Here is a 61,529-nt window from a genome sequence, read left to right as displayed (position 1 = left end):
CTTAAGCACTTCAACTAATATATATAAAATTAGGGAAGCAACATTAAACTTATTACTCATCATGTGGAGGATAAAAACATTTCTTTAGTCTCGAATCTTGATTATTTTGCGCTCCTCTAACGTGCTCCTTTAAATATATACCTGCAAAATAAGAAGTTCGACTCCATATGTTGGAACCAATCAGTACATGTAAAAATTGAAAATGAAAATTTCAAAAAAAACCATTCAAACAAAAATATTTAACCATAATATCCTAAATCATTGAAATGATAGCAATTTTTGTCATATGTAATAACAAACTACTTACAAAAAATTAAAAAAAAAATCTTAAGCACTTCAACTAATATATATAAAATTAGGGAAACAACATTAAACTTGTTACTCATCATGTGGAGGATAAAAGCATTTCTTTTTTTAGTCTCGAATCTTGATTATTTTGCGCTCCTCTAACATGCTCCTTTGAACATATACCTGCAAAATAAGAATTTCGACTCCATATTTTGGAACCAATTAGTACATATAAAAACTGAAAATGAAAATTTGAAAAACAAACATTCAAAAAAAATATTTAAACATAATATCCTAAATCATTGAGATGATAGCAATTTTTGTCATATGTAACATGTATTTTGGATACTTATATAGTGATAGATGAAGTCATGAGAATTAAATACAAAGGAAGATAAAAAATCATTTTATTTTGTAGAATAGCCCTTTAGGGGGAGTTATTAGAGGATTAATGATAGTCTTTTGAGTTTCATAAACTTATTTTTTTTAATGAGAAATAAAGAAGAGTTAATGAGGGAGGTATAATTAAAAAATATAGTTTTAAAGTGATTTTTAACCTAGCATAAAATAAAGAATAAATTTTTAAAAATTTTAAAAAAAGATAAATACGAATGGTGGCCATTGAGATTGAGATTTGCCACATCACCTAATCTTTTGTTTAGCTTTATTATATATTTAATTTTTTTTATTTTTATAAAATAATAAAAATAGAAGGTATAAATTATAATAACAATAAAAACTAAAAAAATTATAATAATATAAACTTAAAAATAATATGTAGAAAACGGTCATTAGGAAAAAAATATTATAAAAATAATTTTTTACGTTTGAGGCAATATAATAGCCTTTTGAAATTCCTTGATTTAAAGAAGGTGTAATTATCATTAAATAACTAATTAATAGTAATATATATATACACATAAAATTATTGTGTAAGAAATAATTTAAAAAGCCATATTTTTTTTACAAAAATAGAAAATATTTTTCTAATCATTGAGACATGCCACATAGGCGGAATGAAGATCCTCATTTATATATATATATTGATTTGAATTTGAATTAAAATGCTATTTTAATATTTTGACTAATTGTACTTTAATAATGGAGTACTATTATTATTATTTTTTATTTAAATTGAAAATTTGGCCATACATATCCATTTATTTTAGATTATTATGACACAAAATTTACATTATTTAATTAAAAGTTCTCAATAATTATTATATTATAAAAAATCATATAGATTAGTTCAACTATTTGAAATAAAAAGTATTTGGATATATTTTAAAATAGTAAATTAATAATCTTTATTTTCTTATGAGGGAAGCTTTTTATTTTTTTGATAAAATTTATTTGAGATACTGATTGAAGCAACAATGATTGTGATGGGGTGTATAAAAAATTGAAATTCTTTTGACTTTAAAATTTTTATATTCAAAATAAAGAACTTTTTATGTGAAGCTAAATATTATTTATAATTATTATAAAATAATGAGATGGTGAAAAATATTACTTTCGTTTTACTCACACAATACACGCTCCTTCCTCCGAGGGTGGTTCTTTTTTCATTGAAGCGTAAAACATAAATTAGCCCCTACTTCTCTCTCTCTTCTCTGTGTTTTTTTTTTTTGAAACGAGAAAGATAAAAGGTATTATCGCACTGATTGCAACCCATATTTCCCCAAACTCGCCGGCACTCGGCTGAGACCAAAACGACAAACGAAGAAGCAGAAATTAAGCCCAAAACGACCGCTTCCTCTTTATCCGGGCGCTTCTCCGATCGGTGTATATCAATCTGAATAAACACCGAGAAATTCATATACATTTTCGAAACTTCTGTGCGTTTATAGGTAACAATGTCGGAAGATGAGAAGTTGTTGAAAGAGGCAAAGAAATTGCCATGGGATGAGAGGTTAGCGCACAAGAACTGGAAGGTACGAAATGACGCTAACATTGACCTTGCCGCCGTCTGCGACTCCATTACTGATCCCAAGGACCCGCGCCTACGTGAATTTGGTGAGTATTTACTTCAGTTAGGGTTTTGATTTCGTTAGATCTGGATTACTTTGCCTACGATCTCATTTATGGCGATCTGTATGTTTTGTGTATGTAATGTGATTGTATTTGTTTATAGATTTTCATTTTTGAATGTTTTTCTTTTTGGAATTTTCAGGTCCTTTTTTTAGGAAGGCTGTAGCAGATTCAAATGCGCCAGTTCAGGATAAAGCTCTTGATGCTTTGATTTGTTACTTGAAAGCTGCTGATTCTGATGCTGGGAGGTAAAACTTTATTTAGTTACTTTTTATTTAATTCTGTTTAATTGTTGTTGTGTTGGTTAATTTTTTTGCTGTGTTTTTGGATGATGAGTAGATATGCCAAAGAAGTATGTGATGCAATAGTGGCTAAATGCTTAACGGGAAGGCCGAAGACAGTGGAGAAGGCACAGATGGTGTTTCTGCTTTGGATAGAGTTGGAGGCTGTTGAGGCATTCTTGGTATGTTTTAAATCAAAATGCTATGCATTTCCCAAATGCTTATCGTGTACTTGGTAGTTACTCTTGTTCACTTCTAGTCGTTAATCAAAATGCTAAGCATTTCCCAAATGTCTTCCATGGTTTTGCTCACCTCTAGGCGTTATTGAGTTGAAGTAAAATAGCAAACAATCTGGAAGTAATTGTTTTGGCCATTGAAAATTCTTTCAGAAAGCTATTCTTTTTATTGTTTACTTCATGCAACATTAATGCTATTGTCTTGTATACTACTGAAACTTATTTGAATCACATTTCGTGCCAGAGAAGTCACCTTTTCGCTACTTTGCTGGAAAAGTTATTGACGATATATTTACCACTTTGTATGAGAGTTCAGTGGCGTGTTATTTGTACTCTGTGCTATTAATTGTTAGAAAAATCTAAAATGTGTAATCATTGTGAAGTGTAGAAAGTGGATTGATATGCTAAAGGGCTATTAGCATTGACTCAAGCTTTGTATGACTGTAGCATATCTGGTGGTTAAAGAATACAGTTAGAAGGACTCCACAGAAATATTTTAATTTTGATGTCTTCCTAAATGGCGTATACAATATTATTAGTAAATTAAGGATGTCACATTGAAATACCCAAGTGATGGAAATAACAGATAGGAACATCAGTTGTTGTTAAGCACTTGTACTTGGGAGTTGTTTGGTGTGAGGGATAAAATAAATAGTCTTGGGACAAAAAAGGATAAAATTTTGGTGTCTTGTTTGGTTGCCATGTTTGGAATAACTTATCCCACCATTTATGCCATAGTGATGAGATAAGTTATCCCATATACATGGTGGGATGGGATGACTGGGATAACTTGTTCCCAACCAAACGACACCTTAGTCTCTTAAGTAGTCAGTGCTTGTGATTACTTTAGGGTTTAGGCTAAATTGAATATAATTGATTATTAGAGGATATATTCCGAGGGAGTGAATCTAGCTTTGAAGACGTTGTTTAGTGCCTTTTCTCCTTCAAGACTGGTGATAGGGTCGATAACAACTGTTCTATGGTCTTTTCATCACCAGGTGATATCTGAAACCGTCACTGTATAAGTGGAAGACTTTCTTGTTGACTTCTTTTCTAAGAAGACAAACTCTTTTTGCTTATGCCAGTTGACGGTTATCATTTTGTATAAAATCCATTTATATTCTTTCTTTTAAAATCATACACTTTTAGAGTTGCACTTGGAGGGTAAGAAGATGGACACTTGGAATTGGAGGCCAAAGTTTAACTAGTTTGGAGTGTCCATGCTTCAAATTCATTACATAGGATAGTGACTAAAATTTTAACTCTGTGATTCTGTTGGCAAAAAGTCATGATTGAACAATTCTTTAGAATAAAAGTCATGACTTGGGATAAATAAACAAGTAGACATTCTAATTTGAAATAAGGAATTACATAATTGCTACTCTACTTTATATGTACTAAGATTGTACTGTGTCAGTCTTAGTGATAAGGTGTACCATAAATACATAAGTTTATCGACTTAAAGATTGCCTTTTAGTGTCTTATCTAAGCTTTGATATAGAGGATCTTGTTGTTGTGTCATCGGAAGTAGAGATTTTACCACTGATCCTATTGTAACAAAGTGAGCATTCATTTCCCATTTTTGTTCGTAATGAATGTAAGCCTATTTTTGGGCTACTTTTGTTATAAGAACAATGTGCCATGCTACGCTAGCTCTCTTCTCATCAGGGTCGGATGTAGTGTTGATGTTATTGCTCATCCGAGCCGTGTTAAAGAAGTCACTAGGTGCACTGCAGAATTTTGAAATCATGCCTAAAGTTGGGAAAGCAAACCAGACAGGCATGGTTCTGTAGTCATAGAAACTTCGTCACTTCTTGCCCAATAATTTTGTTTCTGACTCTGTTTATACGTTCAATAAATATCCATCAGTTAAAATAATAGATTTCTAAATTCAAACCTATTAAATCAAATGTGCTATGGTAGATTCTCGAATTCGTACCCATGAAGTTCAAATCATTGGCCCACTTTTCTGGAGCCAGTCTTCATTTGCGCTCCTCTTTTGTGTGAAAAGAAGTCTCAAAAGTGAAATGTTGAAACATGTATTAGTCATTGCTTGAAAAGAAGTCTCAGAAATGAATTGCTGAAACATGTATTAGTCATTGTTTTAAGAGCAAATAAACGAATTAAAAATGCCACAAGGTCCCTGGGGCTTGAAGCGGAAAATGAAAATTGAAGCGCATATTTTTTGAAGTGAGTACAGATAATTAAAAGATAGCAAACCTGTATGAATTTAGTGCTATAGTATTCACATTACATTACAATTAAAATTAAAAATTTCATCTGATTTGTAATAATGCTCATATCTATCCTTGATTTAAAAAAGTTCATGTCTAACTCCTTAATATTGAGATTCAAAGAACTGATTGCTTCTAGGTTGGATCATTTTGCGTTTGAAACACACTTCTCTGAAGTGCATGGCTTCAGCCTTCACCCTTGAGAAAATAGTGATATCCCCTCCTTCGCATTGAACACGAAGTTGATGATCTTATTTTTGAAAGACGTTGGTATTAGTTACACTACACATTGCACTTCCTTAGACCCTTCAAAATGTATTTTTTCTCCGACTTATAAACAATAGTTAGTTTTAGCAGTCTTGTTCTTCTTTTCTCATATTAAACTACACTATTTACCAGTGTTGTAAAAGGCTAGCAGACACAAACATGTTGAGTGCTTCACTTCACTTTATGGCGCCCTTCAATATCGTCATCAAAACTCTAAATCATACTTCTTATTGTCAATGAGTGCCATCATGAACATGCGACACTACACAATTGATACTTCACTTTTCATAATTTTTTCAATTTTCTTGTCCGTATGAGTTATTCATTTTATTATGATTAATATCTTGGACTATGCATACATATTTATATTGTTTCTCCCTTTTCGCTGTTTTTTATTAGAGCCCTCACTTCATTTGTGTTTTGCGCATTACGCCTCAAAGACTTGGAGCTTTTTTGCATTTTTGATAACATTGCATTTTACCGATTCTCATCAGTAAACATGCGAGTCGAAACTTGCCATTTTATTTGGGATTCTGGAATCTTCGTCCAAACGAAATTGGAAGTAATATACGTCAGGTGAAAGTGCTGAAGGAGGTCATAATAATTACTTCAGATGGAAAGATAAGTTGATAACTTCTCATATGACATGTGAAAGAGTTACTTTGGAGAACCAATTGCAATGGTTACCTTGTAATGATTCCAATATGATGCTTGGGAAACTAATCACTGCTTTAACAGATATTTCCACGAGTACAGTCTACCTGTAGGTGATCTTATTAGTTCACTACAAGGTCTATCGTGAACAACCTCTCTACCCCGCAAAGGTAGGGGTAAGGTTTGCATATACTTACCCTCCTTGACTCCACTTGTGGGGTTACACTGGGTGTGTTGTTATTTTTTTGAAACTAAGTTAGTCCATTAAGCATCAAACAAATTGTTTTAAGTTGTAGTTGTGTTTATTATGTTTTTCCAAATCAAAAATTTGGAAGGTTCTCAGAAGTTGTGAGTTGCTTTCAAGTGCTAATCTGCTATTAGCTAATGACAATATATTGTGTTGGAACAGTTTTCTTCAGATGATTGAACAGTCTTTGAGCTATATGCTTTATAATAATTTTATCTTCTCTCCACTTGAATAATAACTACATTTTGCGTTCTTTTTGTGTATTTCTTGATTTTTCTTCCAGCCCCCTGGCTATACATTTTAACAGTTGCCTTTCTCACCAATATGGTTTGTGGTTTAGGATGCTATGGAGAAAGCAATTAAAAATAAAGTAGCCAAAGCTGTGGTTCCTGCAATAGATGTCATGTTTCAGGCTTTGAGGTTTGTGAATATCTGTGTTCACATGTTAGATTATTCTTGTTAGTTACTAGTTGGATTATGACACTTTACCAATATGAATAGTGAATTTGGGACAAAGATTGTTCCACCAAAAAGAATCTTGAAGATGCTGCCTGAACTATTTGACCATCAAGATCAGAATGTTCGTGCTTCATCTAAGGGGCTGACACTGGAGCTCTGCCGCTGGATTGGAAAAGATCCTGTGAAATCTATATTGTTTGAGAAAATGCGTGATACTATGGTAAACTGCTATCTTGGAAACTTCTGATGTTTTTATGGTGTGTTTTGGATGAATCTTCACCTTACTTTCTCTTTCTTTCTTCTTCTTAAGAAAAAAGAATTGGAAGCTGAGCTTGTCAATGTTTCAGGGACTGCCAAGCCAACACGCAAAATAAGGTATTTTCTCCAATCTGACAAATTTTATTGTTTTTTTTTTCATTCCATAGCAATAATCCAAGAGGTGCATTATTTGTGCTGAAGTCATGGTTCTTCTGATTTATTTCTTTATGTGTGGGCGTAGAGTCTTTGCTTGGTCATCTTGTTGAGGACAAAGGTCATTCATTTAGGTTACAGGGGCTTGATATAGAGACAGATTGCGCCTCACCTCTATGATTTTGAAAATATAAAGAGCTTGAAGGATCTGTTTGCTCAAGTCTTCGTGTGGTTCTTCTACCATAGCCGGTGGAAGAAAGACGGACTAGGAATTCCACTTTGAATTATCTAGAATGATCCCATATAGTAGGCCTGCATGACATAGCTACATGGAAAAACTGTGTAAGCTCATTAAGAGCACTCAAATAGATGGTTGTTTATTACAGTCTGATATTTATTGTCTTTAGTCAGAGCTTGATGTCTCTGGTGGATTCTCTTTGCTGTGTTTGGTATCTGATTGCTAACTGCATTGGAAGTTGACTTTGCTAAAATTGAAGTTGATATATTTTTCTTTGAATGAGGCCTGGATAGTAGCTAATTCATGGAATGTATTATTTGAGAAAATGTTATGGTCATGGGGAAGGTTGGGAGGGCATTGCAGGTGGAGATGATAGAAGTGACGTTATTAGAAATGGAGAAATGCCTGTGGACTTTGATGAAACAGGATGTGAAGCTCTAGGTTGAGGAAATGGAGTCTCTGCTATCTTTGAGGATTAGTTGGATAGCTGCGGATTCCAAATTCCTTATTAGGGTTTTAAGAAGAGATGATCGGGGTTTTGTTTTCCACTTAAATGTTATGAGCACCCTACTTTTGGAATTATATAAATGTGTAATTGTGTATACCTTATCTATTTCTGTATCCAACTTGTCTTACTTGCTGCTTGCTTGTACAACATTTTCTGTACTTGTGTATTTTGTGGATTGTGAAAGGGACACATGCAGTATTGACTAGTGGAATGTACTTACAGTAACTATGTATTTCTGTATCCAACTTGTCTTTCTTGCTTGCTTGTAAAACATTTTCTGTACTTGTGTATTTTGTGGATTGTGAAAGGATGCATGCAGTATTGACTAGTAGAATGTACAATCTTTGTTGATGGAAGAATGTAAACATTTGTGTCAGAATGTAACCAGACTTGACAGTCTCCTGCAAGTTTATTTTTTATCTAGCTAAACATGTACCTGTTAATAAACATTCTCGTTAAACATGCCGGCTTTACTATGTTAGGTTTGATGTTGATTGACCTGATAAAAAAGGTTTGATGTTAATTGAATATTTTTCATTCTAATGATCTGGGCTGCTATGTGAGATCACCTAATGATTTTCAGTCAAGACCATTCTTCTTGTGCATATCTATTTCTGCATAACTGATCATCACCATGATAAGCAACATTTTTTGGTGAAGGTGATTAGCAACATTGTGTGAAACTTTTATTTTTTTATTTATTATCAGATCTGAGCAGGACAAAGAGCCGGAACAGGAAGCAGTTTCTGAGGCTGTTGCCTCTGGCCCTTCTGACGAATCTGCTGCAGACAGTATGTAACTTAACTGAAGAGTCCTTATCCATTTGAATCAATATTTCTACATAAGTCAAGAATCTTCTAGCATACCATGCTAGTAAACAATATGTATAATTAGGGTATGTGGTTCAACCACAATCACATTTGAGCCAGTGCAGCTCTCTACACAAAGGGGAATTCTTGATTTACACTTGAAAAAGAGATCTTGTTAATAATCACACTCAGTATTATGGAATGTTCTCATATTTCTTTCATGCCCAAATAAGACAAATAGATTGGTATGCTTCTCCAAGATGCCTTACTTTTGTTGCGGATCTTCTGCAGTCTCCTACTTGACTTTTGCGGCACCTACTGTGTTAGCAATTTTTTTGGTTGAGAAAAAGACCCATGCCTTGTTAACATTAAAGAATGAATGGTCATATCTGTGACATGCCGACTAGTTGCATGGTAGTTATGGGGGACAGTTCTTTTTGTAATTTTTGTTCTGTGGAAGGGAAGACATTAGAGAACTTTTGATCGGGTGAATTAAATTTTGAGAGTCGAAAGTTCTTATTTCTTTCCAACTTGCGTAGAAAGTTAGTTGACTAGATTTTTGGAGGCGCCTAATGTATTTCCAAGCTTCATCCTTGTAAATAACTAAATATCATACCATAATATCTTGAAAACTAGGGAGAAAAGCCAACATAAGTGCTGTGTAACTTTGCCCATAATTCTTAGGCAACTAGGGAGAACTCACCTGAAAATACATATTAAAGAAAAACATTAAGTCACAATGTCACAGTTGATGATTTGTCTTCTCCCCAATAATCCGGCTCCTCTTCTTTAAAGCGATCCATATCACCATTTTGTTTGGCTTAGTTGCTGTTCTGCTCGTTCTATTGTCATATGGAAACAAAGTGCATATAATTTAATAAAATCCGGGAATTGCAGCTAATTGCACTAATTTAATGTTTGGAATTTTTCTTAATCTGAAAATTTTTATTGCTGTTTGAATTATCCCCTTGACACACCCTCTTCTTTCAGTTCCACAGGAGATAGATGAGTATGACCTTGTGGATCCTGTTGACATTTTGACCCCTCTGGAGAAGACAGGTTTTTGGGAAGGAGTGGTCAGTATTTCCTCTTATTCTTTTAGGCGTCCTGTTTATTTTATTGCATTAAACTGTTAGGGTTTTCTTATGTTTAAAGTTCTGTGCATCCTGTTACTGATGTGACAAATTTCTTTACGAGCGACAAGACATATTCATTCATTGATTTGTTTTTCAATTGATATTTGTAGAAAGCAACGAAGTGGTCAGAGCGTAAAGAGGCTGTTGCAGAGCTAACAAAACTTGCATCTACAAAGAAAATCGCACCTGGTGATTTTGCAGAAATATGCAGGACACTTAAGAAGGTTTGTAATTTTATCCTCTTTGGTTAAAGAAATTGATCGCTTAGATGATGCAGAGTTTGTGATGGCTAGCTGTCAATGATTCTTAAATTTGATTATTGACCAGTAATTATTTCTTGTTGATTGGGAAGTACAGAAAGATAAGTATGATAGGTTTAAAGAATAAAAAAACATTGCTGAGTGCCTGTCTTATATTGTGGGGCTCTTTGTACACTATGGCATCACTGGTGGTGAAACCAGTGGTGCTTGTTAAGTATCCCACATCAGTGGAAGTACAGAAAGACAAGTATGATAGGGGTTTAAAGAATAAAAACATTGCTGAGTGCCTGTCTTATACTTATGGGGCTCTTTGTACACTATGGCATCACTGGTGGTGAAACCAGTGGTGCATGTTAAGTATCCCACATCAGTGGAAGTAATTGATTGTTGTCTCCTTATATTGCCTTGGGCATTCCTCGTCTCATTTAGCTTTTAGGTTGAGTTAGTCCCAAGGTCCATTCTTTAACAGTGCTAACCATGAGCTAGTCTACAAGCTTGGATGGAACCCTTTTAATTTATTTCTGATGTTCATCTCTCATCTCCTCAGAAATTAAATGGTTCTAGCATAATTTGTATGAGCACGGGCTCTTTATATTTCGCCTAATATGATCATGGATGTCTATTTTCGCATCAATGAAGTGAATTGAAGCTTATGCTTGTGCATGGTGAGCAGTATTTTGTTGGCTAAGTGTTGCTTCACCTACAGTTACGTGATGTTGGTTGTGGTGTTACCAACTGTTTCCATGGGCTTCTGTGAACCCATGAAGAGTTCTCTTTCTCTTTTACTTTATATTCTTACTTTTTAGTTTTTGTGGAACTGTTATTCTGATACTCTCTTTCTGTATTTTTCTGTTTGCGGTGTCTTGACCACATTGTTGTAATCTATCTCAAGTATCTTTATCTTGATTTCAGTAATTTCTTTTTGTAAGAATTGTTTGTTTGTGGTATTATATTGATGACTAATTAGTTCTTGTTTATTTATTTTTAGCTTTCACATTGGTCATGCACTGTCTTTTTACCTTGCACATTTGTTCATGCACCGTCTTTCAGTACAAATTGACTGTTGTCTTGTGACTTTGCAGCTCATCACAGATGTAAATATTGCCGTGGCAGTTGAAGCCATCCAGGCTATCGGAAATCTTGCGAGGGGACTGAGAACACATTTTTCAGGAAGCTCCCGCTTCTTGTTGCCAATATTATTGGTAAGCATTTGGCTTTAAGACGAGCATCTTTCTTTGTTATATACTTGGAGCATGTGTATCTCTATTTTTGTCAGGGGAGTGGGGACTGGTTAGCCTTCATTCACTTTCTTCACACCATGTGGAATCTTATGACTACCACTCATTTTGACATAGAATAATCTCTTTTGAGTTGAACTATTTCATACTTAAATTAGAATAATCTCTTTATTAATTCTCTTTTACATGTTCTTTTTCTTTATAGGAAAAACTGAAAGAGAAAAAACCAACCCTTACAGATGCACTTACTCAAACACTCCAGGCGATGCACAAATCCGGGTGCTTAAATCTTGGTGATATTGTTGAAGGCAGGTTCCCATTTTCAATTCGGATTAGCCATCTACATCTGTTGCAAATATTTTTCAGATACTGCAATTGTTAATGTAAATTTAAGCAGTCATGTGTTGCTACTCTATGTCCATAGTGATAATTTAATACCCTTCTATATCCGATTCCTAGACTTTTAGCTTGAAAGAACTTTACTGAATTTATACTAGAAGACTTTCATGTCTTACATTGTGAAGCTGACAAACATCTAAGCATGCATCTTGTTTGTCTTTACTGGCTTTGTGCAAGATTTACAAAATAGTAACCTTTGACATATGCCATTCAAGTTATTGATAGCTTACTTTTGTCCACAATTTGACTGAACAATATTCAAATATGTCTTAGTGTGAATAAGATTTTGATCCCTGGGGTGCTGCATGAGTCCAAGACACAGCATCGATGATGCAACAGTATGGAGGCCTCTGCTGTTTAACGTTACCTAGATAGGTGGCATCTCAGGAACCCCTTGGGTTGCTGCTTATTTCTTAGTTTGTTAAATTGCCTTTGGGATTTTTCAGAAGGGCTTGTAGTAATATGGAGTTACTAAATTGCCTGTGTTTTTGTGTCTTATGTGTTGTCCTTAGCCTTGTATGTTGTTTTCACTAAAGTAAAACATTGTATTTGAAAAAATACCTAACTTGTTTTTATATTTTTGCAGATGTCAAGACCGCCACGAAAAATAAAGTACCTCTAGTTCGATCTCTGACTTTAAATTGGGTGACATTTTGCATTGAGACAAGCAACAAAGCTGTTATTCTAAAAGCACATAAGGAATATGTTCCCATTTGCATGGAGGTTAGTTTGATCGTTGCCATGTACTTTTTTCTTATAGTGATCCTTTTTCTTTTGATATTTAATGTTTGTATCGTGCATACCCAAAAATCATCCACTCTCCATCCCAAGTTGGGGATACCCTTTCCGTTCTAGTCTATCCCAAAAAGAAGATTACCTTTCTATATTTAGAAATAATGTAACCTAAAACTTCCCCTTTTACACTTAGTAAGATGAGTTATAGCCTTTACTAATATCTATGACTTGTTTTAGACCACAAGTTTCAAAAAGTTTTTCCTCTTTTTAATTTTTTGTGCCCAGTCAAGTAACATGGCATAAATTGGAAATGAGGGAGTATTAAACTTTGTTTTGGGAGTACACTTGTATTTGCTGGTATTCTGCTGGTGTTATATAAGTTGCTGTATTTTAAATCACGCTAAAAAAGATTGTGGTTCGTCACAAATTTTTGTGAAGGCTAAACCGTTTAGAGACTTTAATGAGATTCGTCTATATACCGTTATACTTGGTACAAAATTCTCTGGTTCTATCGTTTTTTAGAAATGGCCTAGGATGTTTAGCATGCAATGAAAATTCAGTGCTTGTTTAGCTAGGTACACTACCCAATGTGGTCTAGCTCTTCCTAGGACCCCGTGAGAGTGGGAACTTAGTGTACCAGGCTTTCCGCTTTAATATGTTTAGACTGTTGTTGAAATGTTTGAAAATAAAGTTAGTGGTATAAAAGAGCATCTTCAAATCCCAAATAACATGAATTTGCCAATTTTTGTTAATTGGAAAATTGAATGTTGAGGTGAACCTGCACATCTTGCGCTGAGATAGCTCTTTTTGAACCTCTTGATAGTATCTTCCTCTCTCAGATTATTTACTACGTGCCTATATTTGCTTCTTTTGCATGGATGCTATATTAATGATGCTTTTTTTTAATCATTATTATTATGATATTGTTTTACAGAGCCTGAATGATGGAACTCCAGATGTTAGAGATGCTGCTTTTTCAGCCTTGGCAGCTGTGGCCAAGGTACTTATGCCTGTGAATGTTTCTCTCTATTTGTAGAGCTTCTCACTCAACTTCTCTATTGACAACTGTTGCTATGTTTTTCTTTCTGCATCAGTCGGTTGGCATGAGACCTTTGGAGAAGTCGTTGGAGAAATTAGATGATGTTAGAAAGAAGAAGTTATCTGAAATGATTGGGGGTTCTGATGGTGGTCCACCTGCTGCATTCATCTCTGGTTTGAAATTCTTCTAATTTTTCAAGTTTTCCATTGTATATGCTGTATTATCTATTTATTGCTAACATGTTCTGTCTTATCATGCTCGATTGTATATACTACCAGGTGCAGTCCCATCATCTGGAGGAATTGTGTCTTCCACTCAGGTGACTTGTATTTCTTTTAGCATACTGATCAATTCTATCTAAATAAAGTATGTACATAGGCCTATTTGAGTTATTCTGGGAGAATGTGGGCGAACGTTTTTGTTTTACTTTACCACACTTGTGAATATATTCTCCCAAATTACTTTGACTTATTTCTTCTTACTACAGCTTGGTGTAATTGCATTTAGACAATGATTGGTACTAAATTTTTTTGTTCTTAGCTACTTGGAGCAGTTTAGAAACTGTTATTATTGTCATTAGAGTTGTATTCTAGCTGATCCAACACTTTGTATTGCCAACATTATTAGTTCGTTTTGTTTTCCTTTAAAAGATTTTAGGGTAATCCAATATTTGAAGTGATCTGTCCTTGTCAATCTTAGGTTGATTTTTTGTTGATATCTGTTTCCAGTTAATTTTAGGTAACTTTTGGTCTATGTTCTTCAGTTTTAAGCATATTAAATTTGCTTATCTTTAATTAGTCTGTAATAGGACCCTTCGGGGTGGCCCAGTGGTTTGGGCTTGGGACTTCCATGTTGGAGGTCTCAAGTTCGAAACCCCTTGCCAGCGAAAGCAAGGGGTTTGTCTTCTGGGTCGAGCTTGTTGCACCGGGCTTGCCTAGTGCGGAATACCTCTCCTATGTGGTTTGCAAGCTATTGCATAGGATCGGGGGTTTTACCCTGTGCGCACCCGAAGGGTAGCGGCTGCGGGTTTCCCTTGTCATAAAAAAAGATTAGTCCGTAATAGGTGTTAGCAACCAGAGTAAAAACCATAGCACTCCATTTTGTAATGATGTAGTATTACAAAATATTTCCTTTTGAGCCAAAAAGATATCTTGTTCTTTTTTTCTTGTAGGCTTCAAGTGGATCACTTATTAAGAGGTCTGCAGCGAGCATGCTGAGTGGAAAGAAGCCTGTCCAAGCCGCTGTGAGTTTTGCTTTCTTTTTCTACCACAATTATCTTTCTTTTTGTCTTTCTTTTTCCTCATTTTTGTGATATGATTCTCAGCCTCTTAGTAAGAAAGGGACATCTGCAAAATCTGGTACAAGTAAGAAGGGTGATGGAACTTCTCAGTTAAAAGCATCTAAGTCTGTTGAAGTTGAAGATGTTGAGGTGATGGCTATTATTTTGTTTGAATTTTAACTTTTGGCTTTGAATCCTTTCACCATTCCTGATACTGTGAAGAACACACATGATTAATGAGTTAATTTTTGATATATGAACAGCCCACAGAGATGAGTCTTGAAGAAATTGAAAGTAAGTTAGGGTCCCTAATACAGACGGAGACAATTACTCAGTTGAAGAGTGCTGTGTGGAAAGAGAGGCTTGAAGGTTCTTTCCTTTTTTTTTTTTGGTCTTTTTGTGCTTATTTAAGATGATTTCATGGGCCCCCTCCCTCCAAAAAAGGGAAGACAGAAGAAGATAGAACCCTGGATATACAATGGCCTAAATTCTACTTTCTCTTTATCCTAGAATGGGATAATATATGTGGAATTGATGCAGACAACTTACAGAGTATTCAGCTGAGCGTATCTACTATATTTTGTAGCTTCGATCCAGTAGTTTCAGCATCTGTTGTTACAGTAGGCTCATCGATAATGTTGTGGTCACTACTTGTTTTATGTCCTCTTGCTTGTGTCAATTCATTGAAACTAGGGGAATGCCGTGTCACCTGTCTTTATTAACCCTTATAAAGTGAGTGATATTTGATCCTCTTCCTATCCTATAACCTTCTACCAGAATTTGTACTATAAAACATGTATGTATTCCCATAGATAGCATGCGATCCCCATGTCAGTTAGCATGCATCCACGTAAAATGTGGATCCTCTTCTGGGAACTTTCAGTTCCTCGAATGTTGCCACATTTTACTTGTTTTTGTAGCATTTCTTTTTGTTTGTTTAATTTGCTAGTTTTCTCTATTTGTCCCTGCCTTAGCTGCGCGGACTCTTCACTTTTGTTGCCGCACCCATGTCGGATTCATAAAAAATACACTACTTTTGGCGAATCCAACTCGCACCGCTTGACATTTTTGAAGAGTCCGAGCAACATTGGTTCCATCAGTTTCCTGCTTTTAGACCTGATGTGGAAACATCTTAAGGGCCTGTTTGGATGGACTTATAAGAAGTAACTTATAAGTTAAACGTTATAAGTAGAGATACCCCACTTTTGGCTTTTGACTTTTTTTTAAGAATAGTTTTTTTGGGCCTAAAAGTGAGAGCTTAAAAGCACTTCTTAACCTTTCCAAATACCTCCAAAATTTAAAAAAGTGCTTAAGAATCAAAAGTAACTAGAAATAAGCTTAATCCAAACGGGCTCTACGAATGTAATATACTTCTCAATGTATTTCTTTTCACCTCTGTTCATTTTGTTTTGGTTGAAAGTTGATAATATTTCTCTGCTATCTTATGCAGCTATTAATTCATTCAAAGAACAGGTTGAAGCGCTACAAGTGCTTGACCCTTCAGTGGAGATTTTGGTCCGTCTTCTCTGTGCTGTTCCTGGTTGGAGTGAAAAGAATGTCCAGGTTTTTCTCTTTTGCCTGAAGTGAACATAGTTAAGATGATTGATCTGGAAAGTCACTCGTTTTCTTTGCTCTTGTCAATATATATCGAAGTGCAGGTCCAACAGCAGGTTATTGATGTAATTTCCCACATTGCTTCAACTGCTTCAAAATACCCAAAGAAATGTGTTGTGCTTTGCATTCAAGGTCTCTTCTTTTTTTCCTTTTTTCTTCCACTTAGTTGCATCATCCTACCATGTAATTCTTTATTGTTATTATTTGTTTGGCTGATTTTAAGTTCAAATCCGTTTTTGTCAGGTGTGAGTGAAAGGGTCGCTGACATTAAGACTCGTGCTCAGTCCATGAAATGTCTAACTACGTTTTGTGAAGCTGTGGGCCCAGGGTTTATTTTTGAGAGAGTAAGTAAAGTTTGTATATGCATTATTTTTTATTTTAACTTCATGTTATGAAATACTAATATTTGGATGTTTTTATTGAAGTACGACTTCTCTATACTTTCATGATACTAATATTTGTATCTGTTTTGTTTTAGCTTTATAAAATTATGAAAGAGCACAAGAACCCTAAGGTTCTTAGTGAAGGCATATTGTGGATGATAACTGCAGTCGATGACTTTGGTGTTTCACTTCTTAAACTAAAGGTATTCTGAGCTTATAAAAATCTGAATTCGCTCAAGATTAGCGCACAATTTTAGGTCGGCTTAATCTTTGAAAATGGGTGTTATTCCTGTAGGATTTAATTGATTTCTGCAAAGATACTGGCTTGCAATCCAGTGCCCCTGCCACAAGGAATGCAACCATTAAACTTATTGGCACTTTACACAAGTTTGTCGGTCCAGGTGAGCTGTCTTCTTGAAAATTCTTACATGCCTTTTAGGTTATTGCTGGGGCTGAAATTTACTTATTGTTTTTACAGATATCAAAGGGTTCTTGTCAGATGTAAAACCTGCTCTTGTTAGTGCACTTGATGCAGAATATGAAAAAAATCCATTTGAGGTATATTTTGATGCCTTCGACATTTCGTCCTTGTGACTAGTGGCTTTAACTTCATCTCCAATGTATGTAGGGGACATCTGCAGTCCCAAAGAAGACTGTGAAGGTATCAGATACCCCTTCCTTGTCTAGTGGTGGGCTTGATAGTCTTCCACGCGAAGATATTAGTGGAAAGATAACTCCTGCTTTGCTCAAGGGATTGGAAAGTTCTGACTGGAAGGTACCTACCTCAATTGTTATCGATGTTTCAGCAATTGGTGTCTTAATAGTACTGCTATAATTCTTGTATTGAATTTCAGGCTCGCTTAGAATCTATTGAAACTGTAAATAAGATATTGGAAGAAGCCAATAAGCGCATCCAGCCTACTGGAACTGGTACGGTGTTCTTACTGTGCTGTAAGTGATTATCTTGCAATAGTTCCTGCGCTCATTTGAAGGTTACTTCATTTTTTCCCTTTTTCTGTGCAGGAGAGTTGTTTGGTGCTCTTAGGGGTCGTCTATATGACAGCAACAAGAATTTAATCATGGCCACTTTGTCAACTTTTGGTGGTGTTGCTTCTGCTATGGGACCAGCAGTTGAGAAGTCAAGCAAGGTTCAAGTTGTTCAGAACCTAAAGTTTTTTTCTCTGTATTTTTTCTTGTTATTGAGTATCCAATAATGTTTTTCATTGCAGGGGATTCTGTTGGACATATTGAAATGTCTTGGTGACAATAAAAAGCACATGAGAGAGTGCACTTTGAATACGTTAGATTCATGGCTTGCTGCTGTTCATCTTGACAAAATGGTTTCCACCTCACCAGTTCTGTGCTATGTTTTAGTTTTGGTTAGCATTGTTCACCCCATTCACAATCATGTTATGTAGGTACCATACATTACTACTGCGCTAACTGATGCCAAACTTGGTGCGGAAGGCCGCAAAGATCTCTTTGATTGGTTGTCCAAACAACTAACTGGAATGAAAGAATTTCCTGATGCTGTACATCTTCTAAAGCCCGTAGCCTCTGCTATGACGGTAAATTGATGGCTCTTGCACTAATCGTTTAGTGTCTGGCATATAATCTTTGCCTTCTCTTATTAGACCTAATTGTCTATGTCGTGCACTAAAGTGATTGCGTTCTTTATGTTAGGACAAATCAGCTGATGTTCGGAAAGCAGCAGAAGCATGCTTTGGAGAACTTGTTAGAGTGTGCGGGCAGGAGACGGTATATGAGCTTTAAATAGTTTTGAGTTATTTCTGCTTGTCCACCAATTATTTGCTTGACATCTCTTTCTTTTTTGTTGCGTTACTCTCTGATGTAGGTGAGCAAGAACTTGAAAGATATTCAAGGACCTGCTTTAGCTATTGTTGTTGAACGATTGAGACCATATGGGGTACTTCAAGGTATACTTTACTCTGTGTTCTATCTTAATGTTTTCGTTGTCATCCACTTGTGATGGTATCTCTGCACAATCTATCATTTCATCTTTGGTTTATGTGATTGCAATAATTATTGTTGCTTATCAGAAACCTCTGATCTGGGAAGAACAACTTCCACTGGGACAACATCGAAGGTGGGGTCGAAGATAGGAAAATCCACTGGTCCTGCTGATCGTGCTTCTAGGCATGGAAACAGAGCTGGTGCTTCGGTATGTTTCTATGTGATTAAATGACTGCAGGCAGGGGGCAACTGAAGTAATGATTTTTCTTCCTTTAATTTGTTTCTCTAGAGAGTTATTCCTGCAAGGAGCTCAAGGCAAGAGACCCTAATGTCTGTTCAGGACATTAGTATCCAGTCACAAGCTTTGATAAATGTCAAGGACTCAAACAAGGTATGTCTATATTTCAGGAAATACTATATTTGTGTTATCTATTCCTTTTTGTTCAGTGATGGTATGACCAAATACACTTGCAGGGTGACAGAGAGAGAATAGTTGTGCGCAGATTTAAGTTTGAAGAGCCACGATTGGAACAGATTCAAGATCTTGAGGTTTCTGGAAGATTCATTTAATGAACCTTAATACTTGTAGTATTCATTTGATTGGTGAATCTCATTAACCTTTAATTGCAGACTGACCTGATGAAGTACTTTAGAGAGGATTTGCATCGGAGGCTTCTCAGTACAGACTTCAAGAAACAAGTTGATGGAATAGAGATGCTGCAAAAGGTGCTTTTATTATTAGATCAACCTTCTTTTGGGAATCAATTGACTATCATCAACCATATTACGTTTGCTCATTTCAGGTGCTTCCATCAATTGGGAAGGAATTAATTGAAGTTCTTGATATAGTACTGAGATGGTTTGTCCTGAGGTTCTGCGAATCAAACACTTCCTGCATATTAAAGGTTTGTTCCTATTCCTTTTACTTGTCCTTTTCCTTAATGCTATCATGTTATTTTAGCTCTGTTGCTTTCTTCCCAGTAGTCATTCTAGTACTTCACTGTGATATTTTTCTCAGGTTCTGGAATTCCTGCCTGAGCTTTTTGAGATGTTAAGGAACGAGGGATACATGATGACTGAAGCTGAAGCTGCCATTTTCCTTCCTTGTTTGGTTGAGAAGGTACTTGTCCATTGATCTCTTTTACTACAAATTGTTGTGAACTTGTGATGTTCTTTATGCTTGATCTTTGAAGCTCATAGGTCTATATGGGCGCTCCTTTGCTATCTCCATAATTTTGTATATTCATTTGTGATTTCTCGTAGCATTTCCATTTGGGCTGTTCCTATTGAATTTAATCTTAGATATGTATATATAAATATATATGCCTGTAAATTTGGCATGCTGCCTTTTGTGGTATTGACTTGCCTTCAGATGACATGCTGTGTTAGATGTTTGGTTTTTATTCTAGTCTGACATTGTTTCCTTGTTTTCTTTAGTTGCGTGTTTTGCGTGTCGTAGTAGTTTAGTTATATTATACTCAGTTCTTGGTATGGGTTGATCAGATGGGTCGTAATAGTTTTATTTAGTATTAGTAACCTGTCTCATACTCCTTTCAATCTTCTCAGTCTGGCCATAACATTGAAAAAGTGCGAGAAAAAATGCGAGAGCTAACTAAGCAAATCATCCAAGCATATTCTGCTGCAAAGACTTTTCCTTACATTTTGGAAGGCTTACGATCAAGGAGCAATCGAACTCGTATAGAATGTGCTGACCTTGTTGGCTACTTACTGGATAATCATGAAGCTGAGGTAAATATCTGAGTTATTGATCTTCTCATCTCTAGGGGTTGCTAAATCCTCTTCTGTCCTTCCTGGTGATAGATTGGTGGACAATTGAAATCCTTGCAAGTTGTTGCAAGTTTAACAGCAGAACGAGATGGTGAAACTAGGAAGGCTGCTTTGAATACTTTGGCTATTGGCTATAAGATTCTTGGTGAGTGTTTATGTGCTGTGAGGTTCTTAGTTATGAATACTGGTGTAAGGTTGACTGGCTTCCGGTTTTAGATTCCATGAGCCCTTGGCATGTGTGTTTTGCCTTCTGGAATATGTTTTTCCAGTGAACTGGATAAATGACAGTAGTTTGGATGAAAAAGTATCTTAATTAAATGTCTTTCAGGTGATGACATTTGGAAATATCTTGGAAAGCTGACAGAGGCTCAAAGAAGTATGTTAGATGATAGATTCAAGTGGAAGGTTGCTAAACGTTTCTGCTCATTGTTTTTGCTTTATTTTCTTGCATATCTTGGAGAGGGTATTTTGGAAACAGCCTCTACCTCCATGAGGTAGGGGTAAGATCCACGTACAATTTACTCTCCCCAGACCCCACGTTGTGGGATTTCACTGGGTATGTTGTTGTTGTCTTGCATCTTTTGTTCTCTTACCTTTCTCACAACCTTGGGTACTAACTTTTTTCCAGGCAAGAGAGATGGACAAAAGAAGAGAGGGCAAACCTGGTGAAGCTAGGGCTGCTTTAAGGCGTTCAGTGAGGGATAACGGGTATGTATTTATTTGCTTATACTTGGATCGTCCTGTTCTTAGGATGTAGAAATTTTCAACTAGGCAAGAAACATCTTTTGTAGCGTATTGAGTTACCACTTCCCCTGGGATTGTAAATCCAACCTATAGGTTAGTCAGCTGTCCAGGACCTGGATTATAATTATACTATACTTTGACTGTCTAACTTACAAGTTGATGGTCTTCGTTTGAGTTCTAATTTGTCTTTACATTTGGTTTCAATGAAAAAAATATATTCAAAGGTAGAATACCACATATATTTGTGCTGTCGTTCTGTGTTTTGAACCCAGGTTGAGCTCAAATTCTATGTTACTTTCGTCGTTGACACTGAATACTTTTGGTTGATCTTTAGGACTGATCTGGCAGAGCCGAGCGGTGAAGTTTCACGGTCGACAGCTGGCCCAATCTTAAATAGGTGATCAAGAGATCCTTGCATTTTTTTCTCCTACCAAACTGAATATGAGTTGCTAATTTATTTCTTTGTATGTTTCTCTCTTCTTTCCAGGGATATTTATAACAATACAGAGCTTCCCATGGAAAGAAATGTGAATCTACGGCCAGTTGCCGGTACAATTGGTCCCTCAGACTGGAATGAAGCTCTTGATATTATATCATACGATTCTCCCGAGCAGGTTGTTTCCCATTTTCCTTTTCATGGATTAGGATTTACTCTCATCTTAATCCCTTGTCATACCCCGTGTTTATAGCAATGAAGGATTATATAAGCTTAAGTACTCCATACACCCACCAACAACTGAATAAAATGTAGCATTCTACTCTAAGGGTGTGTTTAGCCTGACGATGTTTCTCGTTTTTTTACCTGTTTGGTTAATCAAAGAGTTTGGAAAACACTTCCTCTAGTTAAACACGTTCCTTGAAAATGAGGAAAATGACTTTCATGGGGAAGTAGGGAATACAAGTTCCATAAGTGGTATTCCACTCTTCCCCATCCTCTCCGGCACACCCATAGCTCCCGTCTCCACCCCCACCTCCACCCACCCCCATAGTGTTTCCGGATTATCTGTTAATAACTTTGAAACAATATTTTCTGCTTACTTACTGAACACCAGAAAAAAAGTAAGAAATCCATTTAGTTCAAGAAAACATTTTCCACTGCGATGTTTTTCACACCCTGAACTATATTGGATGATCCAAATGATTGCCAAAAAGTTAACACGTTCCACAATGTTTGTGTTTTTGCTTAAGAATATAAATGGTTTTTGTCCCCATTGAAATATAGAATTTGGATCCCTAATTAGACTACTGGAGTTTTTTCTTTCTTCTTTGATTTTGGGGAAAAATTCTCATTGCTAAATTTGTTACGAGTTTATCAAAAAAATGCATAAGTTGTCTAAATTTAGAACAACGTATGTTACACAATTTTTCATAGCTGGTTATGGGTTCATCTTTCTGTTTGTATGTGTGTCTATGTCTTGGTATTTCTGCTTCTATGGATTCATCATTACAGAGGTTAAAGAGGATGGAGGGTAACTGTCAATGATTCACTGATGCTATCATTTCTTTCGCTTGTTGCAGTCTGTTGAAGGAATGAAAGTTGTGTGCCATTTGCTGGCCCTAGCAACCAATGATCCTGAAGGCAGTGCCATGGATGAAATTGTCAAAGATGCAGATAGGCTTGTTTCCTGCTTAGCAAATAAGGTGCGATATGATTCATCTTTTGTTTAACTAACTCGTGTATATGCTTCAAAATGCTGATCTTCTAGATTTACTACAGGTAGCAAAAACTTTTGACTTCAGTCTGATGGGTGCATCTTCAAGATCTTGCAAATATGTTCTTAACACACTCATGCAGGCATGTGTTTATCCAATTTCTATTAATTCTGCAACAACATTATTGTTTCCTTGTATATGTGATCATCAAGTATTTGAAAAATTGTTGGTCTCTCACGTATTTGGAAATATCTCAATTTCTGGCTGTTTCCTTGTTTGCAGACATTTCAGAATAAAACACTTTCTCATGCTGTAAAGGAGAGTACCCTAGATATCCTCATTACTGAACTTTTGCTTTGGCTTCTTGATGAGAGAGTACCCCGCATGGATGATGGCAGTCAGCTCTTGAAAGCGTTGAATGTTCTGATGCTAAAAATCTTGGTACTTCTGCTTCTGACATTGCATTAAAAGAATGCAGTTTATGTTTATTTTAGCTAGCTTGTCCTGATTATGTTCTATCTATTTTTGGTCACTAATATAGGACAATGCTGATAGAACATCCTCCTTTGTTGTGCTGATTAATCTATTACGGCCTTTGGACCCATCAAGGTGGCCATCTCCAGCAACAAATGAATCACTTGTCATAAGAAATCAGAAGTTCTCTGATTTGGTCGTCAAATGTCTTATAAAACTTACAAAGGTAGTTTTTCTCACTTTTTGTTACTACAGTATTGGATCTTTGAAGATTGTGATGACTAGCAATTCTTAAGCTGTATTTACGTTTTTATGCAAATATGTTTGTCTGCCTCGTTTTCTCTCTTTGTTCAATGTGATGTGATAAGTTTCTATACAAATACTGTGACTGTTAAACTCTTGCTTTCATAATTTATAGGTTCTTCAAAGCACCATATATGATGTTGACCTTGATCGCATCCTTCAGAGTATTCACATTTACCTACAAGAACTAGGAATGGAAGAGATCAGGAGGAGGTAGCTTTCAATTAGATTTCAGATTTTTCTTCTTTGGGTATGCACTTTAACATGGATTAATCAGCTATTTTCTTTCCTAATTCTTGTCTTATAAATACTGAAAGAGCGGGAGCCGATGATAAACCTTTAAGAATGGTGAAAACTGTGCTGCATGAACTTGTCAAGCTTCGTGGTACTGCCATAAAAGGTCATCTGTCCATGGTGCCAATCGACATGCAACCACCTCCAATTATTCTTGCCTACATTGATCTTAACCTTCAGGTGATGCAACTTTTAACTGCCATGTTGCTTTTTCTGCGCTATTAATTCATGTGGAGTTCCAAATTGATGTTAATAATCTTTCAGACCTTGGCCGCTGCAAGGATGTTGACTCCGTCTGTACCTGGTCAAACTCACTGGGGTGATTCTGCAGCAAATAATCCAGCACCAGCAACACATAATGCAGATGCTCAGTTGAAGGTATAATGTGTGGCCTTTCTTTTCTAGCTTGTTTTTTCTTTCGAAAGTGAACTTTCCGTTGCAATATAATTTTGTTGCATCGTACTTGTGAATAACAATGTAGTGTTATGTTGTGTGTTTTACAGCAGGAACTTGCTGCCATATTTAAGAAGATTGGTGACAAGCAAACCTGCACAATTGGTCTTTATGAGTTATACCGGATCACACAATTGTATCCCAAGGTACAATGCTTTATCCTTTTTAGTGTCAACTTATTTCCTTGCCTTCAAAACTGAACTTCTTGTAACACATTTTGTCCAATCTGTATTAGGTTGATATATTTGCTCAGCTGCAAAATGCTAGTGAGGCATTCCGAACATATATTAGAGATGGTCTAGCCCAGGTGTGCATTGGATCTCTGTGTACTACACATTTATAGATTTGTAGTTACTAGTCATGGAATAACTGTTCGCATGAAATTGCAGATGGAAAAGAATGCTGCGGCTGGAAGGACTCCTTCTAGTGTACCCATGCCAACTCCTCCTCCGTCTTCACTAAACCTGTCTTCTCCCAAATTTGGTCCTTTATCTCCTGTAAATACCAACCCATTGAATGATGCAAAATCTGTTAACAATAAAATTGAACCATCACACTTTAGTTTGCCACCGTCGTATGGCGAAGATGATAGAGGTGGTAATGCTCTCCCCTCAAGAGGACTATCATCTGAACATTTGGAGTTGCAGAGAAATGATAGATTGCCTTCTGGAGGTACACATGTGCCAGGCTATTTCTATTTTAGCCTTTGTATTTTTCTTTCTTTTTTCATCTTTGATATATTAACTGTTCACTTCAAACGTCAGTTACAAAATAGTTTTTTTGATGCAGTTACTAGTGGAACACTAGAAGCGATCCGCGAAAGAATGAAAAGTATTTCATTAGCTACTACCGTGGGGAATGCGGACCCAAGTAATAGACCACTGATGTCCATGAATGGTAACATCAGTCACGTGGTGTCAAATCACGGTCCTGGCACTGAACATTCTAGTGTTGAAAATACCATTCAGAGTGGGGTTCTTCCCATGGATGAGAAGGCACTTTCAGGGCTCCAGGCACGAATGGAGAGGCTGAAGAGTGGATCTATGGAATTCTAGGTATTTTTTGGTCAAGAGTGATTCCTCAGGCATTTCCCAGTGAACTTGCATTATAAAGATGCTTTATGTTTGCCGAGAAACACCTTGAACATTTATATTGCAGTCGTCAGCTCATGTCTGATTACAAGTGGAAAGAAAGGAAAGTTCGTCAAGCGTTGCCTGCCTTCTCAATTTTATGGGACAGAATCTCTGTGTTCTTGAGATCTCGTAGATAATGTACCATAATGGTTTTTTTCCGGCAGGGTTAGCTGTATATTTTTGTAGAGATATCTACTGATTTGATTTGGTCTAATTTAATTGAGAGGCTCTCGTGTGTTTCGAAATCGTATGTCATGCCTCAATTGATAGCTAGATTCCGGCTAGATAGTTGAAACTGTTGTAAGCTGTATGATAGCTCTTCAATGTTGAAATCTTCCTATTTTCACGTTTGATTCCGACTCCTTAGTGGAACACAATATAAAGTATAGCTATATTACTGGAGCAGTATTGTTTAGTTATCTATGTTTTGGATGAAAAAATCTAAAGATTCTAAACTGTATCACACGAGATATCAATAACTTGTTTTACCTTGAATCTCTGGATGTGAGTAAATTCATTTGTGCAAAAATTTTGATTTTTTGATGTTTTTCGTAACGTGATTTGCTCCTTGTGGGACACACGTGACCACTTTAATTTTCCTTTACTGGACACATGACCACTTTCATTTTAAAGTGGTAAACAGTAGCTTTCTACCATTATAATTTTTTAATAATTTGATAAAGTTAGTAACTAAGTTAATATCACAAGTTAAAAGGGATAATGTGTTTTGGTAAGGGTCGTTAGGTTCAAGTACATGTTATTCAAAAATTAAATTGCATATATTATTTATGCAGTGATACTGGCTTAAAACTCTCAGAATGCTAGTATAATTTATACAATATTATATTTTTTTTATACACAACCAATTAAATGTTGCATTATCTTGTACAAGTTTTATACTGAGATTGGTTGCACTAATGACACAACTAGGCCACCTCTTAAAATAGGTAAGTTGGGTTAAAACATAAACCTATTTTTATATTTTTCATACATAGCGAGGAATATTGCATCAACAATGCTAACTTTTTTGTATAAATAAGTAGAAAAAACTGATGTAACGTAATTTAGACATCTTCTCAGAAGGTACCCCTTCCTTCCATAGCCTTGCACCTTTTGCTTCCTCACCAAGTAGCCCTTTAAATTCAATTTTTTTTTTTTTTGGATATGTTAAGTCTAAATTTGATTTCTAGCTTACGTATACGCATGAGTTTTTAGTTTTTTGTGCACAAATATATGTTGTTTGGGTTTGATTTTGGTTGCAGATAGCAAAAATATAAAGTTTGTATAGCAAGATGGCTTCAACACTGTTACTGGTTTTGGTTTTTGTGCTTGATTTGATTGCTTTTGGACTTGCTGTTGCTGCTGAGCAGAGGAGGGCTACTGTGAGTTCTTTTGCGATAATTATTCTTCTGTTTTGCTCTTTCCTGTATGTTTTATTGTTATATTCTTCGTTCATCTTTCAGTATCATACTATATACTACTGTATTGGGGTTTTTTTGGTGTGGGTTTGTATGTTGAGGAATCGAAGAAATTATGTAGTAGCTATTTTAGAGGGTAAATTAATTCTCAACCCATAAAATTCTTCGTGTATTATGAACAGTAATTATGGTTTAGAACTAGCCAGGTTGAAGATAGTTGGATTATGCTATAGTATATAGTTTATAGCTTGTTGAGGTGATATCCATGGAAGGACCCAGAAGTTGATCTAATAAATTTGAAAAAGAAAAAGGTGGGGTGGGTGGGGGTCTTTTGAATTTTGAACAAGTAGGGTCATGCCCCTCTACTGGCCTACTACATGTGTCTGCTTCTTGTTGTCGTCTATCAGATTACAGTCAAATTTCTTTCTAGGGTTTGGCAATATGGGACCTCTATGTATTCTGTTATACTGAGTGGCTTCTCATTTCTCGTATGGCGACTCAACTAGTAATAGTTATTATCTCAGGAAAATGATTTTTTAACTTGAAATCTAATCCTCATTTTATGTAAGTAATGCCTTTTAAGTATAGCTAGAGGTTCTTTGCAAATAAAGGTTTTGTAAATTTTACACTTAACCTGTTCGAACTTAATGTAAGCGTCACGACATCAACAACTTAAGTTTAATCTGACCAGTTTTGGTAAATTGGATCCGTGCTTCCATTATGTATTATGTTTGCTAAGGCCTAAGTTCACATTGATACCTACAAATTCCTCCACCTGCTACCTCGTTCGCTTTTATTACCATCTATTGCCGTAGTGTCACATTTATAGATTAGTTTGCATATGCTGAGGCTTCTCGTGATATCAGGTCAAAATTGTTTCCTGAATGAAAGAATTGGTGAGTTAGATGCTTTTGGTTATGTCAGTCAAATATTTAAGTTAGAAGCATTATTTGCCCATTCTTATTTTTGTAAAAGCACGTGAATGGATATGCAAGTCTGGCCAGAGATAATTCCCTATCCAACTTCTCGGGTGTGGATGAACTTGGAAGGAGTGCTAGACTGCTAGTTATATCCTTAATCAGTTGATTTAAAAAGGTTGTTTCGATGATTCTTTGAGATTCAACAAGTAACTTGATGCTCTTTTAAGATTTGGATAAGCAAATTAGAAAACTAAGTTGTTCAGTCACGTCGCAGTATAAACAAGTGATTGGATTAGAAAGTGCGGGCAGAGATCTTAAGTACATGTGTGCCTTTTAAGATACTATGCATCAACTTCATCGAAATCTGTTCAACTAGTACCTTCATAGTATTATTACATCTTGCTTGGTGTTCTCTCTTCTTCCCTTGAATCTCTCTGTGTGTGGTTGGAAGGTGAGGTGATTATAATCTTTTGTTAAGTCTGTACTAAATCAACCCAGTATGTAAGTCTACTCTCTAAGAGAGTTAATCAATGTTGATGTCCTTGTTCAAATGCAAGTGGAGTGGAAGTTGTCCGAACATTTGAGTCTTCACGTGATCTGATGTGATCAGAGTTCTCATTGACTTTTTGAGGTTAGAACAGACAACCTATCATGACAGACTAGTTCAGCAAGAACGACTAAGTTACCCACGTAACACGTACATATTCAAAATGGACATGGTTCATAGCTTTCATGCAGGGATGGTTATAGTCGTTGTACGAGCCAACTTAGATGGTGGCCTAAGAGGAAATATGAGATTTCAGAGCAGTTAGAAGATGATAGAAATCAAGATCTGCACTAATTGCTTAGAGGTTTAGTTTAATATTATAAAAGCATTTCTGACTTAGCTATTTTGGCTATAAGGTTGATGTTTCTATACTTGACAATACTTAGTACTAATAATATACACTTTCAGTAAGTTTAATTTTTGGGTTCTTTATTTCAGGCAACGATCAACAGAGATGCAGAGTATAATTACTGTGTGTATGAGTCAGATGTTGCAACTGGCTTGGGTGTGGGTTCATTCTTCTTTCTTTTAGCTAGTCAGCTCCTCATAATGTTTGCTAGTCGATGTTTATGCTGTGGGAGGGCACTGCGACCAGGAAAGCCCCGATCATGGGCTATTGTCTTATTCATCACCTGCTGGTATGTTTATCCGTGAACATGGTTCATGAACTGCATTTTAGTGTTTGCTAGCCAGAGTAGAGACATAATGATTTCACTTATGTACGTAAGAATCTAGTCAAATATGTGAGAAACAATTATGTCTTGAATTTTTCAGGGTCACCTTCTTTATTGCTGAAGTGTGCTTACTGGCGGCTTCCGTTAGGAATGCCTACCACACAAAGTATAGGACTTACTTGGCACAACATCCTCCATCCTGCGAGGTTTTGAGGAAGGGAGTCTTTGGTGCTGGCGCTGCTTTTATTGTTTTCACTGGCATCGTCTCTGAACTTTTCTACGTCAGCTATTCCAAGGCCGATGAAGGATCCATTCCTCCAAGAATGGATGGTGGCATAAGGATGAATGCGTTCATGTGAATCCATTGAGCAGAAGGAGGTTTTGGTTGTATACTCGCTAAGCTTTTGCACTTACTTAGAATGTGATATTGGTAACGTGGTATACTCAACCCTGTTGGGTTGCTGATTTGACTTCAACAGAATTAGAGATTCTGATCATTTGTCGCGACTTATGTGCATCTTTCTGAGTAGGGATATAGACATAGATAGATATAACTGCTACATGTGATTTCTGTTATACAATGTTTTGAAGAAAGTTTTCTGGGGCCTGATGAGGCAAAAAATAGGTTGTCCACCTTATGATACTTGAGATAATTCTAATGTTCCTGTTGCCATTTCACATTCTATTCTAGTAGCATATTCATTTTTCTTGACAACTGAGGCATCTCCAAGAGCTGTTGGCTCGCGGTTTGAAACTCGGCGAATAAAGGGTCTGCCAGCCCTACTATCCTTTTCCACTTAGTTACCAGGGTTGTCTTTGAAAGTGTTTGAATTCATGACATAGCCTAACTCAAACGAATATAACACAATTGAAGGGCAAGGTATTTCTTTGGACATATCTACCTATCAAGTACCCAAGTCCTTGTCTATATTCTTGACTTTTTTATTTTCCATTTTAAACATAATTGCATATTTCTAAATTGATAATTCAGATGGGGTTGAATACCTGTTATGTGATTGTGATTGTAATAGTGATAACTGATAAGTGTCATATAAATATGTTAGCATTTCATTTATAATTAATTAAGATATACTTTCACCTCATTTAATGATTTTGAAGTGAATAGTTAGTGATAAATCGGATGTAAATAACATTTCTTTTGGATGGAGAAATCTTCACAACTTTTCCTATGGCCAAGCATACATGAAAGACCTAATCATAATGCACGAAACTGTGCCAGATCGTTTGGTAGGGGATTAGAATTACGTAGATTTCAATATCGTAGATACTAATTTTGTGTTCTAAATTTCGAATGAATTATCATACGTACATGAATAATTTATTTCATAATTAACTATCAAAAAATTTATATCAAAATAAATATATACATAACTTACTATCTTTACTAGTTTTCAAACGATCTCGTAGTATTCAACTACAAAAAAAATAAGTATAAGAAGAGGTTCAAAACTTAATAGAAGTAAAGAAAATACTAGATAATTTTTCTTCATCTATCTTAACTTTGATAGATAAAATTCTTAGATACTTATCGCTTACTGGCGGAAGATAGCATGTATTCTATAGAATTTATTAAATTGTACAAAAACTAATTCATACACCGCGATTAAAAAAAAAAAAAACAGTACAAGAAGTGGGGAGCAAGAGGGAGTGATTCCCCAAGACAGATGTAGAGAAAAAAATAAATCTTGTGAAGAATTATTGATGTAAAGAGATTAGACATATATATCCACTAGAAAGAATCTTCCAATTCCATTCAATCACATCTAAATCATCCCACCACTACCTAGCTGGAATTAGACCCCATCAATCTCTTCTACATCCAAATATTCACACCCTTCTCTATCACCAATCTATAACCAATATTTATTATCGTAAAAATATTTAAAAGTTAATATCATTATATTCAGAATCACTGGATTTTTCAGTGATATTTATATAATGTCCTCATTATACATATCGATATTTATTATTGTTGCTAGATTATTTACAGATGTATTGCCACACAACTTTTGTGTACTTGTTTTCTCATTCACAATCAACATTATTATAGCATGAAAGCTGATTATAAAAAAGGGATTTATATTTTTTGAGGAAAAGAAAGGTTAATGGTAACATTAATGCTACTAATTAACAAGACTTAGCTTGAACATTAGCCCTGCATGAAATTAAAATTTACATCAAAACAAATCCTTTCACTAATTATCAATAATATACAAACATTTCTCTTGATCATCCTCTTATGGTTTGATCTCTAAATCATCCCATGATATATTGAGATCAGCTGCATTACTCAACGTCTCGAATTCGTTCCAATTCCAATAATTATTTGACATGTTTTCATCTATAATAAGATCATTATTGCTTGTTTCTGGAACTTTCCATGGCTCATGAGAATGAAGATCATTGTTGCTTGTAATTGGCATAATTGTAGTGATTGTTGACTCCTCCAATATTGTACTATCAAACTTCCCCATATGTTCATAACTATAATAAACATTTGAAGATAATTGAGTATTAGTACTAGAATTGGGAATTAATGAAAAATGTGTATTCCCATGATCTTGAGAAATATTTGAAAATATGTCATAAGGTAATGAGGATGAAGGAAGATTTTTGATATCTTCATCTATAGCACTAGTAATAGTACTATTTCCCCTTATTAATGTGACACTTGGCAATATGGAACTTGTAATACTATTGGTCATACTCGTCGTTGTGATTAGTGGACACCTCTGATCGTTTACTTCTAATTTGACATGTTTCCTTCCAGTTATATAATCAACGGGATCAGTAGGTCTTACACGCTTATTTTTTCGCCCACCGCCTACCGGAACGTTACGTAGCGTGCCACCTTCGGTCCAATGCCTTTTACAACCTTTACAATAATGTCTAGGCTGTGACTTGTTGTAATTGTTGTAATAACAAAATTTTGTGTTGATTGAATCACACCTTGGACATTTCAACGACTCCGATTTCGATGGCGGCTGCCGCCTTATCGACGGTGGTTCCGGTGGAGTATTGTGGGTGGTGGTGGTCCAATTATCTAGACCATCATCATCAATTGAAACCAACTTAGTACTCAACCCCATAAATCGATAAACAAATGAACCTTCGCTAGCTGAGCAATGAAATATATAATTTTAGTATATACAATCGACGTATTAATTTCTAATGAGTAATTTTTGCGTTTGGATCTTGATACAAGAAAGAGAAATGAAGATGAAGAGAATTGGAGTATTATTATATGGTGAATTTTCTTTGAAAGAATATTATTTATGAGGAAGGTGATGAGAAATGAGAATGTATATCACTAGCTATTTTTTTTATAAAAAAAAATGTGAAAGTGTGTATATACTTGTGAAAGGGGTGGTGGTCTATGGGGGCTATCAATCTATCTGTAAAATTAAAATAAAATATAATTTTATATAATAAGATCTAGATATAAGATATATATTTAATTTTCTAGGTATATATGTTTATATCACTTGAGAGCAATAGTTGTATGGTTTTGATTGAAACTTGTGGCTTGTGGGGTGCAGTCTATATTAAATTATGACTCTTAGGTTTCGTTTTAGCAGACAATCTATAACATCTCCTCCTATTATTATTGTATTCTTTCATCTTATAATTATTTATTTCAAATCGAAAAATATTGCTTTCATTTTTTTTACCAATAAAAAGTGTTAATTACTGTCAAAAATATATATATTTAATAGTAATTAATTTTTTATCATCAATTAATTATCATTAATATTTATCTTTGATATAACACAATCAATAATATAAAATATACATGTACACTAGTAAATTACAAAAAGAGGTTAGTAATTAAGCGTTGTTCATCGATACATACCCTGAAATAAGTGGTAATTATAAAATGTAACATGCTATTTCCTCTGTCGCTTTTTGCTTTTCCACTTTTGAATTGGCACACCTATTAAAAAATAATTAATGACGTAGTAAGTTTATCATTTTACCCTATTAATTATGAAGTGGATGAAAAGTTCTACATTTTTCAAAGTAATTAGTCATTTAATTGTGGATATAATAGGTAAAAAAATTGTCTTTCTTGATTTGTCAAAATGGACAAGTAATTAGAGACGGAGGTAGTATTTTCTAAATCACAATGACTATTACAGCTAATCCTTGTTGTAACATTAACTTTTTAGTTAAAAGATGAAAGAAAACGGTAATTTAAAGTAATTTTAAATACACTTTTCATCACATCCATATGTGTTTTGGCGTGCACACCTTCTATTCAAATTTTTATACACACTAGTCCCAAAAAAACAAAAAACATTTTAACTTATATATAGTGTACTTTTTCGATAAGAAGTATTCAATCTATCATTTTTACTTTTATGGTACGTTTTTAAGAGGCAAAGGCAAACTAATGTCTAAAAAGCATATACAACAGATTTAATGATTGTAATTTAAATTCTATATTTATAAATGTACTAAAATTTTAAATTCTGCCTTTGTCTCTGCCTCGACTCGGACTAAAAAAAAATACGTACCGACGATAGTGGAAATTTGGTAAGAGAGATGTTCCATTCAAAGTACTAAATTTGTATAGAAAAAGGGACCATGTGTCATGTGTGACATATGGATTATTGAGTTAGTGATGTGGTCAATTACTCAATTAATTAAAAGAAAAAAAAAGTAAAAGGGAAACCAACAAATAATTTATACAGATCCAAGAAGATGCTTACAAAAGGGTAACACCGTCCTTTTATTTTTTTTTTCTCATATTCCCTTAAATTACACATACAAAATTATTTTTTTAAGTCAAGTTCATATAATTATTTTTAGTGAATAAAAGGGAATGGTCGGTTTGATATTGATTCCACTTGTGAAATTTGTTATGCTATAAAGGGGTTGATGAGATTTACATGTAGAGTTTGGGCATATAGTGTGGAAGTAATTTATTTAAATGGTTGGTAGATATTGTTTTAATGAATAGATTATTTAGTATTGTTATTCGTTGTAAAATAATGTTAACATATTAATAAGGATAAATTTATTAAAAAAAGTGAGTTGGGATAGAGATATTATATTAAAAAAATATTCTTAAATGATATATAAAAATAAAATGAAAAAGAAACTTTTCAATTTTCCTTGTCAGCTAATGATAAATTTAACGATAAATAAAATTTAAGTAACAATCAAAATAATCATTGTATTTAAATTAATAACACAATACAATACAATGACTAACATCCATCCAAACAAGGAGGCTTTTAGGATGACATAAACTTATAGAAAATACATAAGTGTATAAAAGAACTTTCGTTATTTTATTTTAACTGTCTTAGCTTGATTAGTTTTAACTGATTAATTTTATAATCTTAAACTAAGTTATATATGATGTATTATATTTTCTAAAATAAGAACTTAGAGCTTTAATTTGACGCAATCAGTAAAATTATCATTACGAATCAGAACTTCATGAATTCAAACTTGTGATATATATATATATATGGTCCGACTCTTCCTTGGACCCCGCCAATAAATAAACATCAAACCATAACATCATGGTCATTATTTTCAATGGTATGATGATGAATATATTGGCTGCAACAATATCCAGTCGTGAAAGTCAGCGGTAGTGTCAAATATGTTTGGTTTTTGTTCATTTCTCTATATGTACTATGATATGTTCTACTAATATAAATGACGGAATTATAATTTTTATCAGGAAAAATTCAAAACATAATAAAGTAAAAATATAGAAAGAAGTCAAGGAAATTCAACATTTACTATATATACATCACAAACATAAAAATATAGAAAGAAGTCAAGGAAATTCAACATTTACTATATATACATCACAAACATAAAAATATAGATGCGACTAGTCTAGACTAACATAAATGATCTATATTAACCATTAAAATTTTCAAATCATATAGACAGATCAAATTACATTAATTTAATGTGTGCATCCGTGAAGTGCGATAACCATTCACAACATTTGTTTTTTTTTTTTTTTGGAAAAAAAAAAGAGTAGACGAATATTTAAATGAAATTAATTAAATAATTATAAATATGAAAAACCACTGGAAAATAAGCCTAGTCAAGCATATTATTAAAATTCTCTGAATGTTAAATTAGTAAGATATATTTATTATTATTTGTACAAATCAAACGTGGTCGGTTTGTTAGGTACTGTCACTATGAGAATGTTTTTCCCCTTAAATATTATTAAAAGAAAATGACAAAAAAGAATATTTTTTGGTCGGACAACTAGGACTTCTTCATAGCTTAGTTATAAAGCTTAGATTCAAATTAATTAAAATAATGAATTCAAGTTGAAATTATGAAGACGAAAAAAACATTCTAATTTGACAGCCTAACGTGTGGATTAATTAATTAACAATTGCACGTGTTTACATAATCAATTCCTAGTGGTCTATGTATTAAGCAAGGTCCTACTTATTCTTTAACGGTGAATTTAGTGAAATTCAACTATATAGTATAATTTTTTAGCTAAATGAATTTTAGTTGACACATGTTTTTGAACAAAGATGTTTCCATCACTGCTTGTTCTATGTTCGATTCTTTTATTATTATTTTTTCGTTTTGTTTATTGTATGAATGTTAATTAATTAATTAATGGGTGAAATCATTATACATGATGGGGTTTACCAAACAAATGGACCACTTGAGAAAAAAAAGATTTATGTGATAAGGTTCCAGCTTGGTTAAATCATGAATATGAAAATCTCATCCATGTACTAAGTCAGACAAAAGGTGCAAAATATATTCATCATGATATACTTCCATTAAGCTCAGCCACCCATTTGCATGATTATAGTCACTATGCAACTCTGAACCAGAAAAAATTATACAGAGATTATAATGTAACAATTACTAATAAATGATGATATAAGTTTTAATTATTTGGTGCATATACTTTTTGGACGAATATTTAATTCATTACAAAAGTAAGATAAGACACCATATCGTTATTTAATTCACCATTGTTTATGAATCCAAATAATGCAAAAAGAGAGAAGACTTGCTAGTTTTGTTCTATTTCAATTAAGAATCCTTGTAGCCTTTGATATTTTTGTGAAAAAAATATGGTGGGCATACAGGAAATGGCAAAGGGTAATCACCAAAAGTTTGTACATTCACGTGAAATCTAATACTAAAATTATAACCAAGTCGAGCATACATCTAAATTAGGGCAAGAGATTTTCTATTTTCACATACAGCTCAACGTATGTCAGAAATGAAACCAGAGGTACAAACTAAGCACATTGCATAGGTAGATTATCATACACCAACTCTCCCCGCTTCAACGCATGGGAGAACACTTCATCACAACATACAGATTTATCGCAGTGCATATTGAGACCTACTAATGCTATTACCCTAAGCTGGATGTACTGCAGCCCTAAACTAGATGGAACAATATATCAAAACCTCAAAACTTGAAATCCTTCTTCTTCGACTTGCCATCCTTCTCCTGCATTTTACGCTTCCTCTTCTTCTCATTCTGCAGTAATTTTATCTCATCAGAACTGATAATCACTCTTTCTAAACCAACAATCCAATGAAATGTAAGGTGATAATGGAGAGAGAATGAAGAAGAGATGATATAACCACAAACCTCTGCTACCATGTCACTGAAATCCTCACGCTGGCTACGGAGCTTCTCTTCCTCTCTAGCTTCCTCATATCTATAAAAAGCACAAAAAGGTTTTAGGAACATTTAAACTAAAATGTAGGAGCTTCTAATCATAAAATGTTAAAAGAATCAACTACTTACTTGGCTGGTAAAACATTGTCCATAAGTTCCAACTCTTCAGGTGCCAATGTGACATCAACTCTATCCGACTTCTGACCTTTGAGCAGATCAACCTAAAGTGGACATTCCAAGCAATTAATTAGTCTCAAATTCTAATCTAGTGCCTCTTCTAGAAGAAAAACCAACTGCAAGCATTAATATAAGAAAGTGACGCAAATGAAAGTGAAGTATCAAATAATTTAGTCAAAATATAACAAGATATTATGTCAGAAAGTGACAAATGAAATCGAAGTACTTTGCCTCTTTATCTTGAACTATGTCTTTTCCATCAGTGACCAACTAACAAGAATAAGCTGAAAAATTCAACATATGTGACTTGTCCACAGCAGCTATAGCCCCACTAATAGGGGCTGACGCTACTGAGACCATGTCACTCTATGAAGATTTCTGCTTGAGAAAGTAAACCTGCATTTGAACACATGACAAAGAAAAAGATAGCCTTACCCTTTTGGCACCAGCCTTGTCTTGAGCGCCAGTGTTGATGACATACCTGCAGGATGAGAGCATAAATCAATTGCACAGTAGAGGAAAGGATAAATGCTAGTGTCCAAAACTACATATATGTGAGTATAGATAAATAGATAGATTACTTACGTATGGCTTGTTCCAAGAAGAGTACCAGGAGCTACCTTTTCTTCTTTTTCTTCAAGCACCTGTACAGAAAAAGAGATGTAATTTACAAGGACGGAAAAGAAAGCAGAGAGAATATAGAAACTGGGAGACAAAAAGTTGGCCTAATTACCTGGTAGAGGGGCTTCTCGGGCTCCTTCCTCTGCTGCTTGCGAAGGTCAATAACATCAGGAGTCTCAACTCCAGTAGGAGTACTACACCATAGAGAGAAACATTGAGAACAAAGCTAAAATGGATCTCAGCAAGAACGAATAAATTAGTGAAGGGAACCAAAAATGAGGAAGACTTCAAGCTACTACAAGATTTCTGATAGATATTTGATCATTAAAGGTATTGATCAAGTCAGTACCTTGAAAGACTGTCCACTGACTGAATACCGTCCTCCATCTCCTCTTCCTCCATCTCTTCTTCTTCCTCCTCCTCCTCCTCTTCTTCCTCTTCCTCCAAGTCACCCCAATGTTTAGTCTTATCAACAGGTTCATCCTACACATATAGATGAGCAGCATGATATTAATTTACGTAATACACCGAGCAAAAAGGCGAGGCCCAAGCTTTTGTGCACCAACTACAAGACCACATTTATGAATGTATTAATAATATTTTTTTAAGATAGAGAATTTACTAACAATATTGAAACATCATCAGTAGGTCTATACCATTGCACGTTTACCAAAATCAAGTAGTTAATTTAAGTATTCTCTATTTACCATATTGAATATGGTGCAGTTCCCATTATTTTACCTTATCATTAGATAATATGACAACTACCTAACATAAAATCCTAACCCATTAAACTTACACTCCAAGAACATACCAAGCCAAAAAAGAGCACAATGTACCTCATAATTAGGCTGATCTTGTTGCAATACACCAAAGACATCTCCGTATAAAGGGCGCCCATACTATGTCAAAGAAAGAAGGGCAAAGGTTAAAATTAAAATAAGAAACTCTTAAAGCTGAACAATCTGAAAGGAAGAATATAAAACAAATATACTGAAAGGTTGTAAAACCTACTTCATCAACAGGTGGTTTACCCCAACCTCCCGGCTGATAACCGAACTTGGCTCCATGTGGAATAGGAGCATTCAGTCCAGGAATCTTCAGCTGAGGATAAGAGGGTGGAGGACCATATCTCTGCACAGAAAATTGGAGGTATGGAAAATCACATTAGCAACGAACTCAACATAGTAATCAAACAAGAACCTGGGGTAACAAACGATACATCCAGTAAAAGAACAAGTAGTTTTAAGTTATCATACCTGCATATTGATGAGCCATGGAGGAGGAGCACCTTCAGGCATACCAAGCGCCTCTTTCAGTTCATGAGACAAAGTTCCAGGTTTCATTTCCCTCAACTTGACCTGCACATTAAAATAAAATGATGGTTAACAGACAAAAATGCAGAGGATAGGATATCGAAAGTATTCACAGTTGTAAAGCCTAACAACAACCAAGAATTAACACAACAGGAACACATCTCCAAGTTGGATAGTCCTATCCAAACCTACCCAGTTTGGTCTAATAAGATCACAACAGCAAAAAGACTTCCATTATTTTTCCCCAGGCTCGGTGAAATATCAGCAAGATTGAGAACAATTTTTTTTCCAAAAAAAAAAATAGCATGAAAGCTAGAGAAGAAAGAGCATGTGTTTGGCACCCAAGGTTATAGCCTAGTGGTCATTGAAATTGGAGCACAACATGGGCTCTCAGGCTCAAATCCCAGCGGAAGCAAACATATACTAGGTGTTTTCTTCCACTCTATCTAAGTCTTGGGGCAGATGTTCTGCGAAGTAGCAGATACCTGGTGTAGTACTCTAAGGGCGCACAATGCTCACACGGACACCACCATCATTAAAAAGATTTAAAGAACATGAGTTTGATGAACAATATTTATGGCTATTTTTTACCTCAAACTCCTTTCCTTCATAATACAGATCACCAAGGGATGTCAACTTTGGTTTAGTTTGATACTTAAAAAAGGCGTCATGTAGAACCTGTGAAGAATAAATCAGAGCAGTAAGCCTTAGAAAAGTACATAAGCAGTTAACTATAGTCTATATGTATTTGAAAGGTCAGCATCATTGAGAAAAAAGCTCGTATTAAACCTGATAATCGATATCCATCTTCCCCATTTTTGGCTGCATCCTTTCCCGCTGCTTTTGTTTAAGCTTCTTACTGTCCTCCTTTTCAATATAAGCCTGCACCAGAAGAACAAATAAGATGTCCAAACATCAGCAAGAAACTAGACATACTACATAAGCTCACAGAAAGGTATCACATTTCAACAAGTTTTAACACAACAGATTTGTAAACTCAACATCTTATACCAGGTAAATAGTTTTAGGATCTGTCTGTTCTACAATTAGAAGAATACCAAAGGGTCAACAGACAGAAAGAGCGCATTTCCTATGTAAAGTCCACGTGAAATCGTGATTTGATAGCCTCTTTGGTGTTAGAATATTATAACTAAATATTGATATTGCCTCACTGATGGATCTTTTATAGTATTTCAAGATGTAGGTGGACTAAGACCTTCAGTTGTAATCTTCTTGTACCTTCTTGGTACACATTAATTTATCTTTTCATAAAATAAAATAAAATGTCGTAGGGTGTTTCTATTAAAAGAATAGGGTCACCAGGCTCATCTCAAGACAACGTAGAATGTGAAAGCATCAAGTAGTTCACCTTGAAATCTAAGCTTGATTTTAATAATGATCATTACGTTGATACAACTTTGATAAGAGTACCACCAACTGACATATTCTCATCTTTCCATAGTCAGAATGAAAAGCCTTCATTTATTAGTAGTGTATCTACAATAAGTCATGCAACACATTCCTACTTAACAAAGCCGTCAACCAAAGAAGGATAAAATTGGACAGAAAATCATACTTGTCGAATTTTCTCAATTCCTGTTGCAGCTATAAAGTCAGGAAGTTGAAATGGCTGTTTCTCAATACCACGCTTCCCCTGAAAAACAAAATCAGTCAGTTAGATAAAAGCAAATTAAGAAAAAGATACTACGAAAACTCTATACAAATACTCCGTGTGGCTTATACGACTGAATGGCAGATCCCTTCGCATCAGAAAATCCAACTTTGAACAGAATATTGCAAAAATAACTAAAATTATAGAACTGGATAAGAGCAAAATATTAGTCACTCAACCTTTAAGGTGCTCAACAGCAGCCAACTATTTTTACAACAAAGAGAAAAGTGAAACCCCAGCAACATGCACACAAAAATGACAAATGCATGAATCCCAACCCACTAAATAACAAAAAGACATAATTACACAGAAACATAGACATCATACAAGGATTCTCCTTGTCAAACACCTACATGTTTTAGGCTCCACCAGTGTCACAGCCGCTCGCCTGCAAGAAGCACATATATATACATATAAGACAAACCTCATTTTTCTTCTATGAGCCCCTTCATAAACCAAACCTTTTTCTCCTATCAAACAATTCTACTATTACTAATTGTTACATGCAGTGCAAGAGGTACACATTATTCTTCACTTTGTTAACCTACAATACATATATCAATAATGATGACTAACCTGCAAAAATTTCCGTTTCTGACACCAGTGTCTTGGAACAGGAACAGTATTCCGGTAAGATTTCAGAAATACCAGGAGCTTAGGGTCTGCTGCAGTGGCATCCCATACCTAGACATATATGCATAATCAGTACCAAGGAGAAGTGGGCTACACTTTAAGTGATAAAATCCAGAGTCTAAACATCAATTTAGGAGTTATCCCATATAAATCAGTAACCAGACAGACATTTTACCACGCCAACATTGTAATACTATCAAAAGAGTTGAGTAAAACCCGCATGACTATCATGCAAAATTTACTTCCAGTACAGCGGAAAAAAAAAAGATGATTCAGAAGATGACAAGCAGTGAAGAAAGCAACAACGGTTTGTCATATAAAATTTTATCAAACACCATGTCATACTGATCTTCACTTGGCAAAATATTCTGCAAAACCTGGCACTTCAAATTTCTGCACGAGTGGGCTGGAAAGAAGACAGCACACAAGAAACAGAAAACATATCTCCCATACTAGCCAAAATTAAAGATGCAAATACCTTCCAATTGAAGGGTGATAATACCATATCTTCAAAGAAAAATAATATCAGAACCCTCATAAAGTCATACTTAATAAATGATTCACATCATAGCAATTGGCACAACCATAAAGCAGATTTAGAAAGGCAAGCAAACTAAATTTACAGAGCTAGGGATGGGCATAATCAAAAAAGAAAGAACACAAATGACAGATGGAAAATCAGAATGTTAATACATTTCTAAAAGGATAATAGTTGATAACTCATTTGGCTCATGACAAGATAAATACACAGGGTAACCGTTAACAGTACACAAAACTGCATAGAGTATGTATGTCAGGAAAATAACAATGAAACAAATGCCTGCCATACCTCAACAACATCAGGCTTCATAGAGATTTGTTTCAGTTCTGCAATTTTCATCCTACGCTGAAGCTGAAATGAAGAAACAGTTCAGACTGAGACCTAACTGAAGTAAAAAAAGAAGTATCAACAGAAAGGATGCTAAAAAATCTAACTTTTTTCTTTTTGTTAGAGACTCCCTTCTCCTTTTGCTGTGCATCCTCTTCTTCCTCCTCAGAATCAGAATCCGCCTTTTTCTTTGAGGCTCCATCAGCAGCAGTTTCATCCTTTTTATCATTCTCCTGAAGAATTTCAATTGAAAGATATTGTCAAATTCGCTTCAGCAGAAATTATAACCACAGAAAATCCATGCAAGTGAACAAAGCTCTATGTACCTCAGAACCAGTAGCATCCGTGAAATTGAATTTCTCAAAAACCTTCCTGAATTCCTCATCGAACTCACCATCTAATTCGGCCTTCTCTGGTACATATTCTACTTCAACTTGAACCAAAGACTGTAAAATGGAGAGTTATCAAGATCAAATATATTTTAATGTAAATATGCCTTGAAGGTAAAAAGAAAACATAATACAACAAAACCAACAACAAAAGGTTATTCTTTTTGAGGCGATTGAGACCAACTTTTTGCTGCTTCCAGAGTAGTTTTACATCCAGCGTTGCTTCAAAGGACAAAAACATATGATTTTGAATAAAATAGCACATTTTTTTCTGTATTTAGTAACAAAAAATTCTAGAAGGTTCAATAGATCGCATCAAAAAGGAGGCAATGAAACAAGCAATTCACCAAGCGCCAACTGTTTTGCGCACAGAGTTCAACAGAACTTCATAGTTACCCACTGAAGTCAGAAATTCACCAAACGCCAACTATTTTGTACACATTAAAACATGCAAATGAGAAAGTCCAATAATCTTCAGTATATTATAGTATATGAAAGCATACTGCTAAAAACAAATGGTTATAACAAGTACCACTTCACTTGTGAGTTGCAACTTCTAAAGAACAAAGGGTTTTGCTCATATCATTTGCAAAACGTAAATCAGTCCCATCACATCACTCTAACAGCTAAACAGAAAAGACGTAATTATGTCAAGAGACTCCAATAGTCCACAAAGGTGTATATTCTTAATCCAGCAGTCCCGAAAAATAACAAAAGGGAGCAGGGAAAAGACACACACTAATGTAAATTTTTTTATAGGGTCTTCCACATCACTTTTTTTTGTGGGTGAATAATAATGGTGTTTAGCCAGCATTCGGCCCACAAAGGTTAATGCAATGGCATATAAATTCTTCCATCCTTTCACATTCCTAACTTCTTTTAAGAAAAGAGGTTGTCCAATTTTGTATTGTAGAAATAACTTCATCAAACATATAGTGATACATAAACAGTAAAAGGTATCCACCTATGTTACTTATTATTTAAAAAGAAAAGGGGACCACCTATATTACTTACCAAGGAAAGATAAAAGGTTAAGGTTGCCAACTATTATCATTACCATAAAATGTTGTCAAATGCTCGATCAAGGTACGCTTAAATAAAAAATTTAGGAGCAAAACTTGACCACACTTACACTTTGCTGTGCAGGCACGACATACACCTTATCGCTCATAGGCACTATCTTGAAAACAACGGTACTATAAAATAATAAAGGAATAATATAATGAACTTCTTACTGATTTTATATCAAGTAATGAACTTCTTATTGATTAAAAATATAAAATTAGAAATTTAGCATAAGAATTTAATTCCAAGTCCGAATTAGAAACTTAAGCTGGATCTCCGCACAAGCACGTAGTCGACATCTGAAATCATTTGCACTTGCTTTACATGTTTCAGAATCCAATATTTCATTTAATTGAAGTTATTCAGCTTCCTTTGTTCCAACAATTATTGTCTGTACTTAATTCTATGTTGCTCAGACTCAGGTGTGGGGTTTTGTATTTGGGTACTGACCTAGAGATCGGATTCGGCATAATCAAAATTTTAAGATTCGTGAGTGCGGATTCGGCAAAAGATAATTCAAAATTCTAAAAGTGTAGCTACAAAATTATGCGTGGATTATGTGAGAGGTTTTGTGGAAGTACTTAATTCTTAGTCCTAATCAAATATACTGACATTTCATTAATTCCTTAATATTACTATTAAAGACTCATTAATTAGGAAGAGGATAAAAAAGGAAAAGTTCAAAGAAAAAAAGAATGTTATCATCATTTTTAGTTAGTTCATTTTTCCCTTGCACGGTTATTAATATTAGGACTTCTATATCACTAAAATATGGCTGGAAAAAGATCTATCACTAAATTTGTAGCAAACATAGTGAAAATAGTCTAGTTCCTACTTCTAGAGGGCAAATATTTATTCTAGATGAAGATTGTGAAATGGGCCGTCTGTCATGGCCCATGCTCTATGTAGCTGAAAGTGGATTGTGACGAAGGCCCAGAAACAAAAGAGTTCCTCCTTGTTGGTATCGCACCATATTGAGATGCATTCTATGTCCCATAATTTTCCTCTTTCTTCTTCTCTATAGATTCTTTTTTCTTCATCGAAGATGTATCACCGTGAAATCCAATATCGTCTACAGATAACTCAGTAGTTTCAAACCCCAAAAGAGAATGAAACTCAATCGTTTCAGACCTTAAATAAAAAAAAAGAACTCAGTTGTTTTCCCCAATGAGTTGTCTCAGTCATCGGTTTCTTCAAACTCTCTCCTTCCTAGCGGTTTAACTCTCTGTTTGCTTCAATTTTGGCCTGCTATATGAAGAAAACAATATTGAAGAAATCGGAAACAGAGATAATATTGAAGGTATGCCATTCCACGTCTTCAAATCTCTACTCTGTCATCTTGAGAAATCAAAATCTCAAAAATACTCTAATTTGTCCGTGGATTCTGGTCAAAAAATCCAATCACTATTGACTGGATCTGACAGGAATTCCACACAATAACCCGTGTCAGAGTGGGTAGACCCCGGTACAGAGGCAAAAGTGCTGGGTCCGAGCATCATAAACTTAATCATATACTTGCAGTGAAAGCAAATATATAAAAAATAAAAAGGAGTCCATTCTTAGTTGCCAATATGGACGCTGCTCTCCACAACAATGTTCATGTTCCTGACAAATGTATTTCTCCTTGCACTATGTCGGAGTGTGTACAGATTTTTCAATGTGTTCTTTTAGGTTCATTTGCACACATGATCAGTGAAACACACGCTTTACATGAAGCCCCATCAGACTTGACACATGTCATCATGATACACACGCTACGTCCTGAACATCTTAGATTGGGACCAAAATGGTAAAAGAGATCTCCATGAACTTATTCTAGTATATCCTACAACGGTGACACAGTTTACTTGCCCTACAATTATGAACAAGTTCAATATGATACCCATTAACAACAAACATCACACATGTAGTCAGACGGGCTCTCATTATTTTCATTTTCAGAATTCCCAATGGAGGAAATTCATTTCCTGATACAAATTAGTAATTTCATACTATATCCAATGTTGCCTCCTCCTCCTCTTATCTTGTTTCCCCAAATCACAAAACATAACAAGAAATTCTTCTTAGACTACCGTTTTGAAACTACCACAATCACTAGAAAACTACGACTGACTCAGCTCGATCTTTTTAAACGAAAAGAGTCTCAACATTTGAAGGTAAGAAGTTCCTCAACACAAAACCTTAGTAATGTCAAGCTACAACAAGTACCTGAACTCACTCATATACAGAAGATCTATTTCCACAACAAAATAACTCATCAACTAAAACTAAGCAATCCATATTCACCAAAAATCCAGAAAACCGTATACCTAACATTAAGGATAAGCAGACAGTACCTTCTGAGGATCGGAATTTTCCTTGGAACTATCCTCAGCGCCGCCGTTCGCGTCTTGCGCAGCGTTATCACTGTCTTCTCCATTTGCAACCTTAGACGCCGCCTTGTTCTTCTTCTGCTTCCTCCTCCTACGGCGTCGGTCGCTTTCCTTCGACTTCTTAGAGGCGGCGTTAGGGTTTTGAGGTCTCAAATCGCCTTTTGGATTACCAATGGCTTCTGTCACTACGTTTGCTACTTCAACCGGCATACTATTCCGGCCGTTTGAGATTAATGTAGATTTTCAGTTGAGATATTTTTTTTTCCGGTGGAGTTATACGAGAAGGTGAAGAGAAAGAAAAATGGAGGGAGTCGAAAGATGAAGAAGAGTGAAGGAGAAAATATCAGATCCGTTGCAAGTGATCGTTGGGCTGAACCATTGAGGAGATAATAGTTGGGCTGAACCGCTTTGTGTAGCCTTGGGCTTATGTCATCGTTTAGGATTTTATACCAAAGTAACCAAAAAAAACACAAATCCCATCAATTTAGAATTTAATTACCTGCTTTATCGTGAGTTATTGATATTATCATTTGTGTCACTTTTTAATTCCAAATACTTATTTTACATATATTATATTTAAGTGTATTTGCATGTTTCTGAATATCTCACTCGCCTTTTTCCTATATCGTTTATTCCTCTTTTCTATCCAACTCGCCTTTCTCGCTCCTCTGTCCCTATATATCTATATTTTTAAAATTTGTCTGAAATTTCAATTATATGTATTCAGTGTGATTCGCATGTATCTAGGTCTCTCACTCACTATTCTCCTTGTCACCCACATCGTATTTCAGAATGTATCTAGCTAGTAGTAAAAATACACATATGATGCTTAAAATCTTATAAAAAATATTAAATAATGAGATATTATATAATTATTTCAAATTATAGAAAAAAATAGTAAATATGGGTACAATGTTATGTTTGATTGATAGTTTTTCTTTTTCAAAAATAAATTAGGAAATAATATTTTGATGAAACTCAGAGCTCCGTCATTTTTACTCTCCTTGATCTCTATGCATTTCTTTATTTGGAACTCAAATAAATATAACTTAAATTGTGAAAATTTTAATACGATTCATCAATATATTCTAACATGTTAATTTTGGTAAAATAAAGCATAAAATTATATCAGGTTTATCTCAATTTTAAAATATATATATATACATTTTTCAGCTTTTTGTTCTATACTTTAAATCATAACAATTAATCATTCGTTCATCACATACCACATAAGTAGTTGAACAGATAATTAATTTAGGATATAACATGAAGACATTGATTTAATACAAAATATTTAGTCAAGTATATAGTGTAAGTACTTCAAATGACTCACGCGTTGAAAAGCAAAACAGTTATATCCCAAAAAAAAAAAAATCTGCCGACAAGATTATGGTAATCAAATTTATATTTTTGGTAATAACACAAATTTGATAATATCCAATTATCCATTTATGCATTTTACACAGATATTTTGAAAATTGAAACTGTATAAACAATTTCTTTTCCTTTTCTTTTAAAAAAAATGTTTTGTTTTCTTTGGTAATGTATATACATCATAGGAATTAGGAAAAACATTTTTGACCCTCTAAAGCTGGAGTGTCAGTCTCACATTGGTTAAAAGTTAGTATTTTCTGAATTCTTGATTCCTCAGATCTAGGAATAGTCTTTTCAACACATGAGAAAGAAGAAAGAAACTGCAGATCCCAGATTTTAGACATTTAGAGATAACAAGGAGAAAAATTAACAAAACCCCAGAAGCAAAAAAACAATCTTTTTGTTTGATTAGAGTGTAGAGAGGGATTTAGATATTGAGAAATACAGAGAAGATGGGTATCCAAGAAAATGGGAATGGGGGTGTTTTGAAGTATAAGAGGATGGATTCTGATGGAATGGAAGAGGATGTTGCTGTATTATGTGAAGATAAAAGAAATGATATGAGTAGCAGAAAATATGTTTTGGTTTGTGCCATCTTTGCTTCACTTAATTCTGTGCTTCTTGGATATGGTTGGTATATCTACTTCTTCTCCTAATGAATAGTGCTTATTTTCTTGTCCTTTGCTGTTCCATTCATTTATCTGTTCTTTCCCATCTTTACATTAATTCTTTGTTTTACCATTGGTTTGTCTGTCTTCTTGATATATCTTTTAATTAGAGGGACAAGATTCATTTATGTTATGGATTAGGATTCTGTTTCTGCATCATATTTTTCTTTAATGTCATCATAAAGCACCAAGAGTTTAGTGGATTTTGTTTACTTTTAAATTCCACCTATAAAAGAATCTTATACATAGTCAAGAACTCCTTCTGAGCTCTTGACAGATCTTGGTCTGGCCTTTCTTTGAAGCCCGCGCATAACGGGAGCTTAGTGCACCAGTACTGCGAAGTTTAGCATTTTGGTCCCACTTCCCTTTAGTTGTTCAGCATAATACCAAATGCTTTTGGCGTAGACCTCTCACGTCAGTGTTTTAGTTGGTTATGTGTTCAATTCAAAGTTAGTATCTAATAGGAATTATTCCCTTTACAGATGTTGGTGTTATGAGTGGAGCTATTATGTTCATTCAGCAAGATTTGAAGATTACTGAAGTACAAGAAGAAGTTCTTGTTGGAATCTTGAGCATAGTTTCACTTTTGGGGAGTTTAGCAGGAGGAAGAACTTCAGATGCCATCGGCAGGAAGTGGACCATGGCTTTTGCAGCCGTTGTGTTTCAATCTGGAGCTCTTATAATGACTCTTGCTCCTAACTTCAAGGTGTTAATGATAGGCAGACTTTTGGCTGGAATTGGTATTGGTTTTGGAGTTATGATTGCACCTGTTTATATCGCAGAGATATCACCCACGGTTGCTAGAGGGTCTTTCACTTCCTTCCCTGAGATATTCATCAATCTAGGAATTCTCTTAGGTTATGTTTCGAATTATGCCTTTTCTGGTTTATCCCCTCATATAAACTGGAGAGTCATGCTTGGTGTGGGGATTCTTCCCTCAATTTTTATTGGTATCGCGCTATTTGTCATTCCAGAATCTCCAAGGTGGTTGGTGATGAAAAATCGGATAGATGAAGCAAGATTAGTCCTACTTAAAACTAATGAAAATGCTAATGAAGTGGAAGAGAGGCTAGCAGAAATTCAGCAAGCTGCAGGACATGTTAATGCTGAGAAGTATGAAGAGAAAGCAGTGTGGCGTGAACTGCTAAATCCTTCACCTGGAGTTAGAAGAATGCTGATTACAGGTTGTGGTATTCAGTGCTTTCAACAGGTCACAGGTATCGATGCAACAGTGTATTACAGTCCAACAATTTTTAAGGATGCAGGAATTAAGGGCAACACTCAGCTCCTAGCTGCAACTGTTGCTGTTGGATTCACAAAAACAATATTCATTTTGATAGCCATATTTCTTATTGACAAAGTTGGTAGGAAACCTTTGTTATATGTCAGCACAATTGGTATGACTACTTGTCTGTTTGGCCTTGGCCTCACACTTTCTCTACTGGGTAATGGTTCAGTTGGTATCAAGCTGGCAATATTATGTGTGTGTGGAAATGTAGCGTTCTTTTCCGTGGGGATTGGACCAATTTGTTGGGTCTTGACATCTGAAATCTTCCCTCTGAGACTTCGAGCTCAAGCATCAGCTCTTGGTGCAGTAGGGAGCAGGGTCAGTAGTGGTGTCGTTGCAATGTCTTTCCTCTCCGTATCTCGTACGATTACAGTAGGAGGAACGTTTTTCGTGTTTGCTGCTATATCAGCTCTCTCTGTTGCTTTTGTTCATAAATGTGTTCCAGAAACAAAGGGAAAATCATTGGAAGAAATTGAAATGATGTTCCAGAATGATACGCCACAACAAGGTGGTGAAATGGAGCTTGAAGATGTCAAACATCTAATGCAGACACAATGAAAGATGCATATTAATCAGAGTTTTAGCAGCAGTGAGAAGAAAATTGGCATTTGCTCCTTGGGAGCTTATACAACTTTCAAGCTCCATAATATCTGTGAACTGTGGAGAATCAATTGCATTATACAATAACATAAAGTGATAAACAAAACAAAAGCTTTATATCTTTTGTCATTAGGGATGAGGCTTTCTTATATCTTGATGACATTGAAATTCGATATCTAGAAACTTAGAAGCAATACATAGATTTTGTTCTTCATCCTTGTAATAACAACAGATCAGTGATGGTGAATATATGTATATAGGTTCCACTTGATATTCCAGAGACTTTTGCTGGACCATTATTTCCTTCTTCTGTTTACCCTTTTTTTTCCTTTTTAATAATCAAGGAATCCCTGATCAATGCCATGGGTGGTGGTTTATGATCATGGCATTGATCAAACCTGTGCCAAGTGCCTAACCCATGCATCACGCACTACTCTCTTATCACTAGAACAGTGCCATGGGTGGTGGTTTATGATACCTGTTTCATCTTTTTTTTCTTTTAGTCTTTGATAAAACTTGCAGAAATCAGAAGGTTCTGTCATGTATAGGATGAATAACTGTAAAGGAATAAAAGTTATTAAATGCTAAATAGCAAGTCAAACATTTTGGTCAGTCTTCAATGGAAAATGAATTAAATGATATGCCTCTTTTTTTTTTCTTCTATAATGTTCATCCTTTTCTAAGGTATTTAGAGAATGATACTAGCAATTATTTTGAGCATTCTGGAGAAATTGAGTTGGGAGTACACTAAAAGATAGACCTGAAAGTGAAATCTCTTAAAGGACCACATGCACTACATAGTGCAGAAAACAAAGAAAAGGACTGGTCATCAAAGTTCCACCAGCTAAACATTAATTACCTTTTTTTGGTCCTGTAAGTTGGTAAATATCTAGATTTTGTCACTCCAAATACACCAATTTGATCAGCAATGCAACTGGAGAAAGTGAGTGAAAAACGGGTAAAAAAACAAAAGTAGATTGGCCCAAGTGTGGCGTAGCATCTACTCAAAAGGCAGCAACCATGTGCAGCATATGCATTTCCTAAGAAACTTAACAAACACTGCTTTCAATCTCAAATTCAGCAAGCTTAGGGAAGTTTATGTAGCCATCGACCGCTAGATAAAATATTAGTTGATAGTATTTACATTCTTTTTTGTGTTGAAAGCAGAGAGTAGAGAATCACCACCTCCCCCACCAAAAGGGAGAATAAAATAGAAGACAATAATTGAAGTGTTAAGCACCAAGCCTACCGTTCTAGAAACATAAATCACAGAGAATAATTCTCCTGGCCTCTTCAGAGAATCTCAGTTTAATGACATTATTCTAGTCTTGAAAGGACAATATGAAGATCATCACAGGATAAAAATTCAGTTATAAGTAATGTAGATAATGAAAGCTTGTAATCAGTGCCACAAAAATTAACAGATATGAGGAGCAGTGAAGGAGCGCAGAGTCAAAAATGTCTGGTTGTCATTTTACTTTAATTAACAGATATGAGGACTGATGACTGATGAAAGAAATTTCCAAGTATTCTTCATGTTAATCCTGTTTCAAGTCAACAAAACATTTGTGCACCAAGTAAGGAGATTTCACTGAAGGTGGTTGGATCACAACATCTCCATGACTTTTCTGCACAAATTACATTCACATGGAACTAACCAGATAGAATTATGAATTATCAGTGTTAGTACGGTAGTTTATGAATAATTCATAGAATAATTCCAGCAGAAACTTTCTTACTGACCTATTATCATACAGGTAGCACCCTGTCTCTTACAGATTTAGAGGGGAACATTTCACTTGCTTCCCTCGAGCTTTCATGAACAACAATGTGAACGAATTTTGGACCATAATTAAAGTAAGGGCACGAGCTGATCAGTAATAGCTCAACTGTTTATACAATGGATAAGCTAACAGCATCACATTACATATAGTGGTCCTGAATCAATTCACCAGCTGATAGCCGCCCTCCCAACTACTGTTGTAACTTTGATATTAAAGAAAACTGAAGTCTTTGCCAAACCCAAGCAAAAAAAAACAGATATTTATCCAGTTAAATCGTGGGGCCAATAGCATTTCAGTCAATGGGAACTTAGCAATAATTGTGCTTTTCTATCTTTGTATAATTTGTTCAATCACATCGACAATGAAGTAGAATACATGGATCCTGCATTATTTCTGTACCACCTAATTTCTTCAAGACAACCTATGTAATGAGCTTAGGTGGTCCTTTATCCTACAACAATTAATGAAGAATAGAACACGCTGACGCTGATTTTATGTGGTGTATACTTACAACTTTGATGAGTAAGAATTGCAGAAAACACAACAATCTGACATTATATGTTGAATTATGCTTCCTTCTTCAACCTCAAGCTCTCTACTTTGCTTGTTCCAAAGATGCACTGCCAAACTTCCACTCCGAATCTGCTGGAGTTTCAAGAGCAACCATTTCGACTGAGTCTCGTTCCTCGGCCCAAGAAAGAGACTACCAATCCTATTCCAATCAACTGGATAAAAAGCCATTGGGGGCAAAACAGTGAAATTGTATCCATCTCTTCCACTTACCCTTGACACAACCCTTGAAACCAAATAAGGACCATTATGACCCCATTTGTTCCCATCAAATGTAAGTGCAAATTCTTCAATAAACTTGTACAACAAAGGATGCCTCTTATCAAAAATCATTACAGCATTATTTAACCTACTCCAATTTCTTGTTTCAACATCAATAGTTTGAGCCCCAATAACATTCCTTAGCTTCCCAAAACTCTTCAACACTATAACATCAGTATCTAAATAAATCCCACCAAACTTATACAGTAAACCAAGTCTTAACAAATTTGAGAGATTCTGACCTAAAGAAACTTCCCCTGGCTCTATATTGCCCTTCATTAAGTTATCAATCCAGGCTTGAGCAATAGTATTTTTAAACAAGTACATAAAATCAGGTGATATTGCAGTTACCCTTAATCCTTTTTCCAAGAAAGGGTTTAAAACTTGCATTCCTCTTGGAGAATCCATTGAAGTAGACATAATGACCAAACAGCCATTTGGGTGTGCCTTAAACAGACTCTCCACAGCAAACAGTTCCCTTTCACCAAAAGATTCAATGGAAGAAATCCAAGTCATGAAAAATCGAAACTTACAAGAAGAATTGGATGCTTTAGAACCAAAAAACTCCTTCATTCTCATTGAAAACACATCGATTCTGTCCCCTTTCACCAAAGACTTCTTCTTTTTCCTTCTTCTAGGTTGATAAGCCTCTGAATCATATGAAAAACCCACCATGTTTGGATTTTTCCGGGAAATTATCAACTGGCTGTTCGGTTTTACAAGTGGGGTTTCTTCTTTTACTGCATATATCACAGAGGATGAACGTTTAGCTTTAGTAGAATAAGAAACCAACTTTCTTGATTTTCTGGCGACATTTTCAGTTAAAAAACTTGAAATCTCCGGCGAAGAGTTCCCTGGAACAGGGACTTGAACATAGAACACAGTGGAACTGTTGTAAGCTAAGAGAAAAAGCAGAAAACAAGAACCAATTGCATATAAAGACCTCCTCTTAATGACACCATCCATGGTCTTTTCTTGGAAATTAAAAATGTCTCCTTTTTCATTTTCTGAAGCAATTTTCAGCTATGAGAAAGTGATGAAGATGATAGTAGAGGAAGTTGAAGAACATTTTTTCAGTGATGGAGGCGGCAAAAAAAGTGCAGTAAAATTGAAAAAAGATGTTTCTTTTAGTGCTTTTTGGAAATTTTCAGTAGCCAAAAAGATTAGCACTATATGAAAAAAAATGTTCTTGAGTTTTGAGCCCTGTTTTGTATTTTTGTGGAGTAAAGGAGGGAAGGGAGAATGAGAATTAAATGTAGAAGAGTTTGTTGATTGGGGCTATCAACCCAATAGCTTTATGAAAAACTAAACTCTATATTACATTGGTTCCTAACTTCCCTTAACATAATTGGGCAAATTCGCGTTTGTCACGGAGTGTTTTATTATTTTTAACGTAAGTTTTTTTGTGCGAATTTAAATTTAGTTGAATTTTATTGTTGGTATCGAATATCAGGTGGAAAATCAAAAAGAAAAAGGATAAAAGAGTGGTAGGTGGTTGTTAATTTTACGATGCGTTTATTTATGTTCGAGATGGTACTGTTATTTTTATTTTACATTAAGAGTGAAATAATTAATTTCGAGATAACTTGTTCCCTACCAAATAAGTCTTTAAGATTCATTTCTTTTGGAACGGGGATTGAATTATTCTGAATTTATAATTTTTTAAATTAATTTGTTGTATATGAAAAATGAAATAAAATAATTTAAAATTCGATAAGATAAGATGAGATATTCTAAAATTAAGTTTGAAATAAAAATTATATATCGCATTTGATTGATAGTATTCTAAAAATATCGTACTAAATAATCTAGAATGAGTAATTTCTTTTTAGCTATGGGCGCTGGAGCATTTTATTTCCAATTAAATATGAACAAAGTTAATTTCCTTTCACTCTTTAGTTTTATTTTATTATCACAATGAAAACCTGCTGCTATTATTTTTGGGCATTCACCGAATAAAATTCTCACTCTTATAAATAGCTTGCAAATTATATTAAAAAAGTAATTTATGATAAATAAATTTAATGTAATAAACTCGATTTAAAAAAGCAAATTATTTAATTTCGATAACAAAGAGTTCCAAACGTATTTCTTTACTCTTTATGGTCGAGCAAGAGCAATTTGCAGTTTTGACTCTTTCCCTCCAAAGTGATTCTGTTATCAAATTTATGGTAAAGTGTTATTTAAGTAAAATATTTAATAAAGAAGTGGTTAAATAGTGTGTTAATAATATATCTAGATTAAATTATTAAATGTCCACCTTAAGTAGTACTCTCTCAGTCCGAAAATATTTGTCATGTTGCGTTTATAGAAAATCAATTTGACTAATTTCAAAGATAAATTAGATCACATTAATTCGATATTTTAAACAAAAAAATTAGATATTCTAAAACTATATGAAAAGTACTATAGATGACAATTTTTTGCATATTAATATGATAAAAAAATGCATCTTAAAATGTTAGTCAAAATTTTTATAATTTGACTCTAAAAATAAAAACCATGACAAATAATACTGGACGGAGTGAGTAGTATTATTAGTTTTCTGAGTTACCATTTTGGAAGAAAGAGGTGGTGCACAGTATAATTAAATGATTGAATTACCCTACATTTCATTTTTAAAAAAAAACACACCAAAACAGTACTAATTTGATCTATTAGTGTAGATAAGTAATTTCTTTAATTTGATCAATCAAAAAACTTACGTTTAGCACTAATTCAGCCTTTAAAAAGTATAAATAATTAAATTTACAATAATGATGTTTACTTACCGGATACAAAGTAGATTCATTAAAGGAAATTAGCGCCCTTAATTTTTTTGAAGCTATTTTTAAGATATTATATTATATACATATATATATATATATATATAGGATTGAAATTATTGTTGTTTACCTAACTTTCTTTAAGTTCAATTAAAAATTTCAAATGCTACAAAATTTTACAACAAATAGGATGAAATTGTACGGTAGTAATATAATATAGCCAGTAATCAGTATACTTCTGTTAAATACTTTACTTATTGCTACTAATCTTTTAGCTCACAGTTAATTAATTAATTGGTCATTACATGGTGAAGCTGTGTATTTTAATAAATCATGGCTAAATCACTCTCCCCTTTAAACAATAATTAATACATTGACAATCATGACAAGATAACAAAAAAACGTTTAGAGACCATAATTTCTTTTAGCGATGATATTTATTATAATAAAAATATTTAATAATAATTGAGTTAATATTCTTACATTCATTAGCAATATATATATATATATATATATATATATATATAAATTAATGGTTATAAATATTCCTATTTATTATTAATGTTCAATATAATTTGAGAATTATATCATTGTCGCGTGTCGGTAAATCATTTATATTGTTATAGAGAAATTACACATATATATAAATAAAAAAAAAGGAAAAGAGAATCGAATGGTAGTATGTATATATTAGTAAAATTGTTATCTTATAGGCCTCTATTCTTAGGTACTTGTTATTTTTATTAACACAATTTACGCATGTACTAAATAGTAATATTTCTCACTAAAAGTCTAAAATTCAAGAACAACGAAATCGCTAAAAATATTATCTTTGCATGGAATTAGAATCTTGTCCAATAGTCATAAAAAATTACTATGATAATTATGTCTCAGCATTATTAAATTTGTATTTACTTTACCAAAGTTCATTTACTATACACTTTAAGATTCTAAAGTTAATCAATCTCAATATATATGTAAAAAAATAAGATTGTTACTCACTATTTAATAGTATCTTAATAGCTCAATTCATTGAATACCTGAACTTTTTCACCTGGCTAAGGATTAATTTGCACATGTAATCTCCTTTCCGTAGAAGGCTAAATGTTGTAATAATAATAGACTAATCAAAATTGAGAAATAACCAAACATTAATAATTTAGAAATATATAATTGTGATTCACTCGACTAATCTAAATTTTCGTTGATACACATAGTATTATGATGCTCCCTTTAAACTTTTTAAACTTTTTAAATTTTTTTTCATGATTCAATATTGACCAATATTTACATCTTATTTACTTACGACAAACTATCTATAGCTAACACCTATTAATTGATTTTAATTATGAGCAAATCGAGGGGTTTAGGTATAAAATGAGATCATAGATGTGTAGTGACATTATTCTTTAATTAAAACTCCACCAAACAAAAATCATGTTACACGATTTTTCTTTCGAAAAATCACAAAATAAAATATGATTTTGACTAATAGGGAAAAAAAATATGATTATGATTTAACTGCCTGATAGACAATTTATTGCTATATTTATTTCAATTATATATGTTCACCTTTTGACATACTGTTGTGTATAAAAATTGTGGTACCATTGGGTACTAGAGAACCGTTAATAAAATTAGAAAGAAATAATTTCGTTAATCTATTTTGATGATTAGAAGGAAAAGAAAAGCAAGAAAAACGCTTCATTACATGAATTTGCGATAGAAATACTATGAAATTTAATTTCATAGGATAGAATTCTCATTTTCAACTTAATCAATCATAATCGATATTAATATGAGATTGAAGTTTTCTTTCGTAACTTTCAAAACTTCTTCGTAATGAGATATTTTGTTCATTTAATATCTCTTTGATGTCTTTTACATGACTTGTGTTTTTTCTAGTGTTATCTCTAGGAAAAAGAAAGTGATTTCTTATAAGGTACTCACCAAGACGAATCTCATGGAGATGGAACATAATTGTAAATAAATAAAAATTATTATCGATAAATACTTGTGATTTTATATGTATTTTATCAGGTAAAGTTGATTTCAATTTACATTTCATCATGATAAATTCATATAATTTGATTGTCACTTAATTTTCTTAATAGGTGAATCAAAATGTGGAAAAGCAAAATTGATTCCCATGTTCAATCATTTTTGCCAAATTGTTTTCACCAGAAACTATGATATCCCAAAAAATCGAAGAGCTCAGTGCGACTTTTTGTAAGCGTAAAGGGAGGTAAATACTCGAAATATTGTTAATAATAAAGAGTGCTCTTCTCAGTAAAGCTTAAAAGACCCCTGGTAAACCAGGTCTTTGCTATAGAAGCATAAATTCAAGAAAAGTCTTAACATATTTTAATATAGCAGTAACTGTACTCTTAATTCACAGCTAGTACATGAATCCCCAGTAACAACAGTTCATTTGGCTAAACAACAAAAGCAGTAAATCTTAAAGGAGTCCTCTCCTTCTCTTGTAGTCACTAACACTTAAAGTTAGTGCATGTCTTCTCCCATCGTTCTCCGGAACGCTACATCCAACAGTTGCTTCTATCCTCTGTTTGCGAGCCATAAATCCTGCTTGGCCTCCTTGAGACCCTCCAAACTTCTGAAGCACAGCCAACGAGATAGGCAGATCGAAATCATGTAGCGTATTTGATTCTGTTCCTTGATCTACAGGAGCATTTGTGTCCACCAACTTCCCAGCGCCTGCTGCAGCCTGCAAGGCTGCTGCTGTAGCTGCCATTCCTCCGTCAGCAGTTCCACCAGCCCCATTGTTATCTTCAGCTGCCAATGCTGCTGCTGCAGCAGCTTCACCATTGGATGCACCTTTTGCAAAATAATTTGTAGACCTAGTCCACCTTCTAGAGAAGGGATCATACCCAGCCTCACCAGCTTTTAACAGTTGATTCACTGGTCTGAGTTCTGATGCATTTTTGAAATTCTCAACCCTATTCTTCCGGTTCATCTCAGCCAGCCTGCGGGCCTTGTCATCTTTCTCTTGAACCTTCCTGCTATCCTCCAGTTCCTGCAGTCTTGCCTTAATCCTCTCCACTTCTGCTTCGTCATTCTTCATTTTGGCCACTTCCATATCCCTTCTCAAACGATCCTTCTCAGCAGCAACATTAAGTGGCCTCCATGTTGCAGATTTTTTCTGCTGCAACATCTGCTTTACAGTGTCAGCAGAGTAAACAAATGTGTTAGATTTCTGTATGGCCTCTTTTTTTTCCAACACATCTTGCTTACTAGGCATACGACCACCACTTCGTTCTACTTCCCTTACCCACTGATCAAACTCATCCCTCAGAGGAGGAGAGTCTGAAACCATAGCCATCTGCCACCTAGCAGCAGAGTTTTCATTGCCCCAAACAACATTTAGAAATTTGGATGTGGTTTTATTTTCTAGCTTGTATTGTCGATTGGGATCTGAAGCATCAACATTGCGGACCACACATAGCCTATAGATAGGACCAGACCTTGACCTCCCAATGCCAACTCTTACGAAGCAACCCACAATTAACTCATCAAAGAAGGGCTCCATAAACCATTTTGCCAGTTTTGAACGACGAATAGAGATTTCTTTTATATCCTCAAATGTTGGCAACTGTGACTCCGGTGATGACTTGTCATCATCACTGTCATCCATTCCATCATCAGCTGATGAATCTCCCTCATTACTATGTGAATCACTTTCTCCCCTGGTAGGACTGCTACCTAGGGATGCAGCTGTAAAACTTCTACGTTTGATAGGTGAATAACCCCTGCTTCCAGAACCTTTTCTAGCTGCATCCCTCAGCTTGAATTGACCCTCGGGATCCTGCTGCTGTCTTGCTCGTTTTGCTCGTATCTCATTCAATGCATCATCTCTGTCAGCTGCCCTATCCAAAGCTCTTGTTGATGAGCGCATGCCACGAGAATGTGAAGGAGGTGAGCTCTGTTTCCTTGGTTGGGCCCGATCCTTGATCATTTTGTCATGCAGACTCCTGTCAGATTTCTTTGCTGCACGATCAGTCAATATCATTTCCCTTTCCAGTTCAGTCATCTGAGCAAGCTTTTGCCGGTCATCATCGTCCTTGTAAAGATCACTGCCAATAGAATCATCATCACTCTCATTGCCATAACCATCTCCATCATTACCTTCTCCATGGCTGCTATGATCATCATCTCTTTCTTGAGGGTCCAATCTCTTCTTGAGAGGAACTTGTGAACCAGAAAGCTTTCGACCTGAATACCCACGACCATCATCAGAGTCATCATCCCTGGAATCACTTCCATCATCAGAATATGAACTCTTGTGATGTCTTTTAGATGAATGAGGTGGACGATTCCTTCCACCAGTATTTGTTCTACCAGCAGCCTCCAACAGTAAATCAGTTAACTCTTCTTCCATGGTCTTCTATTCCACTCAGCCACTTGCTGAATATCAACAAATTCAAAAACCACGCAAAAATCAACAATTTTGACAAATTATAAACACAACAACAATCAATGTGACTATAAACCGAAAGGAGAACCACAAAACCACCAAATAAGGAAATATAAAACTCTCAGTCAAAACTCAAAAACAATTTGCTGAACGACAACTTCAAAAAAATCAGCAATTTCGACAAATTGTAAACACAACATCAATCAATTTGACTATAAAACGAAAGGAGAACAACAAAACCACCAAACAAGGAAACATAAAACTCTCAGTCAAAACTCAAAAACATCAAATACAAACCCTAAGTCTGGATACAGAATAAAATAGAACAGCAGAATTAAACTATCCCAATGAGCAAAAAATCAGGTAAACATTGATTCAGATCCATTCAACTCTTTCAATCATTATAAAATTTCAAATTTCTGTTCAATCAAGCAAAAATTTTACCATTAACATAATCGCCAAAGGAATAACAGAAATGAAAACAAGTTTGCCGGAGAGAAGAATTAGATACATACAATTGATCTCGCCGATGAGGAGTTCGCCGGAGAGAAATGAAAAAAAGAACAAATTAGGGCACAGCAGAAAATATCCGTTTGGGTTAAGATCCACTTTTTTTATTTTTAATTGACATCAGAAAGAAATTGGGCTTGGGCTATTTCCTTTGAGTAATAAATTTTGTAAATAACTGTACTTTGGTATCTAATTACAATCATAGCGATAATTTGGATAATTATCAAATATTTTAATAGTTTTAAGTTGTTATAATACAAAATAAAATAAAAATATTTAATGATGAAGCTTCGAACTTAAAATAAAATTTAATAGGATTGATTAGCCAAATGAGACCTCAAAGATGCTACTTTTTACGAAAAAATAATCTAACAAAATGTTTAAGTAACTATCGAAAATCTAGTGATATTATTCTACTTTTTATACATCTCATAAGATTGATTAGCTTCTATGTCCTCTCGTAAAAACATCATGTCGAATACTGTTATAATTTTGTTGAATTATTTTAGTTAATGAAATTATAAAATTATATGATTTGTCAGAAAATGGCATAATAATTACTTTTTCTTTTGTATAACAGGATTATTAGTTACTCGTTGGATTTATTCAGAACACTTTTCACTAAGCGATTTATATGAATCATTAATTTTCTTTTCATGGAATTTCTCCTTAAATTGCATAAATTTTATATTTCAAAAAAATATTTTAATTTTAACTAAAATAAGTGGACCAAGTGTCATTTTGATCCAATGCTTTGGTATTTCAGAATTTTAACTGAAATACACCAATCTAAATTATTGTTACATGCTCGTAAATTGAATTGATTAATAATGCACGTAAATATGATGATATTGGGCTATGTAGCCTTTTTATGTGGATTATTTTTAAAACCAAACTTTATTAATGTGAAGGTTTAGTATTTTTTCAAAGGGAATAATAAAAATTGGCCTCATATTCGCGATTTGTGCAAAATATTTCAGATATGAATTATGTAATTGATTACTATAATAAGTCATTTCTAGTTATAGAGCTAACAAAAGATGCTTTTTTAAAAAAAAAAAAAAAGAGTTATAGTATGGAATAAAAAATTCAAACCAGTTCATTCATTATAAACTATAGTTATATATGTCTCGTTTCTTTTAAAGAAATAATAATAGTATAAGTTTTGGCGATGTGTCCAAAATTTACATTGCTCTATCAAGTTTTGGTTGTGAACGATTGACTATTTCTTTTATCTTACTTTAAAAACAGTCATTGCTTCTTAAATTTCTCGTCGATTTTTCACTTTATAAGTGTAGAAAATTTACGTTATTTAATATCTTTTTGCTTATATGCGTATTAAATTCACTTAAATGAAAATATATGTAGTAATAA

At 34.5% G+C, this 61,529-nt stretch overlaps 6 protein-coding genes across 10 annotated transcripts; 3 read left to right on the top strand and 3 right to left on the bottom strand.

Annotated features, from left to right (window-relative positions):
* The first annotated feature begins 1,900 nt into the window (after positions 1-1,900).
* On the top strand, positions 1,901-25,981 carry LOC107010973 (protein MOR1). 2 transcript variants are annotated; one of them, XM_015210256.2, is made up of 54 exons: positions 1,901-2,304; positions 2,462-2,567; positions 2,659-2,782; positions 6,579-6,658; positions 6,740-6,917; positions 7,008-7,072; positions 8,563-8,645; positions 9,654-9,739; positions 9,910-10,023; positions 11,142-11,261; positions 11,503-11,605; positions 12,283-12,419; positions 13,366-13,431; positions 13,526-13,643; positions 13,749-13,789; positions 14,642-14,713; positions 14,795-14,899; positions 15,013-15,118; positions 16,200-16,312; positions 16,408-16,495; positions 16,607-16,707; positions 16,842-16,949; positions 17,042-17,147; positions 17,225-17,304; positions 17,375-17,521; positions 17,601-17,676; positions 17,770-17,894; positions 17,976-18,086; positions 18,165-18,314; positions 18,430-18,504; positions 18,602-18,683; positions 18,807-18,928; positions 19,010-19,111; positions 19,195-19,269; positions 19,351-19,446; positions 19,524-19,625; positions 19,739-19,840; positions 20,287-20,469; positions 20,542-20,653; positions 20,837-20,913; positions 21,137-21,216; positions 21,587-21,649; positions 21,740-21,866; positions 22,771-22,893; positions 22,970-23,047; positions 23,188-23,346; positions 23,447-23,605; positions 23,798-23,895; positions 24,000-24,156; positions 24,241-24,354; positions 24,483-24,575; positions 24,665-24,736; positions 24,819-25,101; positions 25,219-25,981. In XM_015210256.2, exons 1-54 carry the CDS (start codon positions 2,145-2,147, stop codon positions 25,482-25,484), a joined length of 6,069 nt encoding a protein of 2,022 aa, XP_015065742.1. In that variant the 5' UTR covers positions 1,901-2,144; the 3' UTR covers positions 25,485-25,981. The 2 variants fall into 2 exon arrangements, with proteins under 2 accessions (XP_015065742.1, XP_015065741.1); XM_015210255.2 differs by having other exon boundaries at positions 24,480-24,575.
* A 327-nt stretch (positions 25,982-26,308) lies between these two features.
* Positions 26,309-29,799, top strand: LOC107009049. 3 transcript variants are annotated; one of them, XM_015208308.2, is made up of 4 exons: positions 26,309-26,509; positions 26,825-26,944; positions 28,886-29,085; positions 29,222-29,799. In XM_015208308.2, the coding sequence occupies exons 2-4, from the start codon at positions 26,855-26,857 to the stop codon at positions 29,478-29,480; spliced, it is 549 nt and encodes a 182-aa protein (XP_015063794.1). In that variant the 5' UTR covers positions 26,309-26,509; positions 26,825-26,854; the 3' UTR covers positions 29,481-29,799. The 3 variants fall into 3 exon arrangements, with proteins under 3 accessions (XP_015063794.1, XP_015063793.1, XP_015063795.1); XM_015208307.2 differs by lacking the exon at positions 26,309-26,509 and adding an exon at positions 26,547-26,645; XM_015208309.2 differs by lacking the exons at positions 26,309-26,509; positions 26,825-26,944 and adding an exon at positions 26,958-28,751.
* A 6,459-nt stretch (positions 29,800-36,258) lies between these two features.
* On the bottom strand, positions 36,259-46,283 carry LOC107010968 (splicing factor 3B subunit 2). The gene is made up of 18 exons (XM_015210250.2): positions 45,868-46,283; positions 42,404-42,523; positions 42,185-42,310; positions 42,039-42,101; positions 41,153-41,260; positions 40,481-40,558; positions 39,694-39,786; positions 39,496-39,582; positions 38,848-38,949; positions 38,603-38,722; positions 38,428-38,490; positions 37,938-38,071; positions 37,701-37,782; positions 37,553-37,611; positions 37,403-37,448; positions 36,920-37,011; positions 36,761-36,830; positions 36,259-36,646 (listed from the first exon to the last, which is right to left on the bottom strand). The coding sequence occupies exons 1-18, from the start codon at positions 46,111-46,113 to the stop codon at positions 36,575-36,577; spliced, it is 1,761 nt and encodes a 586-aa protein (XP_015065736.1). The 5' UTR covers positions 46,114-46,283; the 3' UTR covers positions 36,259-36,574.
* A 1,102-nt stretch (positions 46,284-47,385) lies between these two features.
* On the top strand, positions 47,386-50,132 carry LOC107010966 (probable polyol transporter 4). Of its 2 annotated transcripts, none has more exons than XM_015210247.2 (2): positions 47,386-47,907; positions 48,428-50,132. In XM_015210247.2, the coding sequence occupies exons 1-2, from the start codon at positions 47,730-47,732 to the stop codon at positions 49,789-49,791; spliced, it is 1,542 nt and encodes a 513-aa protein (XP_015065733.1). In that variant the 5' UTR covers positions 47,386-47,729; the 3' UTR covers positions 49,792-50,132. The 2 variants fall into 2 exon arrangements, with proteins under 2 accessions (XP_015065733.1, XP_027770399.1); XM_027914598.1 differs by having other exon boundaries at positions 47,780-47,911.
* Positions 50,133-51,500: 1,368 nt separating this feature from the next.
* Positions 51,501-53,756, bottom strand: LOC107010967 (lactosylceramide 4-alpha-galactosyltransferase). Its single transcript, XM_015210249.2, has one exon. The coding sequence runs from the start codon at positions 53,412-53,414 to the stop codon at positions 52,125-52,127; it is 1,290 nt and encodes a 429-aa protein (XP_015065735.1). The 5' UTR covers positions 53,415-53,756; the 3' UTR covers positions 51,501-52,124.
* A 3,740-nt stretch (positions 53,757-57,496) lies between these two features.
* On the bottom strand, positions 57,497-60,289 carry LOC107010965 (protein RTF1 homolog). Its single transcript, XM_015210245.2, has 2 exons — positions 60,161-60,289; positions 57,497-59,635 (listed from the first exon to the last, which is right to left on the bottom strand). Exon 2 carries the CDS (start codon positions 59,607-59,609, stop codon positions 57,672-57,674), a length of 1,938 nt encoding a protein of 645 aa, XP_015065731.1. The 5' UTR covers positions 59,610-59,635; positions 60,161-60,289; the 3' UTR covers positions 57,497-57,671.
* Positions 60,290-61,529: the final 1,240 nt, after the last annotated feature.

Source organism: Solanum pennellii, chromosome 2 (assembly GCF_001406875.1).
Source record: "Solanum pennellii chromosome 2, SPENNV200".
NCBI lineage: Eukaryota > Viridiplantae > Streptophyta > Magnoliopsida > Solanales > Solanaceae > Solanum > Solanum pennellii.
Note: the sequence above shows the minus strand (reverse complement) of the source record. Positions and strands in the feature narration are given on the sequence as shown.

Bases quoted from the DNA above. Each gene is read 5' to 3' on its own strand.
- LOC107010973 (XM_015210255.2), top strand. From the start codon at position 2,145: ATGTCGGAAGATGAGAAGTTGTTGAAAGAGGCAAAGAAATTGCCATGG. The intron at 16,313-16,407 runs GTTTTTCTCTTT...ATCGAAGTGCAG, and splicing joins GGAGTGAAAAGAATGTCCAG to GTCCAACAGCAGGTTATTGA. The intron at 23,896-23,999 runs GTAGCTTTCAAT...AAATACTGAAAG, and splicing joins ATGGAAGAGATCAGGAGGAG to AGCGGGAGCCGATGATAAAC.
- LOC107009049 (XM_015208308.2), top strand. From the start codon at position 26,855: ATGGCTTCAACACTGTTACTGGTTTTGGTTTTTGTGCTTGATTTGATT. The intron at 26,945-28,885 runs GTGAGTTCTTTT...TCTTTATTTCAG, and splicing joins CTGAGCAGAGGAGGGCTACT to GCAACGATCAACAGAGATGC. The intron at 29,086-29,221 runs GTATGTTTATCC...TGAATTTTTCAG, and splicing joins GTCTTATTCATCACCTGCTG to GGTCACCTTCTTTATTGCTG.
- LOC107010968 (XM_015210250.2), bottom strand. From the start codon at position 46,113: ATGCCGGTTGAAGTAGCAAACGTAGTGACAGAAGCCATTGGTAATCCA. The intron at 40,559-41,152 runs GTTAGTCATCAT...TTTGTTTTTCAG, and splicing joins AGAAACGGAAATTTTTGCAG to GGGAAGCGTGGTATTGAGAA. The intron at 37,449-37,552 runs GTAAGTAATCTA...CTCATCCTGCAG, and splicing joins CTTCTTGGAACAAGCCATAC to GTATGTCATCAACACTGGCG.
- LOC107010966 (XM_015210247.2), top strand. From the start codon at position 47,730: ATGGGTATCCAAGAAAATGGGAATGGGGGTGTTTTGAAGTATAAGAGG. The intron at 47,908-48,427 runs GTTGGTATATCT...TTCCCTTTACAG, and splicing joins TTCTGTGCTTCTTGGATATG to ATGTTGGTGTTATGAGTGGA.
- LOC107010967 (XM_015210249.2), bottom strand. From the start codon at position 53,414: ATGGATGGTGTCATTAAGAGGAGGTCTTTATATGCAATTGGTTCTTGT.
- LOC107010965 (XM_015210245.2), bottom strand. From the start codon at position 59,609: ATGGAAGAAGAGTTAACTGATTTACTGTTGGAGGCTGCTGGTAGAACA.